Source organism: Henckelia pumila, chromosome 4 (assembly GCF_033568475.1).
Source record: "Henckelia pumila isolate YLH828 chromosome 4, ASM3356847v2, whole genome shotgun sequence".
NCBI lineage: Eukaryota > Viridiplantae > Streptophyta > Magnoliopsida > Lamiales > Gesneriaceae > Henckelia > Henckelia pumila.
The window spans coordinates 223,218,293-223,290,381 of record NC_133123.1 but is presented as its reverse complement, the minus strand read 5'-3'; the positions used below and the strand labels follow the sequence as shown (position 1 = coordinate 223,290,381).

Below are 72,089 nucleotides of genomic sequence, written 5' to 3'. Positions count from 1 at the left end.
TTTAATCGCGATTCCAATATCTTGAATCTGTTTCCAATGCTGATCATCTCAAAGCTAGCCAAATCGGTCATCACAATCTGCTTATTTCAATCAGTGCTACTTGAAGGTGTTTTTGATTCAACTTCAAACACTTCAAGTCATTCGAACTCAAACTCGTCGATTCAACTTCAATAATCTTCAATTCAAATCTGAAATAGATTATTACATATCTCAACATCAATTTCCAATCTGAATCGATGTTTCTTTAGAGCTTATACAGTTCAATTCTTGCTAATACAAACGGAATTCAAACCGACGTCGCAACTATTCGAGTCTGATAAATCTTTCGATTTCAACTAGCATCATATCGTCATTCTAAACATAATTTCATAGTCAATTCATCCATTAAAAAAAACTTGAAGATGAGCTCTAGACCTTTAGAATGCATATCAATTCAAAATCTTGAACCGGCGGCGTAACGGATTAAAACCGGAAATTCCAAAAGCCTAAACATCATCTTGTTAATCATTTAAACTCAATATCATCACTAATTCAATAGCATAATCTCGAAATCATCAGCCTCATAAATTCAGAATTTCGAAAATTCTTTTAAAATTCCAAAACATGTCCAAACGACGATCTTTTCTCGAGCAGTCTTAGATATGCTATCGTCGTATATGCTAGAACATGTTTATACAATCAAATCGTAATTCTAACAACAACTTAAAATTCAAACATGGTAGAACTTCATAAAACTTACATCAAAACGTAGCACTCGGAGCTGTGATCGCAAATATATGTTCAATCGGAAATTCTACCGGGCGGATCAAAAGATATTGGAGCTTAAAGGGACAAAAATTGAACTTGGAACCCTTTTCCTCTCTTCTCGGTTCCTTGCTGACTATTCTGATTCCTTTCCCTTCTTTACACGTTTTTAAGGCAAGTTGCAAGGCAATTTGCACTTTGGTCCCTGAACTTTGACCTAATTGCAATTCAGTCCCCGAACAAACGATTTAATTCAATTTCAATCCTAAATAATTTAAGAATAATAGAATTTAATTCTAAAATCTAAATATTCTCAAATTAAATCTTCTCAGATTAAAATTAAATCATTTCGGACCTTATCGCATTTTAGTCCTTGAAATTCAATATTTGCAAATGGGTCCTTGCTCGGATTTCATCCTCAAATTCAATCTTTGATATTTATCATCTTGGAATTCACATCTTAAATTTCATAAATATCAATTCAAATATTTTTAATCTTGTAATTTAAGAATTCCGGATATTAAAATCTTAAAATTCGAAAATCCTCAAATTAAATATTTCTGACCCGAAATTGAAATCTCTAATTTCTATACATTATTAAATTCATATTTTCTCTCTTATTCGGAATTTAAATCTTAAATCCCGTAATTAAGAACTTAATATTTTCGGGCCTTACACAGGTGATGAGACAATATCTATGGAAGAAGCTCGGATGATGTTTGAAGAGCTGCATGCTGACTGGATTGAAAGGAAAAAGATGAATACTATTCTTTCAAAAGCAAATAATGATTTGAAGGCTAATGTATCAAGACTTGAAGTTATGCTGAGTAAGAAGGACCTGAAATTAAGTCAGGTGAAGGAAGAGCTTGGGAAAGCTAAGGCCACACTTGCCAAATTCAACTCGAGCACAACCAAGCTTGATTCTTTACTCACAATGGGAAGAGATGGTAAGGCTGGACTAGGTTTTGAGAACAGCAAATTTGAGGTTGGTGAAAGCTCAAAAGGACTTGTGTTTGTCATATAAAGTAGCTGTACAGAAAGTCCAATTAAAAAGGCTACACCAACTAATCATCCAAAACCAAAGCCACAACCTAATGTTCTTTTAAAGTCTAGAAGGAAACGTAAGTATATTTTTCACTACTGTCATAGACCTGGTCATATCATACCATACTATTTTAAGCTGCAGGAAGATTACAAACAGAGATCTGCATCAAAGGTGTTGCCAACACCATCCCGCAACATCTCCAGAAACAGATCTATTGTGAGAAAGGTTTGGGTACCAAAAGCTGATATTCACTGTTGTATGATTTATATTGCTTTGAGAACTAATGTTTCAGGTGTGTGGTACTTTGATAGCGGTGGTTCACGTCATATGATAGGTTCCAAAAAGTTTCTCACTGATTATGTTGAACAGAAAAGTGGAAAGGAACCTATGGAGGAGGTTCAAACGGAAACATAGTTGGAAAAGACACACTGAATTTTGTTGGTTTTCCTAAGCTTGGCAACGTGCTTCATGTTGAAGTATTAACTGAAAATCTAATAAGCATAATCAAATTTTGTGATGATAATTTGCATGTGCAATTTGATAAGAAATTATGCAAAGTGTTTGATAGTGCTAATTTGTGTGCCATGATAGGTACAAGGTCATCTGACAACTGTTATCAACTTGGACAAGAGATAACTTGTAGGCACACAAAAGTGACAGAATTTGACCTATGGCATCAAAAATTGGGTCATGCAAATTTAAATACACTAAAAAATTTGAGTAAGTTAGATGCTTTTAGAGGTATGACTAACTTGAAATTTGTTATTTTATTTGTGTGTGAAGCATGTCAAAAAGGGAAGCAGACTAGGGTGTCACATTAGATGTTGCCAACATCTGTGACAACACGCTGTCTTGAGCTAATACATATGGACTTAATGGGTCCAATGGATGTTGAAAGCTTTGGTGGTAATAAATACTCTTTTTGTTTTTTGTTGATGATTTTTCATATACTTGGGTGAATTTTTTGAGAGAAAAATCAGACACATTTGATGTCTTCAACAAATTGCTCACTAAGATTTCGAATCTCCACAATCTGAAGGTAATCCGGATTCATACTGATCATGGTAAGGAGTTCAAAAATGTTTTTTTTTTGCAAGTTTGTGTGATAAGAAAGGCATTTCTCATGAATTTTCTGCTCCTAAAACTCCACAACAAAAAGGAATTTCTGAAATTAAAAATAGGACCTTGCAAGAGATGGCAAGAGTGATGTTAAGTTCGAAAAATATTTCAAAATGTTTTTGGGCTGAAGCCTTGAACACTGCATGTCATATTTCAAATAGAGTATATTTTAGGAATGTTACTACTATGACATCCTATGAAATCCTCATGGGAAAGAGGCCAAACCTTAAATATTTTCATGTTTTTGGATGTGTATGTCACGTTTTGAATGATAGAGATCGTCTTGCTAAGTTTGATGCAAAGAGTGATAAGTGTTTGTTCTTGGGATATTCGTCAAATAGCCGAGCCTATAGGATGTATAACTTAAGAACTATGAATATTTTTGAGTCTATTAATGTTGTATTTGATGATTTTGCAGATCTAAAGAAGAAAATAGCTGAGGATGAAGTAGATGATCTAATTGATAATTCTGGAAATTTAGATGTTGTCCAAGGTGTTAAAATACCTCCGACAACACCTTCTACAGAAATTCTAGAAACAATAGATGAACAGCTTACTGATGAGAATAATGACGAGGACAGTGAGGTGAATGAAGTTGAAAAGAATATTCCAAGAAAAATTCAGAAGAACCATCCAACCTCGCAAGTCATTGGAGATGTACATGGAGACATGCAAACTCGAAGAAAAGAGAAAGTGGACTACAAAAAAGATGGCAGGTTTGATGTGAATGAGCTCTACGTATTCTCAGGTAAGATTTTCTTGCTTTGTGTCAAACATTGAACCCAAAAAGGTTGAAGAAGCTTTAAAAGATGAATTTTGGGTTAATGTTATGCATGAAGAATTAGAACAATTTGTTAGGAATGATGTTTGGTACTTGGTACCGTGTCCTGATCATGGTAATGCATAGGAAAAAAATGGATTTTCAAAAATAAAACCGATGAGTCGGGAAACATCATAAGAAATAAAGCTAGGTTGGTAGCTCAAGGGTATACACAGGTTGAGGGGGTGGATTTTGATGAAACCTTTGCTCTTGTAGCCCACATTGAGTCAGTCCGACTTTTTCTTGCTATTTCATGTAATATGGGAATGAAACTTTTTCAAATGGATGTAAAAAGTGTCTTTTTGAATGAGATCTTAAATGAAGAAGTTTATATAAAACAACCTAAAGGGTTTGAGGATCCAAATCATCTTGATTATGTGTATAAATTGAAAAAGGCATTATATGGATTGAAGCAAGCACCACGTGCATGGTATGGAAGATTAACCGAGTACTTGCTCAATATTGGCTTCAAAAGAGGTGAAGTTGATAAGACTTTATTTGTACAAAAGTCTCAAGGTAAAATTTTAATACGTCAAGTTTATGTAGATGATATACTTTTTTGTGATTCAAATGATAAACTTGTTGATGATTTTGTAAAGTGAATGTATTCTACATTTGAGATGAGCATGGTTGGTTAATTAACTTATTTCTTGGTATTGCAAGTGAAACAAATGCATGATGGTATATTTTTGTGTCAGAGTAAGTATGCTAAAAATTTGATGAAATTTTTTTTAAATGAAAACACTAAACACATGCGTACACCTATGGGGTCTAATGAAAAATTGTCTGGGGAGGATGTTGCCGAAGTTGTTGACAACACTCTCTACAGAAGCATGATTGGTAGTCTTTTGTATTTGAGTGCTACTAGACTTGATATCATATATAGTGTGTGTCTGTGTGCTAGATACCAGTCTAACTCAAAAGTTACTCACTTAAAGGCCGTGAAACGTATATTGAAATATGTGGCAGGTACTTTGAATTTGGGTTTATGGTACACTAAGGAAACCAATTCAAATTTGGTAGGGTTTAGTGATGCTGATTGGGCTGGGATTTAGATAAAAGAAAGAGCACTTTGGGAGGATGTTTCTACCTAGGAAATAACTTAGTTTCATGGTATAGTAGGAAACAAAATTATGTCTTACTTTCAACTGCCGAGTCTAAATATGTTGTTGTAGGTAGTTGTTGCTCACAACTCCTATGGATGAATCAAATGCTGAATGATTATGGAATTAAGAGTGATACTCCTATTGTGTACTGTGATAATTCTAGTTTCATTGATATATCCAAAAATCAAGTACAACACTCTCGAACCAAACACATTGACATTAGACATCACTTCATTCGAGATTTGGTCGAGAAAAGCATGATCTTAATTGAGTTTGTTGGAACCAATAACCAATTAGCTGATATATTCACAAAAGCTTTGGATTTCGAGAGATTCTCCAGTCTAAGGAAGTTTCTCAGTATGTGTTCATTATAGACAAAACTGAGATGTTGTCAGGAGTGTAGCCAACACCCTGTGACAACACCTTTTCATGCATGCGCATTTTTAGGATCTTAGGCATATTGCATTCATGCAATCATTCTGTTTTGTGAAGTGTTCGATACATTGTAACCATTTACTAGCTTTCACTCAGGATTCTTTGCAAAATGTTTTACAGTTTAATGAGATTTAATTGAGGAAGAGTTCTGACTAAATCACAAAGTAGTGTAGGGATGTTCATGTATTCCATGATCTTGTCCCAAGAGAAGAGTGATTTTGCAATTTCATAAACTCAAATTAACAAAAAGGTTAAAAATAATCAATTCAATCATCAAATTTGATTTAAAAATAGGAAGAAAATGGAAAAAGAAACCTAAAGGGCTCCGTTGAAGATCGTTCCTTTAGTGTGCAGGCTACCACTTCTGCAATAATGAATTGGATACAAAAAGTTTTTCCGAATCCTAAAGTGTTGCTGGAAGATGTTGGCAACATCGTGGAAAATACCTCACTTGTCAACATATATTTTTGCATATGATTGCATTTTATTTTTAAATGGCAGGAAGGGTTATGATTCTCACGACATTCGATCTGAGATGGGTTTTACAGAGGATGTTGCTGAAGGTATCACAACACCTCCATCACCACACCCTCTGATCGAGCAAGTCTTCGTTCCAGTTGCTAATGAGCCTGTGCCCTTGGATTCCATTGCTCCAGGAGAGCCTGGTAATGAAATTGATGTGGAGGATATGCCGGACATGATCATATTGAACAAGGTGTTTCCCGCGAAACCTTTGACTCGCTGATCCAAGCTTCAGGCAGGTTACAATCCAGATTACACTGCATCAAAGAGATTTCGTGGGAAGGGACAACCTTCGAGACCCTCTCTGGTGGACACCGAATTCTCCTCTGGTGATGCAAGCTTCGATGAAGATTTTAAGTTGGTGCATCGAAAAAGGGGAAAAACGAGTGTAATGGAACCATCTGTTCCAACCATACCTATTCCTTTTGTGACAGAAGACCAATCAAAGGAGGAATCTTCCTCTGATGATGATTCTACAGAGTCAGAGACTCTGTCGTCTGTTGCTGCTGAGAAAAATGCTTCGACATCTGTTCTTGTTGTAGAGGAGACGTCTACTGCTGCTCCTCTTGTGTTTTCTGATGATGAGGTAGGTTCTATTGAAAAATTCATGGCTGGAATGAAGACTTCCAAAAGTAAGAAGCCTACAGTTGCTGCCTCTGCTCCTGCTCATGAATCCGATAATGAACCCGATGAAGAGATGCTGCAGGAATTTGCCGATAATCATCCAAATCAATCTGATAGTTCCAGCACTACTCGAGTGAAGATTCAGATGTTGAGAAAGACCTGGAAGAAGAGTCAGATTCTGATGACTTTGAAGAAGATGATTAAGGTGTTGAGGAAGGTGTTGCCGACACCTTATACAACACTATGGGAGAAGACTACAGGTTGAGTGAGGCCTACTCTCCATTTTTCTATTCAAAGGATATTGCAGATACCTGGAATATGTACGTTGACCAAGAGTTTTTGGAAGAGTACAACATTGATTCTGAGAGCTATGGAGCTCAGAATATGGTGAAATTTTTTGAGGTAAGAAACTTGCTTTCCATTGTTACTACTGTTGTTCCGTATAGTAAGAAGATTGTTCGAGAGTTCTATTGCAATCTCACTGAAACCGTGAATGATCCAAGATATGTGATATATGGGAGAGTGTACATGAGAGGTCAGATTTTTCAGTTTAGTCCAGCCATTATTAATGGTTTTCTGAGGACTTCTTCTGTTGATGATGCTGAGCTACCGACTTTGGATGTGATGACTTCTGTCATCACTGGTGGACTGGTCACAAGCTTTCCAGCTCATCCTCACAAGCTAGTTGCTGCCAAGCTTACATCCCTATACACTGTTTTGCACAAGACTTTGGTGAAGACATGGACTCCCTCTGGAAATTCAACAGTTGTTACCAAGCATCAAGCTCATGTCTTGTATGCTATTGGAACTGGAGTTGCATTCAACTATGGCAAACTGGTGTTTGACACAGTCATGGCCTTTGCTGATTTTGCTCAACCTACATTAAAGCTACCATATCCCTCTCTGATCTATTCAATGCTCAAGTTTCAAGAGATCGAGAAGGATGATGATGAGCCACTCACTGAAGTTGGGGAAGTGCTGAATATTGCATCTGTACTACTGAGAGGAAACAGGAAAATAGACCTACCTTGGTCTGAATTAAATGTTGCTGCAGGTGTTGTGGCAGATGTTGCCAACACCTCACTTGCCACAAATATTTTTGTTCCTCCTTCTACTACAAAGAACCTAGATACAACCTTTATTCAAGCTCAACTACTGCATGCTGAGCAGAAGATCACACAAGCTAAGGCTGATCTAGCCTATTATAAAGGGTTGAAAGCTCACTACAAAAATCTACTTCGTGGAGCTTCCTCTTCTGGCCAAAAAAGGGGAGATGATGATGGTGGTGGAAATGTTGATGGTGGAAAAGAAAACCTGAACTTGAGAATGATGGCTCATCTAAGAGCAATCAATTCTAGATTGGTTTAGTTGGTTTAGTTTTGTTTGTTTTTAGTTTATTTTATGTTTTTTTAAGTGGTAATGTTTTTTTGCTGTACTCCTAATCAAAACTATTTGTGTTCTGAATGTCTTATTTGTTTTTCTCCTGTTTATACATGATTACTGGCATGAAGTGTTGTAGCCAGATTTTGCCAACATCCTGTGACAACACCTATGCTTATACTTAGGGGGAGAGTTCGTTCTTACATTAATGGGGAGTTTTGATCAAGGGGGACTTTAGTTGAATTTTTTATTGAAGTAAAGGTGTTTTGTCAATAAAGGCAAAAAGGAGTAGATTGAAAGGAATATTTTGTTCCTAAAATTTCTTAAGTCTAAAAAGATTTTATTTAAAGTCTTTTGTCTTTCTTGGACATGAAGTAACTTAGAGATAACATGTTTAAATTATTTATTTCCTTATTTAAGTAGATTTGAGATATTATTATACTTGATTAAAATATGTATTTATATCATGTCTAACTTATCTATTCCTTATATTGTAGATTTGATTTGATCAAGAAGGAATAGAGATCAACATAAATCAAGAATCATACGGCTACAAGAAAACATATTGAAGAAGGATTCTTGGATTTATATATGTGAAGGTGATCGTCCACTTACATACACCGAGAGAGAGAGAACGACCAATATAGATTTTTTCTAGAGAGCCCATGCGTGTGTATTCTGAAGAGTTTCTGAAGAATATTTGAGGTCGTGTCCCTGCTTGATTGACTTGAGGAATTTGAGAGCATTGAAGATCCAAGCTCGTGTTGCTCGTGTGTTTTAGTCATCAAGATTTCAACTCCTTACTTCTTTATTTATTATATCGTGCATAGAATTTTTAGGAGTTGTTTTTATTCTTTATTTTCTCACATTTTTTTGAGAAAATTGATTTTTACAATGATCACTAGTTTTAGGATTTGTAAAACTCTTTGATCGTTTTACTAGTGAAAGTTTTTTCCTGAGGCGCTGCAAAAGTATTTTATACTCTTGCTTAAATATCTGAGTCTATTTAATGGTTGCTAGTTTATTTTATTCATGCTTTAATTATTTTTCGCTGCATATTACTCAAAGTATTTTTGTAGGTGTTGTCAACACCTGGTGACAACACCTAAATCTGTTTATGTGCAACCCCCTATTCCTTTAAAATAACTCATATATCCCATCTTCCGGCTCATGATGACAAATGAGAGACCATTCAGTAACTTGTACTCGATGATGATTGATAAGTGCATTTTGTGTGCATTATTTTATGTCTATTTTGCATGCATTCGTATGGTCTCATATTGTTTTATGTGTGTTTTTATGTAATTTATTGCTTATATGTGCATTTCACTCTCCATGTTAATTTTGTAGGAAAATAAATTTTTGAAGAATGAATTACGGAGCAGCCATAATACAAAAATGCTTTTTTTTATTTTAGAGAGCTCCAAATCCGATCTCCACCGTTCAGAATAAAGTTCAAGATTTTTGAAGCTGCTGTCCTAATTTCAGCTCGATCCGACGGCTAGATCTTAAGATATGAATTTTTCAAAAACGCTGCGCGCTGGATAGAAACTTGCTCGCTCGACCGAGATTTTCTACCGCTCGGGCGAGCCTGGGAGATTTTGAAAAAAATAAAACAGAAGTGTGCTCGCTCGAGCGCAACTTTTTGCTGCTCGAGTGAGGCATCACACAGATCAGAAAATCAGAATTTTCGGCAATTAAAATTCTTATTTTGTGGGCTTTATTTTATGGACTTTCAAAGCCATATAAAAGGGGACTTAACATCAGATTGAGGGAGTGAAAAACGGGAGATCACAACGCATGCATCAGAGACAGAAGGCGGCGGCTCGGAGCTTGGGAGAAGATTTCTACACTTTTTCTTCTCCTGTTCTTCTTTATTTTTGTTTATTAAATTATTGTTTCCAATTATTGAGTAGATTTTCTTCAACCAAGATGGCGTGATTGGGCCGAACAAATTCATGTAGAAAACGTGGATGTTTATTTGGAATTTTTCAGACTTGATTTTATTTTATTGATTGTTAGATTTATTTTTGTCTTGTGAATAGCCTGATCAACTGTTTGCTTGCATGTTAATTGGTCCAAAGTCGACAGAGGAAGGATTGATTTTGATCACTTTAATAATCAACACATGGTAAAACTGACTAGAAATAGTATTCGGTTTCAGTGTGTGGTTTAGGTGAAAACTGAATTTTCACAAATATTTAAAGCATTAAAATTTGATTAGAATTATGAAAATTTAATCCGTAAATATTTTAATAGGTTTGATTGTTTTAAAAATATACCTTTATACAATTTAGGAAAATTCCCGTAATCTAAGATTAACTTTGAATCCCAAAGCGACTACATGTTACATGATTTGTTCGGTACCTACGTATGTCTTGGTTGGCTTATTTTAATTAAAATTATTATCGAGTTCTAGTTTCTAGTTAATTTCATAATTATTTGTTATTTTAAATTCTTGTTTTATTCAATTCATACTCCTTTCTATTATTTTGTCTAGATTAAGTAAAATAATCAAATCTTGAGAATTGACTACAATCCCTGTGGGATCGATACTTGGACTCTCTGTCCACTTACTATTACTTGACCTAGTGCACTTGCTAGAAAATACCGAAATAAGCGGTCAAGTTTTTGGCGCCGTTGCCGAGGACTGTTGTGATATCAGAATTTTTATTTCATTTGAGATTAGACTTTATTTAATTTATTTTATTATAAATTCTAAAAAAATTTTCTTTTCTTTGTGATTTTCAGGTGCTATCTGTTTTGCATGCATAACATTCGATCTAGGGAGCTTATACTGCTTGATTTAGAGATCGAACGCATGCTCAGCAGGATCCGAAGTGCTAAGAGGTCTATCAATCTTGAACTTGAGACAAAATCTGAATCAGAAGAAGACATGGCGGACAACAGAACTGTTCTTTACTTGATTCGTCTACCCACTGAAGGCTATGGCTCTAGCATCGTTCGCTCGGCTGTTGAGGCGAACACTTTCGAGCTGAAGCCCTCTATTGTTAAGATGATCCAGCTTCAAGCACGTTTTGGAGGCACTTCTGTGGAGGATCCCTACGCTCATCTGGAGCGATTCCTGTCGATCTGCGACACATTCAAATTTAATGGGGTAACCTTTGATGCAGTGAGACTGCGGTTATTCCCATTTTCTCTACAGGGGGATGCACTTGAGTGGATTGATGATCTGCCTACCGATTCTATCACTACCTGGACTGAGCTTGTTTAAACTTTTTTGAACAAGTATTTTCCTCCTACGAAGATGGCGAAGTTATTTTCTGACATTATTTCTTTCAAGCAGAAGGAGGGAGAGTCCTTACATGCAGCATGGACCAGCTTCAAGAAGATGTTGAGGATGTGCCCTCAACATAATCTTAATCAGAACCAGCAGATTCAGACATTCTACAATGGGGCTGATCAGTCGGTTCGATCCATGTTAGACGCTGCTGCCAATGGAAGTTTATTCAGAAAGACACCAGCAGAGGCATGGGAGATTATTGGAAATATGGCTGAGAGCAATATTGGGTGGCTGGATGTGAAGAAGGAAAGGAAAGCTGGAGTTCTTGAAGTTGATGTTTTAATGGCCCTGAATGTGAAGATTGATGCTTTGACACACCAGATGACACTTATGAAAGCATCGCCAGTTAATCAAGTACAAGGGAATAAGCCAAAGGAACATCAGTTGTTTGAGGTGGAGGCGGCTAATTTTGCAGGAAATCAAGGACGGCAGCCGTACAACTCATACAACAACACCTACAATCAGAACTGGCAGAACCAACCTAAGCAAGAGGTGCAGCCGAGCTTTGAGGAGATCATGATGAAGTATGTTGCGGGAACTGAGGCAAGACTGTAGAATCAAGAAGCTATGTTGAAAATTTTGGAGACTCGAATGGTCCAAATAGCAACCCAAATTTTGACTAGAGCACCCAGTTCACTACCAAGCAACACTGAAACAAATCCTAAGGACGTGAATGCTATCATGGTCGTGACTAGATCAAAATCTGAGGAACCCGAGAAGAAGATCGACGGAGATGGGAAAAAAGAGGACAATCGCAGCCCCGCACCACCAGCACCACCATCGCCTACAAGTAAGAAAGGTAAGAAATTAGATTCTAATGTAAATGCTGATGTTGATATGTCTACTTTACCTTTTCCCCAGCGAGCTAACCAATTATTGTTTGATCATCAGTTTAAAAAGTTTTTTGAAATTTTCAAGAAACTGCATATTAACATACTTTTTGCAGATGCTTTAGCTCAGCTGCCGAATTATGCGAGATTTCTGAAGGACCTGTTAAAAAATAAAAAGAAGATGAACGATCTGGCGCAAGTCACAATTAATGAGGAGTGCTCTGCGATGATCCAAAATAGGCTTCCACAAAAATTTCAAGATCCAAGGAGTTTCTCTATACCGTGAAATATTGATCAATTTTCTATTGATAATTCATTGTGTGACTTAGGGTCAAGTATCAATTTGATGTCATATTCACTTGCTAAGAAATTAAGCATGGGGCTGATTGAATCCACTACCATCTCTCTTAAGCTTGCAGATCGCTCTGTCAAATATCCTAGAGGGGTAGTAGAAAATGTATTAGTTAAAGTGGATAATCTAATTTTCCCTGTTGATTTTGTCGTTCTTGATATGGATGAGGATTATGAGATTTCTATGATTTTAGGTCGTCCGTTTCTTGCTACTAGTAGGGTTTTAATTGATGTTGAAAAGGGGGAGTTAGTTTTAAGGATGAATGATGAGAAAGTCATGTTTAATATGTTGAAGTTGGCTAGCGATAGCCAAATTTCAAAATCTTGCTCTACCGTAAATTTTATTGATTTGATTCATGATGTTGGGGAATGTCAACATGTTCAGATCTCCAGAAGAATTGGTCCCATGAAAAATCTCTATAGAAGTGAAGCAAGCGGTTGCAGGATTGATAAGACTTCATCCAAGATGGTGATGAGCCACCTTGAATTTGGCCACTAGAGAGGGGAATATAGTCGGGCTATAGACTATAAATTTAGCACTGACTGGGAGGCAACCCAGTGTTCTTTCCCTTTCTCTTTATTTTATTTTTAGTTTATGTTTATTTTTATTTGATTTTTGCTTCTTTCCCATGACAGTTTTCCATATCTGCCGTTATACCCAATATGTTTCTACCGTCCCAGCTGATACTGTCGAGAAGAAAGCAGACGAATTTATAACCAGGCGAGTGTTATTTTTGTTTTCATTGTGTTTATGTTCGTCTTTGCATTTTTTTGTTTTGCATTCTATTCATTGTTTCTGAAGCATTAGGGAAATGTTTTGGATAAGTATGGGGGTAGACTATATTATTTCATTGTTTGTTGTGTTTGTGTTGCATTCGTAATGTTTCGTGTTTGTTTGTATATAGTTTGTTTTTGTTGTTTTTTGAATGTGTGCATAAGTAGGATGAGGAATGGTAGCCAATGATGATATGAAGTTATGATTTTTGTAGATAAATTTTAAATTTTTGCTCTTGACTTGACATGAAAAATCGTAGGTTGAGTAGTGAATATTTTTAAGCACACATGTTAGACCGGTGAAATATAGCGATATCATTGATGATGTTTGTGTCTAGTTGACCATTGCACGGCAATAGGTGTTTGTTGATCTTGATTGTGATCTTTGAGTTTCAATGAGTTTCTAGCATTGCACGAATGATCTTGGACACACCTACTAAATTTTTTTGTGAAAAATATTTAACTCCATCCGGGTTGTGAGCAAGAGATTGAAATCCTAATCATCTTGTTCTTGACTAAGTATGCAGATTAAATAGGGTTAAGAATTTGAAATTTTAAAATTTTGAAATAAAATCAATAAAAATTTCATCCGGGCCTGGAAAAGGATTGGAATTCTAATCACCGATCTATGGCTAAGTTTGCGGGTTCAATGAGATTGTAGCTCCATTCGGGCTATAGATGAGAGGATTGAAATTCTAATTCTATCATAGTTATAGCTAAGTTTGCGGGTAATTATTGGGGCTTAAGAAAACCGGGTGTAAAGTCCGGAGGTGTGTAAAATATCTCAAGGGAGTTATGCTTGTTAGAGATTATTGGGATGATGGGGAACATGATTGTGACACTTGCATTGATTTATCATAGGTCATGAAGCAGTCGTAGAACGGATTCTTTTTAAGTTGCATGTAGCTGGAATAGCATGGCACACACACACGTTCACGCTAGAACTATGGTGTATTATCGAAACTCGAGAGCATATTTGTGATTCCTATTTTGTTGGTGTTGGAACTTCTCTGAGGCTATTTATCCCATGAATTTTTCCTACTTTGTTTTTGTTGTGTGTTCGTTGCATTGTCTGTCTTGCTCGAGGGCGAGCAAGATTTAAGTATGGGGGTGTTGATAAGTGCATTTTGTGTGCATTATTTTATGTCTATTTTGCATGCATTCGTATGGTCTCATATTGTTTTATGTATGTTTTTATGTGATTTATTGCTTATATGTGCATTTGACTCACCGGGTTAATTTTGTAGGAAAATGTATTTTTGAAGAATGAATTACGGAGCAGCCATGATACAAAAATGATTTTTTTATTTTAGAGAGCTTCAAATCCGATCTCCATCGTTCAAAATAAATTCAAGATGTTTTGATGCTGCTGTCTAAATTTCAGCTCGATCCGACGGCTAGATCTTGAGATATGAATTTTTCAAAAAAACGATGCGCGCTGGACAGAAACTTGCTCGCTCGAGCGAGCCTGGGAGATTTTGAAAAAAATAAAACAGAAGTGTGCTCGCTCGAGTGCAACTTTTTGCCTCTCGAGCGAGGCATCGCGCAGATCAGAAAATCAGAATTTTCGGCAATTTTGTGGGATTTATTTTATGGGCTTTCAAAGCCATATAAAAAGGGACTTAACATCAGATTGAGGGGGTGAAAAACGGGAGATCACAACGCACGCATCAGAGACAGAAGGCGGAGGCTCGGAGCTTGGGAGAAGATTTCTACACTTTTTCTTCTCCCGTTGTTTATTTTTGTTTATTAAATTATTTTTTCCAATTATTGAGTAGATTTTCTTTAACCAAGACGGCGTGATAGGGCCAAACAAATTCATGTAGAAATCGTGGATGTTTATTTGTGATTTTTCAGAATTGATTTTTTTTATTGATTGTTAGATTTATTTTTGTCTTGTGAATAGTCTGATCAACTGTTTGCTTTCATGTTAATTGGTCCTAAGTCGACAGAGGAGAGATTGATTTTGATCACTTTAATAATCAACACATGGTAAAACTGACTAGAAATAGTATTCGGTTTCAGTGTGCGTTTTAGGTGAAAACTGAATTTTCACAAATATTTAATGCATTCAAATTTGAATAGAATTATGAAAATTTAATCCGTCAATATTTGAATAGGTTTGATTGTTCTAGAAATAGATTTTTAAACAATTTAGAAAAATTCCCGTAATCTAAGATTAACTCTGAATCACGAAGCGACTACATGTTACATGATTTGTTCGGTACCTGCGTGTGTCTTGGTTGGCTTATTTTAATTAGAATTATTATTGAGTTCTAGTTTCTAATTAATTTCATAATTATTTGTTATTTTAAATTCTTGTTTTATTCAATTCATACTCGTTTTTATTATTTTGTCTAGATTAAGTAAAATAATCAAATCTTGAGAATTGACTACAGTCCTTGTGGGATCGATATTTGGACTCTCTGTCCACTTACTATTACTTGAACTAGTGCACTTGTTAGTAAATACCGAATTAAGCTGTCAATGCTGCAGTACCTTTAGAGTTTGATAAAATTCTTCAAATAAAATTCCGAACCTTAAGTTGGAATTTTTAAAGACCAAACAAATTTCCAATAAACAACAGTGGGAGGAGGATGAGAATCCCCGTCTATATATATCCACTTAATTTTAACGGTGTATTATCCTTTCCAATCATCACCCCAAATTCAACAATCATCCCAAGGAAATATGCTGGATAGAATATAAAGAATCAACTTTCGATTCCTCTCATTAATTAATAACTTCGGCCCTTAAAAAATTTAAATCCCAATTGCCAATCTCATATAATCGACGTGAATTAACTGTGGCATGCTGCAGCTCTAATGGACCTTTGGATTCAACAAATGGATTCTCAGAATCGAGCAACCATAGGTCTCCCGGCCCCAAATCTTGTTTTGAACACCTGAACCATTTCGTAATCTTACACCAGAGTGGATCAGATCCTGAGTTGTCAAAATAAATAGAGAGTTCGGTTCATCCATAACTTTCCAACTTTGCTTAGTCAAAAGAGCCAAACTAAATTCATAAATTTTACGGAAACCCAAACCTCCATCCATTTTTTGTCGGCTTAATTTTTTCAGCTTTTCCATCTTAAACATTCGTCATTCTTTCCCCACAGGCCCACACCACAAACACTTCTAATATTTTTTTTATACGAAAACTCTTCTGGTCAATCTCACGATTCGTGAGACAAATTTGGCCACCTATAAAAAAATATTACCTTTTATGCCAAAAACATTAATTTTTATTGTAAATATGGGTGGGTTGACCCACCTCACAGATAAAGATCCATAAGACGATCGAGACATTTTTTTTTTTCTATCTCGTGCAATTTTTTGATTTCTTGATTCATTGAAATTCAAAAAAGTGTAAACTTTAAATTTCTGTGATTGTATGTTTTGTATCTTGGAAGGTTAAATTTCTGAGAAATTAATACATCTATACTTCTATATTGTATAGTAGTAATGCATGAACTATTATAACTACACTCATTTTAATAGATTGACTAAAATACTTTTTTTTATATTTCAATAAATTTATTATTTACTACTTGTAACGATAATCTTTCAACGTTATTTTTTCAATTTAAAAATATAAAAGTATTAATTTATTTTTAGATTTAACATAAATTATTCATGAACGTGTGTTTTCCGTGAACGAATAATTACTAATTTAAAGAAAACAATCAATTTGATATGTTTAATTTACATACTAATTTCATTATAACCTACTTAAGAGCATCTACAATGGGCGAGGAAGCCCACGCAAGGAAGTGGGCTTCCTCGCCCATTTTCATTTCTCGCCCCTACAACGGGCGAGAATCTATCCGCGTGCGAGGAAGCAGTGGGCCTCACGCGGAGACCCTCAGCGCGAGGAAGCCCCTGCTTTTTTTTCTTTTTTTTTTTGTGCGGGGCCCACAACATTTTTTTTTAAAAATAAATAAATAAAGATCTAACAGCCAGAAAAATCTGGCCGTGAAAGATCGAACGGCCAAATTTAATATGGCCGTTTTAAATAATTAAAAATAATTTTAAAATAAAATTAATAATAATATAATTTTAATTATGTGTAGATTTTAAATTTTAATGAAATAAAAATTTATTTATGTATTTCTTAATTTTCTATAGTTTTTAAAATTTAATTATGTGTAGTTTTATTTTTTTATTTGTGTAATTTTATTTTGTGTTTCAATAAAAATATATTTAATAAATTAAAAAATTAATATTTCAACATCTCTCTACAACATCATTTCATCCTCGCAGAACCAAGCAATGAAGTTACCAACTTCCTCACACCAACTTCATCTCACCCTTGTACATGCTCTAACAATTTTATAGCATCAACTCCCAGTAGAATGTCCAGTTGCATCAAACTTTCTATAAAATATTAATAAGACTTAACTCTCAATGTTTTTTAAACAAGAGCATACAACCTATACATGCGATAATACAAATTCAGATATGGTATCATTCATGTCATAATGGATAAAAGTTTATTTGATGAAACAGTAGCTGAGAGTTATCAAATAAACTCAATATTTTGTTTTTGCATGTATTCCCGGGAATGTTTATAAACATTGTGATTAATATAAAACAAAATTAAGAGCTCATTTATTTATTTGTCGAATTCGTCAGATTATATTTTATTCGAGCATCATCATCTATCTCATGAAACATAGAAACATATATAGTGAAGAAAACTCATTGTTGGCATGCAAAGAGTATAGGCCTATGACAGTTTGGGAAGGGATCAGCTGCCGGTGACTCATATATATTTTGGGATATAGTTTCAAAGAGTCCCAATTTGATAAAAGTTGTGCGAAAATCTAACTTTTAATAGGACGTTGCGAGTATCAACTTGGCATGAATGAAATGCAAGTTAAGGTATTGAAACTAGCTCACAAACACAAGACCAGTAGCATTCTTGATATATTGAAAGGGCCAAAAATTATTCCAAACCAATTAAATTAAGTAATCTCCCTGGTTGTGAAAATTCAGCAACCAACTTTAAACTCGAGAAGATTTAAATGATACGATGAGATCAGATAAAGCATTTAGAGATTGGCTTGAAAAACCTTGTATTTTCTCCTTCAGACGCAAAGCTCTTTCTCTGATTTCTTGGCCTTCTCCATCAACCATTATCTTTCTGATAGCTGATTCCATCTCCTCTCTTTCGAACCCCTTTTCCAATTTGATCCCAAGTCTCCAGGCGTCACTTACGTATCGGGAATTCACATGCTGATCTCCGGAAAAAGACGAGCAAATCATGGGAACACCTTCACATATACTCTCAAGAACAGAGTTCCATCCGCTGTGAGTCCAAAATCCGCCAACGGATGGATGAGACAACACTTCTTGCTGAGGTGCCCATTTAATAATGTATCCTCTTTGACTAATAACCTCCACGAATTCATTCGGCAACCATTCGAGCCATTCCGAGCCTTGGACTAATCCAGGCCTGACCACCCACAGGAATGGCTGCTTAGTATCGGCTAGGCACCAAGCCATTTCTCTTGCATTCTTTTGGTCCATCGTCGCACCACTCCCGAAGCTAACATAAAGTACAGAATTCAACTCTTGGGTATCCAGCCAGGAAATAGAGCTTCTATCTTGTGTCAAATAACTGCTCGATTCTGCCGAAAAGAATTTGTGGAACGGTCCGATTAAAAACGTTGGCAGGGGGAAATGCTCCCGAAGATTGGCGAGATCTGGCTCTTCGAGATCTTGGAAGGTGTTGAAAATGAGGGCTGATGCTGTCTTTGTTCCTTGTACGATAGTAGATATGCTCTTCATCGTATCATCCAGGCTCTTGATGTATATTGCTCGCAAGTCTTTTACTCTAAATGGTGGTAGCTCAAGAACTGGATCCTCCATTCTAGAATCTGATGAATAAACAAACAAACAAAAAAAGGGTCGATCTTTTCTCAGACGATTCCAATATATAGTTATCGAACACAAATTAATCCACACTAAAACATACCTAGATCATCGGAGTAGAACCCTTTTTCTCGAAGAACAGGAAGAGTAGCAAAGGCTAAAAAAGAACAAAGACTAGTCGTCCTGAGCACAATCCTTGGTATCCCAAGATCCTCCACAGCAGCTTGGGAGTTATACATATTAGCATCCGTGATCATACACGCAATATGATCATGGGTGGACAATAGCTTCCCCAAGCAGTCGCGAATGGGCCCGATACAGTCGAAGTTGAGGAAACGGAAGAGAGCCAGAGTGTCACCTTGGAATGATTGAAGTTCGGATAACCCGCCGGGGATAACGTGAAACGAGAAATGAGGGTTCTTGGATGGATCCGGAGAGTTGTATTGATGGTGAAGGATGGAGATTTCGAAGCCATTGGAGTGGAGAATGTTAGCGAGCTGAATCATGGGGTTTATGTGGCCTTGAAATGGCAGCGGGAAGAGAATTACTCTGAGTGCTTTGCTGGGATTATCCGCCATGGATGGGACTGTCTATCCTCGAGTCGTGAATGGTTTGTATATACAAAGTCATCAAGTCAACATAGGAGGCTGCCATGGGGACCAATAAGATAGGGGGGAGGGGAGTCTATACAAAAATGAAATACACCAGCATATTTGGAAACTTTTTTTTTTTTTTTTTTTTGGTTTTTAAATATTTGTTTACATATTTTGATTGATGGATTAACAAGAGTTTTGAGAATGATGAAAGCCGCTAGAGAGAAAAAGAAACAAAAGATTTGGGTCCGAGGACGGAGAACTTGTACTAGCCCGGTTCCATTTTACAAGATTAAATTATTTGAAACATGTTAGAAAATGACATATAATTTTAAAAGTGTCAAAACATGTTTAAGAAGTCCTTATTTGGTTAAAATAAGTGAAAATCAGATCCGAAACGTCCAAAAATGGTAGGATAGGTCCCGGGGGTCCAAAAATGAGTTTGGAATAACCAAAACAGTTCGGAGCATACGGACCAGTTCGGGCCCTCCGAACCACTTCGGGCCATCCGAACTCATCAGAGCCCAGGTGTCAAAATGGCTCGGACAAGTGGCAGTTCGAACCGTCCGAACCCAGTTCGTAGGGGTGGGCAATCGGATCGGGTAGTTCGGGTCCCGACCCGACCCGAACCCGATCGGATACGAAAATCGGGTTGTTCGGTTTTTTAATCGGGTTCGGGTAGTAACCGAACCCGACTATTATTAAGTCGGTTCGGTTTCGGGTAGCAAACTGCTACCCGAATTACCCGATCGGGTACCCGACTATCCGATTTTTATTACTTTATTTAAAAATATAAAAATTAATTGGGCTATTGGTTTGGACTTTTATTATGAGGCCCATTATTTTAGTACAAAATATGCATGATTTGGTGAATGAGGGAAGGGACTGTGTTCTTATTCTTTCATGAGAGAAAGTTTGTATTTATTTTGATTATTTTTATTTTTTAAAAATTAATTTTTTTGTTTTTTTTAAAAAACTAGGTTACCCGAACCCGAACCCGACCCGAACCCGACTTAATCGGTTACCCGAAGAGTCGGGTACCCGATGTTATCGGTTCAGTTTCGGGTAGTATAAAATACTACCCGACTAATCGGGTACCCGACCCGAACTACCCGAAACCCGAACTACCCGACCCGTGCCCACCCCTACCAGTTCGGACCGTCCGAACTCCGCCTATAAATAGGCCCTCCGAATTTCAGAATTTTCACACCAAATTTCATTTCTCTCTCGGTTCTTAGGCTTTTCTAGGGGTTTTGGGGTGTTTCCAGTCTTCCTAGGCTTGGTCCGGAGGTTGGCCAGGTGTTCCGAGGTTGCGGCGTAGCGGTGCCCAAGTTCTGGGGCAGTCGTCTTCCTAGGGAGTATGCTATAGTCTAGTTAAGGCTTTCAGAATAAAGTGATAATTCATGAGTACTTTGCATTATAGTGTGGACTGTAGGCTTGGACATAGTGCTGGTCTAGCTTGCCTAGTTTATGAGGTACGGAAGTATTATTCGAGATATCCAGATTGAGTATCCATGTATTATGTGATTGCATGTTTTATATGCCTTTATATATACAACATGTCACGACTGTATGCTGCATACATGAGCATATTGAGCATGTATCCTTGCGATATCTAGTATTTGGATATTTATCCTATCAGTAGATGGTTGGACACAGAGACACGTGTTAGGTCACAAAAATCAGTTGGACACGGATCTCATGTTAGGTCACTGATATTTGGTTGGACACGTGTACTTGTGTTAGGTCACCATCAGGGCTTCTGAGTATGTTGGTCACCTCCTGTAGCGACGGCTCAGCGTGGCACATACCAGGACCCAAGTTTGTTCTTGATCAGATATTCTTGACCTCGTGTCTTGGTACACAGTTCACTTGCATACATGCACATATAATACTGTATACTCATACTCTCGTATTGAGCTTATCATGCTCACGTCCCGTACCTTGTTGTATCTGGACACCCTATTCCATCCATGGGGCAGGTCTGCGGCTGGATGATGCAGGTGGTTTCAGGAGGGCTTAGGCGTTGGATGACCAGCAAGGCTTTGTCTAGGATTTTGTTTCTGTTGTATTTGGGTTAATACATTAAATTTATTCGATATGGTTGTATCATAATTATTTTATTTGGGGATTTATTTATGCTTTTCCGCTGTTAATTCTGATGATTTATTATTTAAGTTAAATGCATGCTTAAGCTTTTGATTAGTAGGTGATCACGGTGCGGGTCACTACATTTATGGTATCAGAGCATGCATAGAAATCTTGGGATATAGATTTGTCTTGGGATTAACCTTTGCGTCACCAGTAGATGGTAAATCAGAGTGATAAGAATAATCGTGGTATCGAGAATAGCTTTGTTGGTGACGGAGGATCACAACAAGATCAAGTGAGAGTCAATATTCTTGAATTTGCCAAGATAGGTCCTCAATCCCTCAAAGGAGGAGAAACTGTGGATGAAGTTATGCTATGGGTGAATCAAATGGAACAGTTCTTTGTCATACTCAGTTTTGAAGATAAAGAGAAATTGTTGATTACTGACTTGAATTTACAAGCGAAAATTCGAGGATGGTGGCAATCAATTTCTGTGGTTTTGCAGCAGCATTTTGGTCAACTCAGATGGGAACATTTCAGAGAAGCCCTCTTAAACGAACACGGTCCTACAAGTGAGAAACAAAAAGAGTTAGGAAAAAGTATCAAGGGCTCTAATTCGTTGGGACCGAAGGGCCAAAAATTTAAAATATCAATTACAATGTCTTCTTCTACCGGTTCAGGAGAATTTACTCGCGTTAATAAGAAGGAATTGTAGTGTGAACATTGCAAAAGAAATCATCCAACTGAAAAATGCCGCAAAGCCTTAGGGGCTTGTTTTATTTGTGGTAGTTTAAGTCACTTGAAAAAGGATTGTCCACGTTCAAGTAAGATTAAATAAGAGAGGAATTTGTGTTTGTTTGTACTTGCTAAGTTATTTCAAACTTTTCGGAATTAATCTGTTGGTTAGCTGTCACCAGAGGTTTGGATTTTGCGACCGATGAAGATTATCTAGATTTGAGATTAGTTGCTCATTTTTTTTTTTTACTATAGAATGCTGAATTGACAATTGTATGATTGGGATGGAATTTTTCATACTTTCAGTAAATAGTTCTAGGCTTTTTTCTAGAATGATTCAAAAAGTCAGTGATTTGACATAGTGCCAGAGTTGACTTGTTTCCTCAGATACTCAGTGTTTGGGTCATTGGTTATTGATGATGGATTTTCATCATACATTCAGTGATGAATTATACAAGGTGCTGAGGACTGTGCTGGGTTGTTCAAGACGGGATAGGAAGCGCGACCTACGCCGGTGTTTTTTGGGAGGTTTATTCCAGATAGGATATTGGGGGAGGCTACCTGAGTCTTGATATTTTGCACAGTTATAACAATGGGTATAATTACCAAAATGAATGTTCTTATGAATTTGATATTGGTACTGGATTAGTGCCAAGAGATTTGAACACTATCCTCTTAATTTATCAGAGATACAGATTTTAGTTTTTGTTGACAGAATAGTCTTGTAAAGGATTCTTTGACAAATGTACTTTCTGTATGGATAGTTTCGCAGGTGGTACTGGGGGAGAACCAGAAGTTTCGATCATTATCGTTTGGCCTTATCAGAGTTACAAATAGTGATCGGGGGCATGATCAATATGATGTTTTGGGTTTCTTATTAAGTGATTGTAAGACTTATTTGGGTGATTTCCATTATTGCTCTGGAAGTCTTTTGAACTTCAGACATGTTATTGGAAAGTTACCACAGTCTAGAGACCATGATGTTACTAGTGATTATTTGGATTCAGTGAGGTCTTGTAAAATGATATGAGAGAATAAAGAACTTGTTGTTCTTATTCAAGTCCATATCGATACTTAAGATGTATTTCGAGGACGAAATTATCTTAAGTGGGGGAGAATGTAGTAGCCCGGTTCCATTTTACAAGATTAAATTATTTTAAACATGTTAGAAAATGACATATAATTTTAAAAGTGTCAAAACATGTTTAAGGAGTCCTTATTTGGTTAAAATAAGTGGAAAATCATATCTGGAACGTTCGAAAATGGTAGGGTAGGTCTCGGGGGTCCAAAAATGAGTTTGGAAGAACCAAAATAGTTCGGAGCATACGGACCAGTTTGGGCCCTCCGAACCACTTCGGGCCGTCCGAACTCATCAGAGCCTAGGTGTGTAAATGGCTCAGACAAGTGGCAGCTCGGACCATTCAAACCTAGTTTGGACCGTACGAACTCCGCCTATAAATAGGCCCTCCGAATTTCAGAATTTTCACACCAAATTTCATTTCTCTCTCGGTTCTTAGGATTTTCTAGGGGTTTTGGGGTGTTTATAGCCTTCCTAGGCTTGGTCCGGAGGTTGGCTAGGTGCTTCGGGGTTGCGGCGTAGCAGTGCCCAAGTTCTGGGGCAGTCGTCATCAGCGGGCTGACGACGGATGCAGGTATAGCTCTGTTTCCTTATAGTAAATAGGGAGAATGCTATAGTCTAGTTAAGGCTTTCGGAATAAAGTGATAATTCATGAGTACTTTGCATTGTAGTGTGGACTGTAGGCTTAGACATAGTGCTGGTCTAGCTTGCCTAGTTTATGAGACACGGAAGTATTATTCGAGATATCCAGATTGAGTATGCATGTATTATGTGATTACATGTTTTATTTGCCTTTATATATACAGCATGTCACGACTGTATGTTTCATACATGAGCATATTGAGCCTGTATCCTTGCGATATTCGGTATTTGGATATTTATCCTGTCAGTAGATGGTTGGACACAAAGACACGTGTTAGGCCACCAAAATCAGTTGGACATGGATCTCGTGTTAGGTCACTGATATTTGGTTGGACACGTGTACTTGTGTTAGGTCACCATCAGGGCTTCTGAGTATGTTGGTCACCTCCTGTAGCGACGGCTCAGCGTGGCACATACCCGGACCCAATTTTGTTCTTGATCAGATATTCTTGACCTCGTGTCTTGGTACACAGTTCACTTGCATACATGCACATATAATACCGTATACTCATACTCTCGTACTGAGCTTATCATGTTCACGTCCCGTACCTTGTTGTATCTGGACACCCTATTCCATGGGGCAGGTCCGCGGCTGGATGATGTGAGTGGTTCCAGGAGGGCTTAGGCATTGGATGACCAGCAAGACTTTGTCTAGGCTTTTGTTTCTGTTGTATTTGGGTTAATACATTGGATTTATTCGATATGGTTGTATCATAATTATTTTATTTGGGGATTTATTTATGCTTTTCCGCTGTTAATTCTGATGATTTATTATTTAAGTTAAATGCATGCTTAAGCTTCTGATTAGTAGGTGATCACGGTGCGGGTCACTACAGAACTCATCTTCAATCTTCATTCGGGAACAGTCTATGCTATCACATGGGTACTGCTCATGTGGAGATCCAACGACCATTTTTTTTTATTTTTTTTTTGTATTTTATATGTTCATGTGAACAACTGAAATGAAAAAAAAAAAAAAACAATCGTTGAATGTAACACATGAGCAGTGCTCATGTTCGCTAGCATAGACTCAACCCTTCATTCGTATTTCTTCTATTTCATTTTTTTTATGTCTTAGCCCTTATGAACGGATTTGTCTACTACCCCATGGGCAGTGTGGAGGTCTCTCATTAGCTAAAATCATGTGGGCCCCATATGATTTTATGTGGGGTCCACATGATGTGGCCAATGAGAGGCCTCCACGCTGCACATTGGGCACATTGGACCAATCATATGCTTCCACATATCCCATGGGTTAGGATCGAATTTTTCGTACTACCTAATGTGTAGAATCGACAGTTCCGTAGGATGTGTTGTTATTTTCTTAACGTAGTTTGACTAATACCATATTTTAGTTATCTTAATTTATATATTAGAACTCTTCATTGATTTATTTATATTTTTCTGATTTAGTTACATTTAATTAACTGATAACTAGTTGAATAATTATACTCTTATTATTTTTATCATAAATAATAACAATAATAATAATAAAAACGACAACAACTATCAATATTGTCATTAGTAATATTAAAATTTTTAATATTAATAATTCTGTTATAATTAATTAACTACCATTATCATTAAACTACTATTGTTATAATAATAATAATAATAATAATAATAATAATAATAATAATAATAATAATAATAATAATAATAATAATAATAATAATAATACTAATACTAATTAATATTATTAATTATATAATATAATTAAATTAACAATAGTAACATCTTTATTAATTATTAAAATTAATATTTTTATTGGGTTGGGTTGAAAGTAGATTGGTATTACAAAATTGATCGTGACTCATATATATAAAGAAGTTTTTGTGTAAAAAATTATTTTTTATAAATAAAAAATTCATCTCATAAAATTATTTCGTCAGATCATTTAATAGATTTTTTGTGTAAAAAATAATATTTCTCATGAATATGATCGAATTGAAAATTCATCTTATAAAATTAACCTATAAAACCACCTATAAGGAATTTGTTCTTAAAATATTAATATAAATTATGTAGTTTATTTTTAAGTTTTTTTTTAGAATTTTCCTAGTGGGGATTATATAAAGGTAGAGAAAGATCCTGTAGCGATTCAACTCGCATCCACTATCTAATCAAAGTTAGAGCATAATTAAGCATGCATTTAAAATAAATCGATGCGAAAGGCTTAAATAAAATCAGACCGGCAGAATACAACCGGTTAAATAGAACTAATATACAATCCAATCGAATCAAATAATCCAAAGGGCAAATAAAACCTAAAGCTAATCCTGTTGTCTTCATTGGTCACTGGCTACTCCAAGCTCCTGGTGTTCAACCCTGCACCTACACCTGCCCCGTCGAATGGGGTATCCAGATACACAAAAATCATGCGTCCGTCCTCAGCCCGCTGATGGCGACTACCCAACCACTTGGGCATGCTACTGCTGCGCCTCCGCAGCTACGAGGACAGCTCCGCTACTATGTCAGACACTGTCTGACTATGCTAAAATATATATTTTCTACTCCAAATCTAAAATAAGAGTACCCAAAGCCCTAAAATAGAGTCACACGGGCGAAGGAGGGAAAATTGGTGTGAGTTGGAAATGAGCTCCTCGACCTCATTTTATAGACGAGGGTTCGGACCGTCCGATCTCTGCATGCGTGACAAGTGTCACCTGATATCACTTCGAAGCATTCGATCAGGACTTCGAATCGTCCGAACTCGAATATTACGTCACTCATGACATCATCCTCCCGGACACTTGTCTAGCTACTGTTCGGACCGTCCGATCCTGGACTTCGGATCGTCCGAACTCTACTTTCAACCAATCATATTATCTTTCTTATCCTATCTTATATTATGAAGATCGGACCGTCCGATCCTTCTTCGGATCGTCCGAACTTCACCCTTCCGAGTGTTTTGCCATGGGGAGCCCAGTCTTGTTTGTCAAAAAGAAATATGGGTGTTGAGAAACGACAGTTGTATGCGAAGCTGAGTAAGTACGAATTCTGGATTGACCGAGTTGCCTTTCTTGGTCATGTAATTTCCAGGGATGGGGCATTAGTTGATCCCAGCAAGACGGAAGCTATTTTGAATTGGGCGATGCCGACGAAAGCTTCCGAGATCCGTAGTTTCCTTGGCTTGGCAGGTTACTATCGATGATTCTTAGAAACCTTCTCTCAGAGAGCTAAGCCTCTGACTCAGCTGGCGAAGAAAGATGTTTCTTTCGTATGGTCTGACGAGTGTGAAGACAGTTTTCATGAGTTGAGACGTCGTTTGACGACAGCTCCAGTGCTTGCCTTACCATCTGGATTGGGTGGTTTTGTAGTCTACACCGATGCATCTCTCCAGGGTTTGGGGTGCGTGTTGACTCAGAACGACCACGTGATTGCTTATGCTTCCAAACAGTTGAAGACTCACAAAGAGAATTACCCCGTACATGACTTGGAGCTTGCAGCCATTGTTTTTGCTCTTAACATATGACGTCATTATTTGTACGGAGAGAGATTCAAGATTTTCACCGACCACAAGAGCTTGAAATATCTGTTCACCCAGGCAGAGTTGAACATGCGACAACGATGATGGATGGATCTGTTGAAGGACTACGATTGCGAGATCAAGTACCATCCAGGTTCTACGAATCCGGTTGCAAATGCGATTAGTCGCAAAGTTCATGTAAGTTCTCTTTGTACCAGTTCTGTTTCGCGGGTGGTTGAAGAATGTTGTTCCTTGGGATTTACCTTTTGCCATAAAAAGGAACAGCAGGAAATTCATGTTTCTTTGGTACTTGCAGAGCCAGCCTTGTATCAACGAATCCGAGAAGCACATAATTCAGATTTTAAGACTCAGAATTTAGCCCATTTGGCTGACGGTGAGAATACTTCTGGTTTCCATTTACAGGCAGATGGTCTGTTGTGTATTTCTGGCCATGTGGTGGTGCCTGATGATTCAGCACTGAGGGATGAAATCTTGTCGCAAGCTCACCACATAGATTCTATGTACATCCTGGCAGCATGAAGATGTACAAAGATCTCCGTACGAGATTTTGGTGGAAAGGGATGAAGCGCAATGTTTATCAGATCGTATCCCGATGCCTTGTATGTCAGCAAGTCAAGGCAGAGTTTCAACGACCCGGAGGATTGCTCCATATTTTAGAGATTCCTGAGTGGAAGTGGGAGCATGTGACGATGGACTTTGTCACCCACTTGCCGATGTCTTCTAGAAACTGCGATGCGATTTGGGTTGTTGTGGATCGACTATCGAAGTCAGCGCATTTTTTTTCATACAATCGAGATTTTACTTTTGACCGGATGACACGTTTGTATGTGCAAGAGATTATTCGATTGCATGGCGTTCCAGTGAGTATAGTTAGCGACAGAGATCCGAGGTTCACCTCTAGATTTTGGGGTAGCCTACAGCGAGCCCTTGGTACGACTTTGAGTCTGAGTACGGCCTATCATCCAGAGATAGATGGACATACAAAGAGGACGATTCGCACTCTCGAGGATATGCTTTGAGCGAAGGTCATGGATTTTGGACCGGCGTGGTATGACCATTTGGCATTGGTGGAGTTTGCGTATAATAACAGCTACCATCGCAGCATTGACATGACACCATTCGAGGCTCTGTATGGATGCCGTTGTCGTACGCCCCTATTTTGGGATGAGGTCGGTGAACGCCAAGTTGAGGGTCCGCATTTAAGATTATAATCGTACGCCCCTAATTTTAAATTTCATTTAAGATTATAATTGTTATTCTTGCATTTTTACGAGCGTCACAAGTAAGAAAGGAAAGTTCTAACCGATTGATTGAAATAATTATATCTCATGTTTATAATGAGAAATTTTTTAAAAGTTTTATATTTAGGTTTGTAAATAAATAAAAATTAGGGGATGAAAACATGATTCACGGTGAAGGTGAATAATTTATTCTTTCGATATATATTTTTAATTAGCGGTAGATATTTTATTTCAATCTTTTATTGATTTTTTAAGTTTTCATATTGATGGTGATATTGATAACAATACAATTATTGTTCTAGGAGCAGATATCACACAAAATATTTATGATAAAAAGATCATCTTATCGTATTAAAATATATATTAAATTTTATTCATTTCACATATGCAGCGCCTGTGCTCCGCCGCTAGCGGAGTATTAAAATGTTGAAGTTAAGTCGGGAAACCAAAGAGCAATCAAGTACAAAAACTCGTACAAGATAATGCAAATTTAGCTAGCGTATGAGCAACCAATTAGCGTGTCAAAAAATATGATTGATTCTTTTAAAATCTTCCACCAAAAACATTTCTTTGATAGCAGCTGAAAGGAATTTTATTCCTTGAATATTTCGGCCCTAATTAATTGAAAATTATAAGATTTTACTTTCTAGACAAGATATGATATTTGGTAAATATTGAGTGTATATTTTCGAATATGTTAATGATATATTTGCCAAAGTTTAAATTAGATCTTGATAAGGTGATTATTTGACATAATATAATTCTATATTATCAAGATTTGATTTACAAGATTTGATAAAGTTTATTTCCTACTAAAACTAGTTTTCTTATTTATGTAGGACTCTATCTAAGGCAATCTTCAAGATTTGGATGCTTATCTATAAAAGGAGATTTCCACGCACAAGAAAAGTGAGAGCTTCAGACGAAAAATACTCTGCGCATACTCTGAAGAATTCAAGGAAGATCTTGAAGAATTCTGAAGCAAGATTTGCAACCATCGTTGTTGCATGTCCCCGTGTCGCCATTCGTGTTGAAGACATCAGAGACAACACTGTGGGAACTGTAGTGACCCTGCATGGAATCACCTACTAACTGGCAACTAATAGCATGCATTAAACTTAATACAGCAAAATAACTTAATAGAGTAAAACATGCGAAAACTTAACCATAATTTACATATCAGCTTAGTAACATAATCCAGACTTAAATCTGTAGTGATACAACCAAATCGAAGAACTTAAAAGTAAACATTATACAGCTAAAACAAATCCTGCTTTATAAATTCCCCTGAAAAGCTCTGGCTCCCTAGTCCTGCCACGAACTACCGGCTCCGTCCATCCTGCGACCTGCCCCATGGAATAGGGTGTCCAATATAACAAATAGGACGTGAGCGCTAACGCCCAGTACATAGACATGAGTAAACATATGTATATAATGCATGTAACATGATGACTGGTAAAGGGTCATCTGAAAAGTCATGCTCAGTACCGGCGCCACATGAGTGCTGACACCGCACGGATCAACCTCTGGGTGCAACCACACTCGTCTAGTACACCAGAGTAGACAAACATAAATGCCCCCGCCGTCGCGGTACTCTTAGTGACAGACTATCGAATATAGAGCTGAGCGGCTCTATAGTCAGGTATAACAAGGTATAGGCTCAACGTGTATATGCACATGATATATGAATATAGAAAGCGGTAAATCATATATCATGCCATATAATAATGCCAAATAAATGCAATATATAAACATGTATACTCGCTGGCAATCTCAGTCAATGTGTACGTACCTCTAGGCTAGTTCAAGTATAGTAGGATCCTAGGTTCCAAGCCTATATTTAAAAGTTCACCGTATCACTACATAAATTCTATAAGCCTTAACTAAGCTAATAAGTCCTCCCACTTAAATAGATTCCCGGGCCATACCTTCGTCCGTAGATAGCCCTTTGGAGTCGCTAGTCCCGGATGACTATAACCACTCCTTAGTTATTCCAGAACCTCTATTATAACCGATAGGGCCCTCAAGTGTATAACTCACACTATATAACTGAAGAAAGAAACTCGGGAATTCATAATTCAAATGAAATCAGACAAGCCCTATTTATAGACAAAATTCCCGGCCAGGATAGGAACCACCGATCTCGGGATTGGAGCTTCCGATCCATCTCACGCCTTGCATGCGTGACACGCCGGGATCGGAACTTCCGATCCAACGATCGGAGCTTCCGATCTCGCCTCCGATCTACACTTGTCAAAACTCATGGCTGAGTCATCGGGTAAAGCTGGCAGTCGGAGATCGGAACGTCCGTTCCAGGATCGAAGCTTCCGATCTCGGTGCTTCCGCTGAGCTTCCGAAGTGGCTGGGATCGGAGCTTCCGATTTGGGTTCGGAGCTTCCGATCCGGCCCAAAGTCAAAAAGCCCAAATTCTCTTTCGAAGTCCAATAACACTCCAAAATTAATTAATTACCAATCTTTAATCATGTTTATCATATTATTATCTTAAAATGGAATCTGGGTTACTACATTCTTCCCGCCTTTAGATATTTCGTCCGCGAAATAATATCTAAAGACAAATCAAGATAACAAAATGAAATATCAAACCACGTTTTATTACAACAACTGTAATTACAACTACATGGTAATCAAAAATACAAAGCAAACAACTCAGGATATTCTTCTTTCATACGACTCTCAGTTTCCCAAGTTGCTTCTTCAATGCCTCGGCGCTGCCACTGTACCATTACAAGTGGTATAGTCTTGTTCCGAAGAACTTTCTCTTTTCTGTCTAAGATACGGATTGGTCGTTCAACAAAAGACAGATCTGGCTCTAGCTGAATATCAGTAGACTGAATCACATGAGATTCATCAGGTATATACTGTCGAAGTAACGACACATGAAAAACATTATGTATACTGGAAAGATTTGGCGGTAAAGCCAAAAGATATGCAACATCTCCGATCTTCTCCAGTATCTGGAAAGGTCCAATAAAACGAGGAGACAACTTGCCTTTCACGTCGAATCACATCACCTTCCTAAAATATGATACTCGTAGAAACACATATTCACCAAGCTCAAACTGAAGTGGCCTGCGACGAATATTAGCATAACTGGCTTGTCTATCTTGAGAAACTTTGATCCTATGCTTGATCAAATCTACCTTGTCTACAATCTGCTGCACCAATTTAGGACCCTCGACTTGTCGTTCCCCGACTTCATCCCAGAATAACGGAGTACGACACCGTCAACCGTACAATGCCTCGAAAGGTGCCATATCAATACTATGATGATAACTGTTATTGTAGGCAAATTCGATCAAAGGTAACTGATCCTACCAAGATAAGCCAAAGTCCATGACAGAAGAACGTAGCATATCCTCCAATGTACGAATCGTCCGCTCTGACTGTCCGTCAGTATCCAGATGATATGCAGTGCTCAAACTCAGAGTGGTACCCAACGCCTCCTGAAAACTACCCCAAAAACGTGAGGTAAATCGCGGGTCTCTATCACTGACTATGCTCACTGGAATCCCATGGAATCGCACTATCTTTTGGATATATAAACGTGTCATGCGATCATAAGAATACTCCCGGTTATAAGGAATAAAGTGTGCTGATTTTGTCAAACGGTCAACAACGACCCAGATAGCATCACACTGACGTGAAGTCATAGGTAAGTGGGTAACAAAATCCATAGTTACGTGCTCCCACTTCCATTCGGGAATCTCAAGATTCTGCAATAATCCACCTGGCCGTCGATGTTCAGCCTTGACCTGTTGACAAACCAAACATCTCGAAACAAATTGATACGCACTCCTTTTCATCCCTTTCCACCAGAATCTAGTTTGCAAGTCCTTATACATTTTCATGCTTCCAGGATGAACTGGTAATCGACTCCTGTGAGCTTGAGATAGAATATCGTTCCTGAGCTCCGCAACATTAGGTACAACCACTCGATTAGATAAGCACAATAACCCATTTGCCTGAAAATGAAATCCAGATGTATTAACTCCATTGGCTAAACGTGCCAAACACTGAGTCTTAACATCAGATATCTGAGCATCTCTGATCCAAGAATACAATGCTGGCTCAGACAAAATAGTATACAACCGAATCTCATTTCTCCCTTTCTTGTGCTTGAGCGTAAAACTCAATGAACAGCACTCTTAAATCATATGAGATACTTCACTAGTCTGAAGTGCAGAAAGTCTCACCTGCCGACTCAAGGCATCAGCAGTAAGATTAGCAGAACCTGGATGATATTTGATTTCACAATCATAATCCTTCAAAAGATGCATCCAGCGTCTCTGTCGCATATTCAACTCCACCTGAGTGAATAAATACTTCAAAGTTTTGTGATCCGTGAATATCTCAAATTTCTCGCCATAAAGATAATGCCTCCAGATCTTGAGTGCAAATACAATGGCGGCTAACTCGAGATCATGTACTGGATAATTACTCTCATGTGTCTTCAACTGTCGAGAAGCATAGGCAACAACATGTCCATGCTATGTCAGAACACATCCTAACCCCTGACCAGAGGCATCAGTATAGACAACAAAACCTCCTAATCCAGAAGGTAGAGCTAGCACAGGTGCAGTAGTAAGACGTCCACGCAGCTCATGAAATGACTCCTCACAATCCGAGGACCATATGAAGGCAACATCTTTTCGTGTAAGCTGTGTCAAAGGTCTCGCCAACTGTGCAAAATTCTCTATGAACCGACGGTAATATCCAGCTAGACCCAAGAAACTACGAATCTCAGCAACCGTCGTCGGACGAGGCCAGTTCAGCACTGCCTCTATCTTACTAGGATCAACAAATATCCCTTCATTAGAAATCACATGACCGAGAAACACTACCAGATCAAGCCAGAATTCACACTTGCTCAATTTCGCATACAGCTTCTTATCTCGTAACGTCTGTAAAACAATCCTCAAATGCTGTGCATGCTCATCCTTGTCATGAGAATAGACAAGAATATCATTAATGAAGACGATGACAAATCTATCCAAATATTCTCAAAATTCCTGATTCATAAGATTCATAAAGACTGTCGGTGCATTCGTCAAACCGAATGGCATCACCAGAAATTCATAATGCCCGTATCTGGTCCTAAAAGCAGTCGTAGAAATATCTGAGTCTCGTACACGCATCTGGTGGTATCCAGATCTCAGATCTATCTTGGAGTAAACAGAAGTACCCTGTAGTTGATCGAATAGATCATCAATCCGCGGCAAAGGATACTTATTCTTGATGGTGACACGATTCAACTGCCTGTAATCAATACACAATCGCATCGATCCATCTTTCTTCTTGACGAACAAAACAGGTGCTCCCCACGGAGAAACACTCGGACGAATATATCCCTTCTCAAGCAGATCCTGTAACTGCTGTTTCAATTCCCTCATCTCTGATGGTGCTAGACGATAAGGCGCTCGGGATATAGGCGTAGTTCCTGGTACTAAATCAATACCAAATTCAACCTCTCGCACCGGAGAAAAACCAGGAATCTCATCAGGGAATACATTAGGAAACTCACTGACTACCGGTAACTGATCAATACCCGTACTACTCATGGACATATCAACTGCATAGATAAGGTAGCCCTCCCCACCTGACTCCAAGACATGACATGCCTTCAGAGCCGAAACAAGTGGCATCGGAGGTCGCACACCCTCACCATAAAAATACCAGATATCACCCTTAGCAGGATGAAACTGTACCAAACGCTGATAACAATCCACAGTAGCGTGATACAAAGTCAGTATATCTACTCCCAAAATACAATCAAAATCTGCCATCGCTAATATCATCAAATTAGCTGACAATACATTACCCTCAAACTCTAGAAGGCAACCCATCACTAGACGCTTAGTTACTATCTCCTGCTCCAGCGGAGTAGATACAACTAAATCCATATCTAATGATACATAAGGTAATCTATGTCTCTTAATAAAGCGACTAGAAATAAAGGAATGCGATGCTCCAGTGTCAATTAAAATAAGTGCAGGAATACCACATAACAAAAAGGTACCTGCCAACATGCGATCGCTTCCCTCAGTAGCCTGTTCTTGAGACAAAGCAAATACCTGCCCTTGAGTCTGGGGACGGTAACCAGAAGAACTATGTGGTACTGGCTGCTGTCATGGAAAAGTAGAAGCCTGAGATCCAACCTGTGATCCCGATCCACTAGCAGAACTTATTCGCTGAGGACAATCTCTCCGCAGATGTCCCTGCTGACCACAAATATAACAAGCACCAGTAGCTCCCCGACATGAAGCTGCAGGATGCTTCCCTCCACAGTGACTACAAAACTCCTCCTTCTTCTTTTTTTTCCCAAAACGGAACATACCTCGTGAACCACGAGATCCAGATGAAGTAGTAGGAGTAGAAGAAGATGTAGGTCTAGATTGCACAACAGATTGAGCTCTAGGCTCAAATGATCCACTAAGCTGTGCTGGCATCAAAAACTGTGCACGCCTGTTGCTGGTCTCCACAAGACGGCAACGGTTCACCAAAGTCTCATAAGATACTGGGTCATCACAGACAACAACCTGTGAGTAGATATCTTGGTTCAGACCTTGTAGAAAAAGATCATACTTCGATGCATCACTCTCATTAATATGAGGACTGAAAGGTAGCAGATCAAGAAATCGTTGCTGATATTGATCAATAGTCATTGATCCTTGCCTCAGAGTAAGCAACTCCATCGATCGTGCTTGGCGAACAGCTGGAGGAAAATATAGTTTCTGGAACTGCTGACAGAAATCTCCCCAAGTCACCTGTCCTCTCTCAGTACGTGCCTGAGCAGCTTTGGCATCCCACCAAAAACGTGCTCGATCCTCTAGAACAAATTCTAGAACTTCCAATTTCTGATCCTCAGTACAATCGAAAGCACAAAAAGTACTCTCGAGTTTAGACATCCAACTTCTTGCTTGTTCAGGATTCTCGCCTCCCACCAAAGGTTTCGGTCCTACTTGCATGAATTTATTGATAGAGTATCGACGTCTATCCTCATGATGACGATGTTGATCATCATGATGGCGGTGATGACGATGATGATGACCACCTTCCTGGCCAACACTACCGTGACTCTCGTCAGCCATATCCTGAAAAGAATTACACATTAAAATCCCAAATGCGCAAGAATTACTCAAGACTAAACTAAATCCCAAGTACTAATCCCAAAATCTAAGCATGCTCTGATACCAAAATGTAGTGACCCTGCATGGAATCACCTACTATCTGGCAACTAATAGCATGCATTAAACTTAATACAGCAAAATAACTTAACAGAGTAAAACGTGCGGAAACCTAACCATAATTTACATATCAGCTTAGTAACATAATCCAGACTTAAATCTGTAGTGATACAACCAAATCAAAGAACTTAAAAGTAAACATTATACAGCTAAAACAAATCCTGCTTTATAAATTCCCCTGAAAAGCTCTGGCTCCCTAGTCCTGCCTCGAACTACCGGCTCCGTCCATCCTGCGACCTGCCCCATGGAATAGGGTGTCCAAGATAACAACTAGGACGTGAGCGCTAACGCCCAGTACATATACATGAGTAAACATATGTATATAATGCATGTAACATGATGACTGGTAAAGGGTCATCTGAAAATTCATGCTCAGTACCGGCGCCACATGAGTGCTGCCACCGCATAGATCAACCTCTGGGTGCAACCACACTCATCTAGTACACCAGAGTAGACAAACATAAATGCCCCCGCCATCGCGGTACTCTCAGTGACAGACTATCGAATATAGAGCTGAGCGGCTCTATAGTCAGGTATAACAAGGTATAGGCTCAACGTGTATATGCACATGAAATATGAATATAGAAAGCGGTAAATCATATATCATGCCATATAATAATGCCAAATAAATGCAACATATAAACATGTATACTCGCTGGCAATCTCAGTCAATGTGTACATACCTCTAGGCTAGTTCAAGTATAGTAGGATCCTAGGTTCCAAGCCTATATTTAAAAGCTCACCGTATCACTACATAAATTCTATAAGCCTTAACTAAGCTAATAAGTACTCCCAAAACTTAAATAGATTCCCGGACCATACCTTCGTCCGTAGATAGTCCTTTGGAGTCGCTAGTCCCGGATGACTATAACCACTCCTTGGTTATTTCAGAACCTCTATTATAACCGATAGGGCCCTCAAGTGTATAACTCACACTATATAACTGAAGAAAGAAACTCGGGAATTCGTAATTCAAATGAAATCAGACAAGCCCTATTTATAGGCAAAATTCCTGGCCAGGATCGGAACCACCGATCTCGGGATCGGAGCTTCCGATCCAGCTCACGCCTTGCATGCATGACACGCCATTATCGGAACGTCCGATCCAATGATCGGAGCTTCCGATCTCGCCTCCGATCAACACTTGTCAAAACTCGTGGCTGAGTCATCGGGTAAAGCTGGCAGCCGGAGATCGGAACGTCCATTCCAGGATCGGAGCTTCCGATCTCGGTGCTTCCGCTGAGCTTTCGAAGTGGCTGGGATTAGAGCTTCCGATCTGGGTTCGGAGCTTCCGATCCGGCCCAAAGTCAAAAAGCCCAAATTCTCTTTCGAAGTCCAATAACACTCCGAAATTGATTAATTACTAACCCTTAATCATGTTTATCATATTATTATCTTAAAATGGAATCTGGGTTACTACAGGAACTGTTTTGTTGAAGATATTTTCTGTCTCTTCAATTTAGGCTACGGGAGTTGCATCCAATTTCTTTTATACTCTTATTGTATTTTAGGATGCAAGTTTTATTTCTTAACTCGTTGAGAAATTTAGGATTTAATGACTTTTCGTAAAATCACTAGGATTACTTTGTAAGACTATTCTTACGTTTACTAGTGATATTTAGCCCTAAGGCACCCGCACGAGTTTTATACTCGTGCAAAATTATTTACTTGTGTTTTTATTTACGCTTTAAATTTCCGATGCACTGTGTTGTCTGTGGTGTTACAACACAAACGACAACACTGCCTTATTTTACATAACAACCACGTACACCGTTTCTTTCATGTGGCATCAGAGCCACCACTTGACTTTACTAAGTGAGTTCCTGGTTTGTGTTACAGGTTAGTTATGGACACTCCGTACACAAGTGCAATTCGTCCACCTATTTTGGATAGGACAAACTACGGCCCTTGGAAATTGAAGATGAGCATGTATATTCAATCCATTGAGTCCAGGGCTTGGCAGCGTGTTCTTGACGGCTGGACACCACCCATGAGAGATGATGATGTACCAGGACCAAATCCAAGATCACAATGGACAGCCGATGAGAATACAACGGCTATTTATAATGCTAAAACTCTTAATGCTATGTTCACTTCAGTTGATATGAACATGTTTAATCTAATTGGTACTTGTACTTGTGCTAGGGATTCTTGGGAGAAACTACAAACCCACTGTGAAGGCTGGGCTAGTGTCAAGAAGACAAGGATGCATCTAATAACTTCAAAATTTGAGAAAATGAGAATGGAGGAATCAGAGACCATCATGGAATACAATGGAAGGTTGAAGAGCCTTGCGAATGAAGCATCTATTCTTGGTGATCCTATTTCGAACGAGAGACTTGTATCGAAAGTGCTTCGTTCTGTTTCCAAAAGATTTCACACCAAGGTTTGTGCTATAGATGAATCAAAAGATACATCTATAATGGGTTTGGATGAGTTAATTAGTTCTCTTCGCACCTATGAGATGGAGTTGGAAGCCGAAGATGACTCGAAAGGTAAGTCTATTGCTTTTCAAGTATCTAATGATGTTTACAATGATTTTGCTGAAGTTCAACAGGAAGTAAAAGATTCTGATCTTGAGGAAAATTCTATTGCCTTGATCTCGAAGAAATTTACTGATTATCTCAAGGTAATGAAAGAAAAGAAGGATGTGAAAAGTGCACAACCCTCAAAGTTTCCTAGACTGCCTACGTTAGAGAAACCTCAAAAACCTGCTGCTACTCGAGGACCTCGTCAAAGTTATGAAGGTAAGAATCAGTCCTCAAGAAAAAATTTTGATAATGTTCAATGCAGGGAATGTAAGAGATATGGCCACTATGCTTATGAATGCGCAAATCGCCTTCGGAAAGGTATGAATGTTTCTCTGTGTGATGATGATTCTGAAGAAGAACAAGAAAAGGTTGAACAGGCAGATCTCATATCTTTTACTGCTTTATTGGAGAGTAAGAAAAATTTTCAGATTAATCCTCTCGGTGTTGGCTCCGGTGTTGCAACACCTGGACGCAACACTGTTCAAAAATCTGTTTGTTTTGTTGCTTTTAACCTTGACAATTTCAGCAATCATGAAGAACAGGTAGCTGATCCTTATACTCTGGAAGGTATTCAAAAACTCTATGAAGAGTTATACAGTGATTGGAACAAGAGGAATCAGTTGAACACAACTCTTACAAAAGAGAATATTGAATTGAAAGCTGCTGTGGCTAGATTGGAAATTCTCATGAGTAAGAAAGATCTGGAATTAGGGTTGCTGAATTCTGAACTTGAAAGAGCAAAAACTACACTTGATACATTTAATTCCAGTTCGAGCAAACTTGATTCCATTTTGACTATGGGTAAGAATGATAAGTTTGGACTTGGTTTTAAAGAAATTGTTTTTGAAACTGGTGAATGTTCCAAAATACCAGTGTTTGTGAAGGAAGGTAATGATTCCTTGAACCATCCTTCAACTGCTTCGAAAGGTAAGAAACTCATTGTTGAAAAGGATGTTTCTGTTCCTAAGCCAAAACAATGGAAGCGTCCTTTTGTATGTCACTATTGTCTCAAATCTGGTCATATCAGGCCTTTTTGTCGTAAGCTTAAAAATGACTATGTTTTGTGGGAATCTAAGCAAGTGTTACCCTCCGTGTTGTCCAACACCAAGAGCAACACTGGCAGAAAGAGGTCCACTGTGAAGAAAGTTTGGATACAAAAGCCTGATATTAGATGTTTTGTTATTTATACTTCCTTGAAAGCTAACACTGCAGGTAATTAGTATTTTGATAGTGGAAGCTCTCGGCACATGACAGGTTTGAAAGATCACCTCACGGACTACGTTGAACAAAATGGTGGTAGAGTGACCTACGGAGGTGGTGCAAAGGAAAGAATTGTTGGAAAAGGAACAATCAATGTGGAAGGGTTTCCAAAGCTTCATAACGTCTTACACGTTGAAGGACTTAATGCAAATTTAATTTCAATTAGTCAACTGTGTGATGATGACTTGCATGTGAAGTTTGATAAGAATACTTGTGAAGTTTTTGATAATGCTAATCGTTGTGTTATCACAGGTACAAGATCAGTTGATAACTGCTACCAACTCGGTGAAGAATTGGCATGTAGACACTCAAAGGTTGATGAGTTTAGTCTATGGCACCAAAAACTTGGACATGTGAATTTCAAGACCTTAAAGAATCTGAGTAAGTATGAAGCTGTCAGAGGTCTTTCAAATCTAAAGACTGGTGTTCCATATGTTTGTGGTGCATGCCAAAAAGATCTCAAGGGAAAAACTGCTGAAGATGATACTGAAAGCTCGCTGGAAATTTCCTCCGAAGAACACAGTGTTGTTCCTGATGTTGCAACACCAAACAAAACACTGGTTTCTCCAAAAACTATTCATGAGGAAAATTCGCAAGAAAATGAGAAAGTTGAGATGATTACTGTAAAGGACATTCCAAGAAAGATACAGAAGAATCATCCTTCATCTCAGATTATTGGAGATGTTCATGGAACAAGGCAAACCCGTGCTAAGGACAAAGTTGACTACCGCAAGATGGTTGGGTTAGTATGCATGAGTTCCGTATACTCACAGGTAATGCATTCCTGTTTTGTTTCAAATATTGAACCCAAAAATGTCAATGATGCTTTGATTGATGAATTTTAGGTAAATGCCATGCATGAAGAAATTGAGCAATTTGTCGGAAATGATGTTTGGTTTTTAGTTCCACCACCTGATCATGGTAATGTCATTGGTACAAAATGGATTTTCAAAAATAAAACCGATGAATCAGGAAACATCATAAGGAACAAAGCAAGGTTGGTTGCTCAAGGGTATACTCAGGTTGAGGTGGTTGATTTTGATGAGACCTTCGCTCCTGTTGCCCGCATTGAGTTTGTCCGACCATTGCTAGCTATTGCATGTCATATGGGTATAAAACTTTACCAAATGGATGTAAAGAGTGCGTTTTTTAATGGTATTTTGAATGAGGAAGTGTATGTAAAGCAACCCAAAGTCTTTGAGGATCCACACCACTTGGATCATGTTTACAAGTTGAAGAAGGCACTCTATGGTTTGAAGCAAGCTCCACGAGCATGGTATGGTAGGTTGACCGAGTATTTACTCGAAATTGGCTTCAAACGAGGTGAGGTTGACAAAACCCTTTTTATTCAAAAGGCCAAAGGTGAAATTCTTATTTGTCAAGTCTATGTGGATGACATTATCTTTGGTGCTTCGTCTCAAAAGCATGTTGATAGTTTTGTTGAATGCATATCTTCTACTTTTGAAATGAGCATGGTAGGAGAGTTAACCTTTTTCCTTGGATTGCAAGTTAAGCAAACAAATGATGGAATTTTTCTTTGTCAAAGTAAGTATGCAAAGAATTTGGTAAAAAAGTTTTGCAAAGAGAATGTTAAGAACATGAAAACTCCTATGGGCTCAAGTGAAAAATTAGGAAAAGACAGTGTTGCGGCTAGTGTTGACAACACCATGTATTGCAGCATGATAGGGAGTCTTTTGTATTTAACTGCTAGTCATCCTGATATCATGTTCAGTGTGTGTTTATGTACTAGGTACCAATATGATCCAAAGGTTACCCATTTAAAAGCTGTTATGAGAATTTTGAAATATGTTTCGGGTACATTGGATTTGGGATTGTGGTATACGAGGGAAACCAATACTAACCTTGTAGATTTTAGTGATGCTGACTGGGCTGGTGATGTGAATGATAGAAAGAGCACTACGGATGGGTGTTTTTACCTTGGCAATAATTTGGTTTCATGGTATAGTCGTAAGCAAAATTGTGTGTCACTTTCGACCGCTGAATCTGAATATGTGGCAGCCGGAAGTTGTTGTTCACAACTTATTTGGATGAACCAAATGATTGAAGACTATGGTTTTAAGAGTGAACCCCCCATTGTTTATTGTGATAATTCGAGTGCTATTGATATATCAAAGAATCCAGTTCAACATTCACGCACAAAACACATTGACATTCGTCATCACTTTATTCGAGATTTGGTAGAAAAAGGTATGATTCGAATGGAGTTTGTTGGAACCAATAACCAATTGGCAGACATCTTTACTAAAGCATTAGATCATGAGAGATTCTCAACTCTTCGGAGGTCTCTCAGCATGTGTGCATTATAATCCTTTGCATGTGTTGTCTACGGTGTTACCACACTACCGACAACACTGTTGTTTTTCTTGTCATGCATTTTTAGGATTTTAGGCATTCTGTACTCATTTTGTTTTGTGTAGTGCTTGAATTTCTGTTACAATGATTCAATTGATGCCAAGTTTTTCTGCAAAAATCTTTTTGGCACACTGACCCTTTTTGGCTTAGAACTCTGATCAAACCACCGAGTAGTTGAGGAATGTGCGTGTATTCCATGTTCTTGTTCCATGTGAAAGGTGGTCTCGTACTTTCAGTGTTAAAATCTTTTCTGAAGTTTGGTGACCAATGTCATAAAAACAAACTTTGTCAAATCGGAAGAAAATGGAAAAAGCTACCTAGTTGAGTCCAATGAAGACCGTTCGATTAGTGTGAAAGCTACCACTTCTAAAATTTTGTCTGTTAAGGTAATCAAGTGTGCAAAATTCAAATTCTTTTGAAAAACTTTGGTGTTGTTGATGATGTTGGCAACACGAGAGGCAACACTACACTTGTCAACATATTGTTTCGCTTGTGATTGCATTTTTATTTTATGTGACACTCTGTTTAGGGATAAAATAGGTCATGCATATGCATTTTTGCTCATAAGGTCCTGTTTTTGGGTAAGGTTCTACATAGACGAATTTTGATGATTTACCCTATTTACTAAAAATTGAATTTTTGTGATTGATTTTTGTTTCAGTGGAGTTAAGCCGATGTGGAGTTAATTCTGAAAGATTTGGGCTGAAATAGTTATCTCAGATTATTGCCTTATTTATGGGATTTTATCTCTTTAATCTAGTTTTTAATTTTTGGCCGTCAGGAAAGTTACCGTTGTAACTGGAGGGAGATCAGGGTAATTATAGGTTTGTTAGGATTTTGTTACCGTTTGAGATAAGGGTTCTATATATATGATTTTTAATAATTATCGGGCATTATCATCTTCTCAAAATTCTTGATTCCCGATTGTTTTTCTCTGCAAACCCTACCCATCTCTTACTCTCAAATTTTCGTTCAATGGCAGGATTTGATCCACAGAATATTCGAAGTGAGATGGGCCACAAAGAGCCTGATGTTGCTGCCGGTGTTACAACACCAGAAAACCCATCTTCCACTCCTTCTCTGCCGATAGTTCCAGTACCCATGGAACCTGTTCCTCTCGTTGTTCTCATGCTTGGAGAACCAGGGAACGCAATTGATGTGGAGAATCTTCTTGATTTCTCCGTTTTGAATAGGGTGAATCCTGCTACACCAATGGCTCGCCGATCAAAAAGGCAAGTAGGCTACAACCCTGATTTTACTCAATCCAAGAGATTCTACTAGGGTCCTCGTATCTCCATGGCCGAAGAGGATCGCAACTCTGGTGATGATTCGGAGGATGCCGATTATGAATTTGTGACGAGGAAGAAACCTTCTGGCTCGGCTGCTGCCTCTGCCTCCGCTCCGATTGTTGAATCTTCTTCTGACAGCAGTTATCGAGTCCATCTGATGGTGTTCCTCCTAAGGACACTTCTGCAGCTACTGCTCCTCAAGCAAATGCTGATTCGGATGAAGATGCCACTCTGGCACAAATTTTGAAAAGCCTCAAGCAAGGAAAGGCTTCCTCTTCTGTTCCTCCCTCTGCTCATATCTCCGATGATGAGCCTGATGCTGAGATGATGGAGGAGTTTGCACAAGGCAAAGCACATCAAAATTCTGCCTCTTCCTCCTCTTCCTCCTCTACCAATTCTGTTGCTGACTCTTCTGATAAGAGTGCTGATATTGGAGAAGAAGAAGACTCTGAGGATGTTTCCAGCATGGATGCTGATGAAGACCCTCTGGACCAAGAGGATGTTTCTGCTGCTGCTGCCAGTGTTGCTGTTGGTGTCATCAACACCACGGACAACACTGTTGATAAGGATTATGACATGGATGCTGCCCATTCCCTCATTTTTTACTCTGGTGATGCTGCTGCTACTTGGCCTCTTCTCGCTCATAGAGGTCTTCTGGATGAAAGAAATATAGATGTACGCTCCTACGATAGGTACAATCTAATTGACTTTTTAAAGCTTCGACAGCTATATTCTACTGTTGTTGCCGTGATACCCTACTGTAAGAGGGTGATTCTGGAATTCTATGCAAACTTGACCGCGAGCATTGAAGATCCAGAGTCTGCAAAGTATGGATTGGTGTATCTATGGGGTCGGCTGTTTGAGTTCTCTTCGGCCGTGATCAATGCTCACTATTCCACCCCAGATGTTGATGAAGGAAATCCTCCAGAGATCAATGAAGTGATCAATGTGCTCACTAGTGGTATGGTCAAACAATTCTCTGACCATTTTTCTGCAGCAAAGCTCACCTCGTTCTATTCAGTACTACATAAGATAGCAGTGAGGAATTGGACTCCTTCTTCCAACTCCACAGTTATCACAAGACCACAAGCGGTCATTTTGTATGCCATTGGGACTGGCTGTCCTTTCAATTTTGGGAAGATGGTATTCAAGACAGTGCTCCAGTTTGCTGATGGAGGACTCATGTCTACTAAGCTGCCCTTTCCATCTTTGATCTATGGCATTTTGGAATCTCAAGCTTTCATCCGCAATATTACAGAAAATCTCACTGATCAACCTGAGATTCTGAAGCTAGCAGCTGGTCTTCTCAAGGGAAATCGAGTTCTGGATTTGCCCTGGACTCCTACTCCTACTCCTGCTGCTGAAGCTACTGGTGTTGCACCCGGTGTTGCCAACACAGGTGACAACACTGAAGAAACAGTGCCTACTCCTACTACCCTGAAATTCACAACTGCCACCATTCAGCTGCTGATGACTCATGCCGAGGAAAAGATTGCTCAAGCTCAGGAAGACATTGCCTTCTATAGCACGGTCTTGGCTGATTGTCGGCGACAACTTGGCATTTTTGGCCAAACAGGGGGAGATAGTGCACAAGATGAAGATGAAGCTGGTCCATCTGGGACTAAGGATGATGAGAATGAAGCCTCTGATCAAGATAACTCTGATAGTGATCAAATTTAGATTTTGCTTCTTCTCTCATCTTTTCTTTATTTGCTTCATTCTGATTTTAATATAATTGTTTTTGTTCGTTCTAGTTACGTGCCTTAATTGCTCATATATGTTAACTAGACTAACATCTTCTACCCCACTTATGCTCTGTTATATGAATTAAAGAATCCCATGGGTTATTATCCATGTTATCCACCGTGTTACGACACGAAGGACAACACTTCAGGGGGAGACTTTAAAATTCAGGGGGAGAAGATTTTTAAACTCAGAGGGAGTTTATGATTATCTCACACTTGTGCAATGTGTTGTCCAGAAAACAAAAATGGGGAGATTGAAAGGAATTTTATTCCTTGAATATTTCGACCCTAATTAATTGGAAATTATAAGATTTTGCTTTCTAGACAAGATATGATATTTGGTAAATATTGAGTGTATATTTTCGAATATGTTAATGATATATTTGCCAAAGTTTAAATTAGATCTTGATAAGGTGATTATTTGACATAATATAATTCGATATTATCAAGATTTGATTTACAAAATTTGATAGACTTTATTTCCTACTAAAACTAGTTTCTTATTTATGTAGGACTCTATCTAAGGCAATTTTCAAGATTTGGATGCTTATCTATAAAAGGAGATTTCCACGCACAAGAAAAGTGAGAGCTTCAGACGAAAAATACTCTGCGCATACTCTGAAGAATTCAAGGAAGATCTTGAAGAATTCTGAAGCAAGGTTTGCAACCATCGTTGTTGCATGTCCCCGTGTCGCCGTTCGTGTTGAAGACATCAACACTGTGGGAACTGTGTTGTTGAAGATATTTTCTGTCTCTTCAATTTAGGCTACGGGAGTTGCATTCAATTTCTTTTATACTCTTATTGTATTTTAGAATGCAAGTTTGATTTCTCAACTCGTTGAGAAATTTAGAATTTAATGACTTTTCGTAAAATCACTAGGATTACTTTGTAAGAATATTCTTACGTTTACTAGAGATATTTAGCCCTAAGGCACCCGCAAGAGTTTTATACTCGTGCAAAATTATTTACTTGTGTTTTTATTTACGCTTTAAATTTCCGCTGCACTGTGTTGTCTGTGGTGTTACAACACAAACGACAATACTGGCTTATTTTACATAACAACCACGTACACCATTTCTTTCAGCAGCCACCAGTCGAATTAGTTGGACATAAAAGTATCACTTGGAGACATTTTTTGGATATAATTTGGAGACATTTGAACCTTTTACTTCTTGTGAGGAAGCTCAGAGGGCAACACGTGACGTGACCCAGTAATTTAATGCCAGAATCATTCCAGGAATTTAATTTCATTGCAATGACTATCATTCAAGGCTGATCTATTTGATGAAGAATGTTTTCGCCTGGACCTTTTTCTTTTTTAAATATAGATTGACATTTTTAAAATTTTATAATTATAACTATATAGTTATAAAAAAAAACAAAAACTCTCTCGGAAATGCACGCGTATTTATAACTATACAAAAATATTAACATGACATTACTCAGTTAATTACTCACATGATTTTAACAAGAACTTAAATTGACCGTCTTAAAATATAGTTTACATGACTCACACCTCAAATACATATTGAGCTAAAATTAACATATTGCCTATTTTTTCATACGATATAAGGCATGACTTTACATGAAAAACACATTTGATCTTCTTGCGATAGTTGAATTCTGAATAAAATAGAATTTTTCAAAAAATTGATTCATAGATTTCAATTTTAATAGGACTATCATTTCTCATAGAAAAAGTTCGTACACTTAATAAAAAAAAAAACACGTACGGTTCTGAAACAAATATTCTTTTAACGAAATGTCCACCGTAGATGAGGTTATGAGATCCAATCTGTATAGGTATTGTTTCATGAGAGATCGAAAGGTGGAGATTTATCAATACACGTGAGATCCACTATTTTTTCAGTGGACTTCACAAATATTCATAAATTTTCACCGTTAGATGTATTATCAAGACAGTGTATATACAAATAGAGTGAAATCTTTCGTCCGAAAAAAAAAAACATGTAGGAAATAAACAGTGAAGAAATTAAAAAAGAACTGGAGAAATAGATTATTCAAAGGAAATTAATCAAATAAATTCCGTGAATCAATTATTTGGACACTGGTCCGAACCAAAACTGCGTGATTATTAAATAGATCCTGTAAGAAAAATTGGACTTGATGACGTGGCAGAACAAAAAATACATGGACGAAAATAGCCTGCTGTGACTTGCCATTGACCCTTGTGTGACAAGGTGCAATTCGGGGTTAAAGTTGGAAATCTTTCACGTGCGTGACACTTCTCTATCTCTCATCTGTCTCCAACTTATGCTGCCCTTTTTTCTCAGCTACTTTTTATTTATATTTTCAAGAATCTCTCGAGCTCCTTTTTTCCACTTTTTTTTGAAATACCTTTGGACTTCTCTGAATCTTTCATCTCCTTTTCACCGTAGAAAGAAAACCATAGCTTCACATTTTCGAAAAGCTGCGACCTTTAAGCCATTGAGAATTGCTGGAAAAGTTTCAACTTCCATCAGTTTCATTTATACGTTGAGGTGAGTTTTTGGCACTTTGTTTTTTTTTTTGTTTTTCCCGAATTTGAGCTGCCATTTGTCGAGTTTTTGTGTTGCTGTTGAATCGGATTGGTGGGTTTTAGGCTGAGAGTTTAGTGATTTGTCACATTTTTACCTTCGGTTATTTTATTTGTTTCATTGTGGGATTATTGTCTGCAATGGTGTCACTTTGCTACTTTAAGAACAAATATTGTGGTTCTAAGTTTCCGTGGAATTCGGAGTTAAAAGTTTAAAGGATGGTGAAATATTCTTTTAGTAAAGAGGATTAATTTGTTGCAGATCTTCTAAAGTAAACAATGAAATGGTGTATAGTTATGGCTTTTCTTTCCTATCGCTATTGTTATGTAAATAATCCATTTTACTTCATTGTTATATATATATATATATATATATTTGGAACCATGAGTTCTGTGGATGAGTTCCATGTGCACATTTTACAGTTCCTAGGCATAACAGAGTGATTGCAATAAAATTATTGTAAGGGAATGGTATTCCTTTCAATTATGACGGATAGAATGAATAATGTAAGTCCACTGAAAAACTTCGTTTTATGTGAGATTATTTTCGATTATTACTGTCTAGCTTTCTTTTAGAGATATTGAACTGTATGGTTCATTTTCTTGGGTGTTTTGCATATTATTTCCATGGGCTGGTCAGCAGATTAATCTCTACTACTGCAAGATGCAAGTTGATATTTAAACTTTTGAAAACTCTATATAGCCAATGGAATTGTTAATCTAATTAATGTCCGCAGATTTTTGGGAGCTCGTAAATGAGTAGATTTGTTAATAATGAGTTTGCTTTTAGTTTGGACCATACTAAGACTCTTTCTCTTTTAGTTCTCATGTTGCTTCCGGCATTCGATTATTGATGGATTATTTGATAATTTTATTTGGTGTAATGAAAATTTCAACTTTCCTTGAACAGAATTGAGATCTCATATTGAAATATGCATTTAGAGCACGGGGAAGGTGGAGAAGTACTTCATGCATAGTCAAGTTTGTCTCAGTTTAATTTAGAGTCTAACAGCATACGTGGGAATTAATTTTGTTTTCCAAGAACATAGTATGAACACTTGATTACATTCATCGGAGTAGGTAATTATAGGAGGTCAATCTTTCCCTACAAAATTTGCGGAATTATCTCCTTCGATTCATGTTTGTTATTATTATTATTGTTATAATTAGTTTTTTTTTTTACTTTTCATGAGAGACATTTCTTAAAGCATGCGTATAGTAACGAAAAACATGAACTGTGGAAGTTTCATAAGCTTCACGTTGATTTACGCTGTCATGTTTTCCCCGTAGTTCATTCATTATTTCAGTAAGGAGGGACGACTTCTCTATTTTAATGCTTGCAACTAATTTATATTTTACCCTGTTATTTTTTAACCAGGGATTAAAGTTGATCCATCAGCTGTTTGAGCTATCTTGCAGAAAAGTTGACCTTCCATAAGGATACTTGAGACACTTCCATCACGACAACAGTTACGGTATGTATACTACAAAGGATAAATACTTTACAATTATTTGACTTGATTTTAGTCCACAAGTTTCTTGTTCTTTTTGAAACAAATTTTCATGCACATCTACACTACAGTTTGAATTAATTTAGCATAGCATTATTTCACATCATCAATATATTTTTTAAATTTGTTTAACGATGAATTATACTAAAAAATTTTATGCTATGTCTCTTTGTATTTGTTAACTATACAGAATGAATAAAATGAATGATCGATCCTTTTTCAAAAAACTGATATGTTAAAAAGAAATAAACAGTATAGAATGATAATAATCTTGATTCTGATAGAGAATGAAGTGGAATTAATGATGGAGCTCTTTCATAATTAAATAAACTTGGAATTCATTGCAGTCTCTTCAAATTCTGGTAACTGTATTAGTCTTTTTCACTTCTAGTATAGTAATTGTAATTTTTCTGACCATGAGAATTTGTTTAAGAAAAGTAATAATACTCCAAGAATATCCCAACCGTGCATTTTACATAAATTTGGCATTTTATTTTGGGTGTAGTGCTGTCGGAGGAAGATTGATAGCTGTCCTTGAATGAGTGGTCCATGTCCAAATTTATTATCTGTTAAATTAAATAATAATGGGTAAATTAGATCCTACCTGTATTTGTTGGGACTGATATTTGAATAACTGAATTCTCCAAGCTTATTTTCAAACTAATCGAACGGATCTAAATTTTTGGGATCGAAAATAATGCAAACAACCCAATTAACCAAAATGATCAAACTACAATGTGGACAAGTTTATTTTTTCCCCATAAAATTTGATTCGTTTCAGTTTTGGAAAATCAAAATCAAAATCGAGCCAAAGTTATTGAACTAATTCAAACTTTTAAGCTGATTTCATGAATTTGGTGTTGGTATATGATGTATCTAGGTTAAGTAAATTTAGAGGAAATGAAGGTATTTATCTTATAATACTTTGGTTTATGAGTAAAGTTGGATGCAACAGAAGGTTGTAGCAGTCAGGAATTTCTGAGGTTTTAAAGCCATTTATAATTTCACAATGCAAACAAAATTGCCCATCAACCATCCTTTCATTTGTCGATCGCTCTTCATCTTCTCCATCTCATAATAATCTCTAAGTGGAAAATGCTTATGTTACTGGTTTCACACACTTCTCATCCAGTAAGTTATTTGTAGTTTGGATTCAATTTTATCTTAGGTTTGTCATTCTACAAAATTCTTATCTTTTGCTTTGCAGTTGTTGGTGCGGCTGCCCGTTCCAAATGGGATCAAGAAGTTCACCTCTAAAGTAGTATTTTATGGTTGGTTTCTTATTTTATGCTTCTTTTTTTTTTATGGTTGGTTTCTGTTTGAGAAATTCTTCATTGCTGGGTTGTCTTGCTCGACCCTGGGCTCGCTATGTGTTTGACAAAATGACTTTGATAATCATTACAATAATCTTTAGGTCATAATACATCTATCAATAACTTCTTGATTATCTCATGGGCGAGTTTCATTGGCATTTACATTTCTGTTATCCTATTGTCATTTCCTCTATTGTTGATGATATCTATGATGTTACAAGTACATGCTTACAATTATACTATGAATTTTCGAATGAAATTGTTTGAACCTTTGAGGAAATTGCTGCATCTTTTACAAATCGCACTGTCATGTGACCAGACAAATTTTTTTCTTTAAATTTCATAGAAGGGTCTAAACATGCTTCTTTTCAAATTAGTCAAATCATAAAGCAATGATGTCTTCTCAATGCTCAGATAAACCATGAAAATCAGAAGTGATGATAGAATTGCAGAATTTAATTGAAGAAGGAAACAAACATTATTTTTTTAAAAAAGATAGAAAACTGAATGAGGTAAAAATCAATCAAGAAAATGATTTAATAAATAATGATTGTTTAAAGTGACAAATAAACCGTGGAACAATATTTGATCTTGAATAAGGGGTGGAATAATTTATGTGCCTATAAATCATTTGCAAAATTTACGACCATTCATAGTGCATTCTCACTCGTTATCCACGTGCAATGCACGTGCATTCTGCTAGTGGTATGTAAATATAGGTATAGAAATAGATATAGCCATATTGGTATAGAGGTATAAAGATCAGTTTTTTTACTTAAACATACCACATAAATGGAGATTATACGGGTTTAAACAACAAAATGAGACCATTTTTATATACTTATTTGTTACGTAAATTTATCTATTGGTGTTCCTTGATCTACTATTGACAGTTTCAATTTAATTAAATTCCACTTCGTCAGCTGGAGGAAAAAGTGTGGTACTGTGAAGCTTGAAGCCAAATCATTTAACAGTTGATGATGAAATTCGAAATATGGGTTCAAGCTCTCCTACTGTTTTGTGGAGTACTCTTCAATTCAGCAGGTTGATCGACAGACTCAACTTTTTGTTCACCTAGTTCCTGTCTTTGACCCATAATCCGGTTTTAAAGTTGCTATCTTAGTAACTTAAAAGTCTTTTCTGGAAATTATTTAACTGTGTTCTACAGGATGAACTACTATAGGATTATGTTTAGTCTCTCCCCTGCACCATTTGATTTCTAGTTAAAAGAATTTATTTCTTGCTCAAGTCTTGATTTTTTGTGGAGGTTTCCATAGGTTCTCTTATCATATGTTAATAGATTAATACTTTACCAGATTTTTGAGGGATGTGGATAGCAAAGAAATTAATTGGTAATGTACATAATTGCTGAGTAGTGATGATTATCGCCAGTATACTGTGTGCACTTATGTAGCATAGCTGTCGAAATTTTGCACTTGGATAGATTTAAGGTGCACCATCAACACTAACTGCCAAAGACTTTAGTATAATCGCGTAGGTGTGGTCTTCTTTCAATCATTAGATCCTATCTTTTCATCTTATGATTTACTGGTAGAACTGCTCTGAAATTCCTATGCAGGGGCCTTTGTTGGGATAAATATTGGAACTGAGGTTTCAAACCTACCTTCAGCTGCTGATATTGTCGGGATCCTTAAAGCTCAAAAATTGACTCATGTCCGCCTTTTCGATGCCGATTCACACATGCTGAATGCTCTATCAAACAGTGGCATTGAAGTCATGGTTAGTGTCACAAATGAGGAAGTGCTAGGTCTTGGAGAATCACCTTCAGCGGCAGCAGCGTGGATTAATAAAAATGTTGCAGCTTATGTCCCCTCGACCAATATTACAGCAATTTCTGTTGGCAGTGAGGTTCTTACTTCAATCCCTAATGCTGCCCCGATTTTAGTCCCAGCAATGAATTACCTGTATAAAGCCTTAGTTGCATCGAATCTAAACCATCTAGTTAAAGTGTCGACCCCACATTCAATGGATATAATTCCTCGACCTTTTCCTCCTTCGACTGCCACCTTTAACACGACGTGGAACTCTACTATTTTCCAGGTCCTTCAATTCTTGAAAAACACAAATTCCTTTTACATGTTAAATGCTTATCCTTATTATGAATATGTTAAGAGCAGTGGCATTTTCCCTCTCGATTACGCGCTTTTCAAACCACTCTCCTCGGTCAAACAAATTGTGGATCCTAACACCCTCTTCCACTATACCAATATGTTTGATGCTTTGGTAGATGCCACTTACTATTCTATAGCTGCTCTAAACTTTTCAAGTATCCCAATTGTTGTGACCGAAACTGGTTGGCCATGGTTCGGTGGTGCCAATGAACCTGATGCTACTGCACAAAATGCAGAAGCATATAATAACAACTTGATCCGTCGTGTGTCAAATGATTCAGGTCCACCGAGTCAGCTTGGCATCCCAATAAATGCTTATATTTACGAGCTCTTCGATGAAGATCAGAGGCCGGGGCCAGTTTCAGAGAAAAACTGGGGTGTACTTTTCACCAATGGTACCTCTGTCTATGACATAAGTTTGAGTGCTTCGGATGGTCTTTCCAATTTTTCGTCTATCTTTTGTATCGCGAGACCAGGTGCGGACGAGAGATCGCTTCGAGATGGACTCAACTGGGCATGTGGGCCTGGTCAATCAGATTGCCGAGCTATCCAGCAAGGGCAGCCCTGTTACTTCCCCGATACATTGCAAAATCACGCTTCTTATGCTTACAATGATTACTACCAAAAAAAGTGGAATTCTGGTGGGACTTGCGACTTTGGTGGCACAGCTATAGCAACTACTGTTGATCCTAGTAAGTTTCTGATTTAACTTTAGGAACCATTCTTTTTAAAATTTTTATTTGCAGAATTTATGTCCATAATTTGTACGTGGTCATCGAGACTGAATACAGGACAACAAAGGCCTAAAAGTAGTTACCCAAGCCAACCCAAATAAAGGATATTATATGTACCACACCGGTTATATTGAACTTGTGAGTTCCCGGCCTTTGATTTCTTGTTGGGAAACAGCTTTGAGGCTTTGACAAAAAATTCATGCGTAAAAGAGGGAGCCCGTCATTCCGTCAATATTTTTATATTTAGAAAGTGTTGCAGTATATCAGCGAAGATAGAAGACTAATATTCATAACTAGTCCCTATGAACGGGCTTGGTTGTTGAATTTCTGTGTTTACTGAAAATTATTCATCGCATCTTATAGTTTAAGATCATTGAATATTTGTAAAAGTAGAAAGTGAATTTGTCGGTTTTTGTTGTACTATGATAATAATGGTAAATCGAAACGATTTTTAAAGATGTTGGTCCTGTGGTGCTGCAACTAAGTCGTGCTCTTGGGAATTCTTTAAATCTTTGAAACTTGAAGTTCATTGGTTGCGGAAGAAGTTATTTCCGGAAAATTTCCGAACACGATAATAATTAACATGCTACGATTCTTATTAGATATTCATGTTTGGTAATGCTCCTTTTTTCCATTTTTGAACTTGCAGGTTATGGATCATGTAGATTCAGGGGAAGGTAAGACCATCCCACCATTTTTCCATATCGTTTATTTGATTAACACGTAATAAATACGAAGGAATAATCCGCAAAAATAAATATTTACCTTTATACTATGGTTTCTTCGATCTGACGTATAATGTGTTGAATTTGTTCATAGAAGAAACATAATATTTGCTTTTAACCAAAACTATCCTTCAATTACAATGTCTGTTTCGCAGTTTGAATGCAAGCACGGGGGGACTGTTTCAACCTCCGGCGTTCGGACCCATTGGTCCATCCTCAGGAAGCTCAAGGAACCGGATCGGTTTAGGTTCCGTAGTCGTGTTAATCTCTAGGTTGTCTTTGCTTCATATGAATGCCAGAAACATTTTGTAGTCCATGAACTGGAAACTGGTTTGTTTATTTTTTCAACAATTAACTCAATGTGATTGTTATCATCCCTAGTAATTGATGCAAGTGAGTGATTTTTGGGTTTTGTTGTGTAGTTTTATTTGTTTTTTATTTCCCAAAAAATTTAGACAGCAACAAAATTCAGTACTACATATGAACTTTTTTCTCATATCGAATTAGTCGCTTCATTAAAAGATGAAAGCCACTTTAGTGAAAGGTATTCACTTTATGGGAAAAAGTGTCTATTGATTGAGAGTTTTGTTTGTTTTTCAATTATTCAGCACCCTTTCATAAACCAGATTTGGACGTGGTTAAATCAATAATTGATTCAGACCTATGGTTAGATCATCATTCATCAGCTTGTGATATTAATGGAAGGGTGCTGAATAAACCTTCTATGATGTTGGGTGGAACAACCGAAACATGATATTTGAGCTAAGTTATAACTGACTTTTGGTAAAATAGCGAGCTTTTACGATATTAACTTGTAAATTTGACGTAAAAATAATGCCTGATGTTATACAAGATTTACTTGTAAATTTGACGTAAAAGTTAAATCTATAACAATCCATTATTACAAAGCCGAGATATTCAAGATATGAGATCCAAGTAGTGATTGGGAAAATTGGAAAGCTTTCATGAAGGTTACATCATATGAACATATACTGTGTTATTCGATTCGACAATCTATCTTTCATAAGCAACTCGTGCACTTATGGATTTCCTATATCTTTTATCAGACGCTCGAAACTAATATACGACGATCCACCCTCGACCAAGCATCGTTTAGCCGATTTCGCCATCTCATCAGCCCTTTGCAAGAACTCCCCCTTTCTCACCTCCATAAGATCCCTGACCATTTTCTCTACAACATTTCTGTCACAAGTGTCTTTCATATCCAATCCCAGATCCCACACGTTCCCAACGAACCGGCTGTTGACCTGTTGATCGACAAAATAAGGCCAGCAGATCATCGGCACGCCTTCAAATACGCTCTCTAAAGTCGAGTTCCATCCGCTGTGAGTCAAGAATCCGCCAACAGATGGATGGGCTAAAACTTCTTCTTGAGGCCCAGTCGACTATATACCCCCTCTCTTTCGTGCCTTTGGATAGGTCGTCTGGAATTCGACTCCCTGAGTCCTTGTTAAGGATCGAGTCGGGCCGTATGACCCAGAGAAATCTCTGACCACTACTTACCAAACCATGCCAGAACTCCATATATTGCTCGTTTGTCACATTCACAAGACTTCCAAAGCTCACATAAATCACTGATTTCGACGGTTGTGCATCGAGCCATGCTACGCAGGTCCGGTCCTCTTCCCACAAACTATTCGAAAACGTCGGCTGCAACGATCCTCGAGCCGCTAGTTTCGCTTTCAGATGGGTGTGTAGTGGTCCAATGGTGTAAATATTCGGACACAAACTCCGAATCTCAGAAAGAATCGGCCCTTCTAGTTCTTCAAACGTGTTTAGTATAAGTCCATGGGCTCGTGGTAGTTCATCACATTCCGTTCTATACAATCGGATATTCGGGTCAGTTACATTGCCCGATCGGCAAAAACTCGGCAGATCACGACGCCGGAGAAATCTTTCCATGCCTGGTACACTCTTTATCAGCTCATCCATATCATCTCCTTTAAGAAAAAAGATTGAATGAAGTTGAAAACAGTTGACAAAGAACTTGAGATTCTTTTGTAGTCTATAATCAACTACTTTTCAAACATATAACTAATCCAACTTATTAATGAACCAACCAACCAAGCAAAATTTTCATAAAAAGCAAAAAGATTCAATATTTTATTTAATAAAAACAGAGGTAACAGAACTGATCTTTTTTAAATAAATCAAACCAAGAAAAATGAACAACGAAACTAATTGAATCAAAACACACAGAAAACATAAACATAAGTTCGATTTATTCAGGTTTGAGAAAAAAATAACCGAAAATATTCTAGAAATAGCAATCAATGACTCAAATAACATAAGGTTGCGTTTGAATGGATGAATTTCAAATATATTTTTGTTATTTAGATAAGACCGTAAACTTCAAATCCATTGTTTACTTGTTTATATAGTATTTCATGCTAATTAAGATGAATTTCAAGTTCACCTGATAATCAGGTCATTTGAAATCCATTCTACCATGCATTACTAACTAACGTGTAAATAACCAACATGTGGATTTAAGACTTGATCTATTGTTTTATTGTAACCAATCCAACAAAAATCAAAATCAATAGATTTCAAATTCATCACTCGAATGCACCCTAAATAAATAACCAAATTAGTCTAGTTCAATCGGTTATTTTTTCATTGAAACGAAGTTTTGCACATTCAACGTGATACTACTTATCATTGACAAATCAAAACACTCACTTTGATCAATTTGGTAACTTGAAATTAATATAGAGTTATTGAAATGACAAATATATTCAATTAGCTTTCTTTGCTTAAAATAAACAAAAATTAATCTAATATTTATCTTCTACAACCAAAACTATGATCAGATTCTACACAATGACGCCGATCTATTAAATTAAAATTTTAATATCATTCGGTCCACACTGAAATGACATCAAGCATTGATTTCACAATTTAAAAAACAGATTGATAAGATTAAAATTTGATATTAAGTAAAGGATTAAAAAAAAAAAAATCAAAATTAAGGCAATTTATAAGAAATAATTATGTAATATTCCAAATTAAATTAAATAGCTGTTGTAAGTAAGTCACCATTGAAGGGAATCTCTCCAGCTTGAATAAGCTTGGGGAGACAGAAGAACACCCAAAGACAGCAAGCACTGATGGTCCTCACGTAGAAAACAGGGATCCCTAGCTCGTTCCCCACATCGAACGTGAATCCCAGAATCCCATCGGCGACAATACACGACACTCTCCGGCGGGACTCCGACTCAGAGCTGCTCAGCATCTCCTTGAACAAAGGCTGGGTCTCGCGGCGCAAGGAATCGAACAGCTCGATGAATCTGTCCCCACGGGGGTGATCCTCCGGCAGCCCATCGGAGACGGTGTTGATTTGGAAATTCGGGTAGTGGTCGAAACGGGACCGGAAGCTGGAGTGGCGCTGGAGACGGGCGTGGATGTAGTCTGTGACAAGGAAGGTTACGTGGAGATCTGCGAGACAGAGAAGCTCGGCGAGCTTGAGCATGGAGTTTACGGGGCCTTGGAGGGGAAGAGGGAAGAGGAGTACGTGCGGCGGTTGGGCCATCGGAGAAGGAGGATTGATTTTTCTTTCTTCTTCCCAATCCAAGTTACACACTTTCCTTCCTTTTGTATAGAGTCTATAGACACACTTTAAATATAATATCACTTTAAAAAAAACACTTATAATAAAAATGTTACAATTACTAGATTTCGGTGTGATATGTGATGTGACTCATATTTATTTTGATAAATAATAAAAATTAGTATTTTTTTTCTCTCATATATATATTTTTTTTTCACACAAATTAAAAAAAATTATTGGAAAAATAAATTTTATATAGTATTTTTATTTTATCCCAATTTAATGTATTAAAAAATGATTACATAATTTTTAAAATATATTTAATATGGATATATTAGTGAAGAAATGTAAAAAAATATTATTAAATATGATATATTACTATATATTTGAGACAAACAAAAAAATAAACGTGAATAATATAATTAGGACGGAGAAAGTATTTTGAATGAGTTGAATCGAGTAAAAATCCGTCTTATAAAAGTGACCTTTGAAATTATCTCATAAAAGTTTTTATACCTAATGATATAGATAGTGGTTACCTTGATTAAAAAAAAAAAGTTAATTATATTTCTAATAAAAATAGATGGTTTCTTTTCTTTTCTTTTTTTTTTAAAAAAGAAAAAGATAGATGGTTTATATTTCAAATTAAATGTGATATTTATGGAAAAGTTTGGCCAAACTCGGAATTTGTCTGGTATAGAAAAATATTGGACCAAGGGATCTATTACGCTCAAAACCGAGCGGATATCTCAATGGACATGCTTTTAATTCTACACAACAAAAGTCAAAAAGTAAGTAACTTATTATTTAATGTAACAATAAATTTATTGTTTTAATATATATTTCGTGGTGGGTTTATTTATTAAAACTAACCTGACCCTACTTGTGGATTCTTAGACTGAACAATTACTTGTAAACCGCACATGTTTGATCCGATGTCAACCACCCCGAGTTAGAGTGGATTTAATTTTGGATGAGGTTTAAACTTAGTCCGTTATCATTTTTTTCTTTTTTTTTAATTTAGGTAAACTCATCAATTTTATTAATAAATATGAATATCCTTCGTTACAAGAATTATCAATCAAGTAGAAAAATTTTCGGACACCCAATAAAAAAATGGAGAGGAAGAAATTGCAAAGCTTATTAGGGGTGTGCCACGGTATTGACCGATCTTCCAACATGAGAATGTTAGAGATTTAATAAATAATTGTGATTGAAATCAATATCACAACTACGAATTTATGTCAATATGATTTGAATTCGACAAGATTTAGTTGCACTTTAAATATGACTTAGCGATTTTTATTATCACAATTGATCATCAATGGTTTCTTAAACAGTGATCATTTTCGGTGATAAAATTCCGAGCAAAATATAATAGCATCCTCTTGAAATTTAACATCAAACATTGAAATGTTAGCAGATACAAAAGATATTATAACAAAGTAGAAAAATACTCACAATAAATAATATTTAATGCATATATTTGAATTCATAAATCACAAAAATATATACATCAAAGTGGTGGACTCGTAAAAGATACCTAGCACAACATTTAGTCTTTTGACACAAATAACAACTTGTGAGTAGTATAGTTTAATATCATGGTTATTAAATACTGATAATAAATCCGACCAACAAAATACATTTTTTTGTACCGACATATTGCATGCATGGACAATATTTGTGTTATAATTTGGTCAAAAAATAATCTTCTTTTGGACCGATTATTTTTCACATAAATTTAACATAATTTAATGTCATAGGATGGATGTGCATACGATCTGGCCAGAAAATATTTTTTCTTTGGGCCGATTATTTTCTACATAGATATAACAACCTTGATGTATATATATATATATATATATATATTGTGTTTATAATCTGATAAAAAAATAATCTTCTTTTAGGCCGAGTATTTTCCGCATAGATTTAACACACTTAAACACAAAATGTTGTGTTCGCAATCTGGCCAAAAAAATAGCTGTTGTGAAAAATGCTCGCAAGCGTACGAGTGTCAAGTTTTAATATAGTGATAAAATCAAGTATCGTTCCCACAGAGAGTAAAATGAAAATATTCAGTTCTTGTAATTAAAATAGTCTAAACTTTATCTAGAATCAATGATCAGAAGGTTTGCAATAAATAAAAATAATCAGATGATTTAAAAGCACGCACACAACTTTCAGAAATAATCAATCAGAGAAAAATGGTCTAGAGGTTTAGATTTCATCTGGTTTCAACAACAATCAATCCTAATTAATTTAGTTTCATGAATTCCAGTCAATTAATAGCCAAGAACACTTAAGTTTATTATTTCCCTCTCCCGAGCAACAAATAATTATTATCAACTACAATTCAATTCCAATATTCCTATTAAAAATCTACTTGCAGTGATCTATCACAAAAAAATGTTCTTTTTAAAAGCTCTGTTAAAATTATACACTCTCCCGAGCTATATAAATAATTAACAGTGTATTTTCTATTAGTCGTATTCAAAATCTCCTTTCCCGAGTGCCAGATTTCAAAGAAATATAACAAATCAATTATTGATCAGATAATTGAAAAGACAATCAATTCTAGAAAACAATTAATCTAGAAGAAACTCAATTCAATAAAATCAAAAATTCATGAAAGCGTCTACACCAGGTTTCATCCGACCTCTAGACTCTAAAAAATTAGTTCATAATAAAATTATGATAAACACAAATCATATTCAGAAAATTAGACATCAATTCAATAATAAAAAGCTCGAATAAGAATAACAAAGCCGAATATTCGACGCCGTGTCCAGTCGATCGATCTTCGTCTTCGTTCCTTGATTGTTCTTGAAGTTAGCGCAGATTTCATTCTCCAAAATCTCACGATAAAGCTCTCTGATTTCTGTGATGTATTGTGGCGGTGCCCTCTCTCTCAGACATAAATTCCCTTTTATATGCTCAGCAAAGCCCAAGAATAAAACCCATAAAAATTAATTGCCCGAGATAATAAAATTTTCAAATCACGATCGGAGCGGGCGCTCAGTACACGGCGCGGGCGCGCCTTAATCTCGCAATTCCAATTCTCCCTGAGACATAGAAGCAGCGCGATAGCGCTTCTTTAGGCGCTAAAAACAAGCGCTGACATGAGGCCCAATTTTGAAAGCCCAATTGCTTTTTTCTTCCTATTTTTTGATCGTTTTTTTTCCTTTAATTTTCTTTTTTTTTCTCTTCTAAATTCTCATTTTTCTTCACTTTTTCAAATAAAATCAATAATTCTCTGCAAGCACAAAAATAACAAAACACAGCATAAATTTGCTCGAAACAAACAATTAACAATTAAAATCATATATAAATTAAGTGTATAAAATACAATTATCAATAGCCTTCCTTTGGGACGACTATATTTTGCATAGATTTAAGGATAGTTTATAATCAAATATTATGTTACCATTTGACCAAAATATAACCTTCATTCGGGCTGATTATATTTCGCATATATTGAAACACAATTTATTTTATACCTTAACAATATCTTTATATCTTAAAATTAACATAAGTCAAGTTTAACCAAATGAGATATACAAGATATTCATACAACCCAAAATTCACAAAAAAATTTAATTAAATTTAATGGGCCTAGAACAAAATATTGACCCCAATTTTACCAAAATATTTATTCCTTATGCATGAAAAAAATACCTCGGGAGCTATAGAGGTAATCACCAAACCTGGATCGGGTATGGGAGATCTTTGGGTAGGAGTTAAATAGCCCGGGGGAACAAAGGTTCCCGAAATCATAGTAAGGAGGTTTGGCTGGTAAGAGCAGAAAGTGAGGGAAGGACGATAACCCTCGCGCGGGCGGACTTCTTCCTCGCGTGCGCGCGTAAGGAATTTCCAGCAACGTTGAATCAAGCTCGCGCGCGAGCGAGCTCCTATCTCGCGTGCGTGCGAGAGGATGTTTGAGACTTTGTTTTATTATGCTGCGTGCGTGCGAGACGCATTCAAGGCACGGGCGCAAGTTTGGGAAGCTGTTTGTTCGAGAATTTCTAGGTTGAAAAGGATTTTAATTCGCGCGGACCCTATAAATAGAAGTTTTATGATCTTTTTGGGGACTTTTTGACTTTTGGATTTTTGCACGCGAAGGCTGAACGCGGTTGCTATTGAACACTTCTCCAGTTTTTCTTCTATTCTCGTATTTTCTAGTTTATATATGGTTTTAGACTTTGTTTGATTAATTATGTTTATTAGTGAGTAGTAGTTTTTCTTCGATCAAGGCCACGTGATTGGGCCAGACAATTTATGTAGAAAACTTGATGGTTTATTCAAGAATTTTCAGACTTGATTTTATTTTATTGATTATCAAATTTATATTTGTCTTGTGAATTTCCTGGTCAGTTATTTGCTTGCATGTTAATTGATTCCAATTCGACAGAAGAGGTTTCGATTTTGATCACTTCGATATTCAAAATATTGTAAAACAAACTAAAAATAAAATTTGGTTTAATTATGTGGTTTGGCTTCTAGCCTAAGTGGCATCAATCTCCCAAAAATGGGAGAGGCCTTGAGTTCAAGACCCTAGAACCGCCACCCCCAATGTCTCAAAAAAAAATGTGGTTTGGGTGTAAACTGAATTTTCACAGTTCGTCAGGCATTCAAATTTGATTAGAATTACGAAAGATTAATCCGTCAATATTTGAATAGGTTTGATTGTGCTAGAAATAATTCTTTGAATAATCTAGGAAAATTCCCGTAAATTAAGATTAAGTTTGAGTCTTAAATCGACTTCTTGTTACATGAATTGTCTGGTACCTACGTGTGTCCTTGATCGAATTATTTCCAAATTGAAGTTTAATCTAAAAATTTCTGCTGCGTCTTTATTGAGTTAAAATTTAATTGCAATTTAGTTTCTTAGTTAAATTCTAAAAACACTTCTTTTGATTAGTCTAGATTAAGTAGAAATAATCATATTCTGGTAATCATAATTATACAGTCCCTGTGGGAAACAGAATATGATTATTTCTACTTAATCTAGACTAATCAAAAGAAGTGTTTTTAGATGCCACTATCAAAGTACCAAGAACCTGCAGAGTCAGTTTTTAATGATGTATAAATGACAAATCAGTTAGGTTTCACCTTAGGTACAAAGACCCTTTTACCAATAGACTATTTCTTGGCAGTGTTGTGGATGGTGTTGTGGCTGATGTTGCTAACACCATAAGACAACATCGACTTGACAGTTCACCTCATGTAGTCCTTCCTCAACTTGAAGCAGTAGTGACCGATGTTTCCAGGTTTGTGACAATAGTGACAGAAAAAAGAGGTTTCTTACCTTTCTGTTTCTAAGTCTAAAACTGTTTTGGTGGGACTATGGCAGTGGGAGAATCTTTAGAAGATGAGTGACTCTCACTTTTTTTCACAAACACAGTAGGCTTCGGAGCATTGTTTGATGATTCACCTACTTCAAACATACTGCTTTTGAATCCCAAACCAACTTTATTATCTTTTCCAACATGCAACAAATCATTGAGTTTACTTGAACTTGAGTTTTATTTTGCCAAAGTCTGGTTTGCTTGAGCTAATCATCCTTCATTTAGAAAAACTCGATATCACTCTTGGTCATGATAGCCTCAAGCTTGGCTAGAGAGCTCTTCAAATCAATATTTTCTTTTGTACGTGCAAGATTCACTTTGTTCCTCTTCAACCAATCAGCATAGAGTTCCTCATACATACTTTGAATGTTTTCCAACGTCAGCTCTTCTTCATCTTGATTATCATGCTCACCGAAATTTTTAACAGCATTCAAACATAAGGAATTTGATGCACACTATCTGATGTTGTGGCCTGGTGTTGCTGTGCCAGAGGCAACACCATGAGGATTGGCTTGCATCAATTGTTTTCTCTTCACAAGAGCAGTAAGTGATGTCTGATTTTCATCATCAGTAGATTCATGATCTTCATCAACTTCATCATCATTTAAATATGCTGACCTTCATTTTCTCAATCTATTGGCACACTCATTCGCATAGTTTCCATAACCCAAACACTCACGACATTTCTTGGGATCAACCTTGTATTTCAACTTACTATTTACTTGAGATAAAAAAGGTCATCGAGTCTTCAAAGGAGCAGGTAGTGACAGCTGCTTGGATTTCTACTCACCTTCTTTGTTGTCTCTCATTTTCTTCCGATAATTGCCAAATTTCTTCATGATCAGAGAGATAGGCTCTTCACATAGATCTGATTCATTGACTTCTTGTGTGATTTTTAGCAGATCATCATAAGATTCATTTCACACTTGGAATACAATCGATTTCCCTTCGTCATTTTTCTGTGAGCTTAAGTTCATTTCGAATACTTTCAGGGTACTCATTAATTCAATCGATCCAAGTTTTGATGTGTCTCTTGCTTCTTCTAAGGCCCAGATTTTTTTCATTGAATCGTTCAGGCAATGACTGAAGGACTTTGTTAACCAGTCTTTCATTTGAGATTGGATCTCCTAGACTAAAACCTTCAGTGGCAACACGAAGACGATGGTCATAGGATGTGATGGTTTCAGAATTTTCCATCCTAAGACTTTCAAACTTAGTGTTCAGCAACCTCATCTTGGTTCGTTTCACACTATCCGACCCTTCACAGTGCTGTTGTAAAGCTACCCAAGCTTCTTTGGCAGACACACAATTACCAATGAGACTGAACATCTTCACATCTACTGTTGAGAATATGTCATTCAAGGCTTTAGCATTAAAGCTTGAAATCTGAGCTTCCTCAGTAGTCCAGGTGGTTTCTGGCTTGATTATAGAATCACCATCACTATTTATTGTTTTCAGAGGAGTCCATCCATTGAGTAGACTCTGCCATGCTCTCTTGTCCATGGATTTGATGAAGATTCTTATTTTTGTCTTCCATAGAGAATAATTTGTTCCATCCAGGATAGACGGTTTCAAGATTGAATTTGCTGAAGATGTATCCATAATGTTCCTGAAAGATAACATAACCAGAATCAACTCTTAGTGTATTAAGAGATGGCTCTGATACTAGATGAAAGGTATCCACATGACATTATACAAAAACTCATGCAGTTAACACGCTGATGTTGTCCTATGTTGTTGACAACATCAAAGGGCAACGCCACCTGAAACTTAAGGTAGAATTGAAATAGATAAGCTCAATCAGTAATAAATAATTATGAATAATTACGCAGCACAAATAATAAAATAATAAAGTCAAAGTTTACTGTGGAAAAGTGCACTTGTGTGATGTCTCATTGTAAAAATCATTACTAGGACAAAGTAATAGTCGATTACAAAAATCAATCCTAGCAAATATATCAAAGTTAGAATTTAGGGATGACAATGGTTCGGGTTCGGGTAGGATATCATATCTCCGTCCCCATTCCCATTTATTATAATCACTTTCATACCCATCCTCATCTCCGTCGGATATTTAAATTTAATCCCCATCCTCATCCCCATATCCATCGGAGGATGGATATTCATACCCTACCCAAATATCCTATTACCACATACATTTGCATTTTTTTTTTCAAATTTGATTATTTTGATAAAAATATTCTTATTCACCAAATATTTATAAGAACAATAAGAAAAATATGAAAGATAAAAAAATTTAAGAAACTAAAAATAATATAAAAAATAAATAAATATATATAATTTATCCCAACATTATTATTTTACAAAATATCGTTAGCTTTATACTAATAATTTTTTTTGTTTCATCAAACTACCATCATTAAAAAAATTAGAATTAATATTTCTTTAATATAATAAATACATGAACAAATATATACATATATATATATATATACATTTCTTTAACATAATAAATATTAAATAAATTTCTTTCATATAATAAATACGTGAATAAATATATACATTTATATTTATATATATATATATATGTGTGTGTGTGTGTGTTTATATATATATATATATATATATATATATATATATATAGTATTTGGGTCGGGGATGGATAGGATGTCACTACATCCTCCTCCATTCTCATATCTGAAATCCCCATACCCAATTATCCATATATTTAATCGGGTCCAAAAAATACCTCCATACCCTCCTCCATTCGGTCGGATATCGGATTTCTCATCGGATTCGGAGAAAATTGCCATCTCTAAGTTAGATCTCTCACTATAATGAGAAAACCTAACAAAACTCTAAATTCAATTCTAGATTGAAAGCGAAAACTATAAAGTGTAAATAAATAAACAAATATCTCTATATGATGAGATATAACAACTACACCCTAAATACTATAAGACTAATTATCTCTTTTTTCTCTTGTACGTTGGTTCTCTCTAATCTCTGCTAATCGTTTCGACTCTCTTACGTACACCCTCTCTACTTCTTGTACTTCACGCTTCAATCTTCAATTCCATATTGATTGATTTTTTTCTTTTTGATAAATTTCTGTTGGCATAAAACCTATCTCTTGTTAGTATAAAATTCTTTTAAATAAAAGATATCACATCTTTTATTAAAAAATAACAATCTATATAATAAGGATAAAAAGGAGTCAAAGAAAGGTAAAACTTAAAATTTATAATTTAATTTAAAAAGAAAATAATGTCTATTATCAAATGAAAAGTGCAGTTGAACGTTAACACTGCTGTCTATAAATAAATGATGCAAGGTGATCTTGAAGACTATATATGTATGAAGCCAGCTAGCTACACGCATTATCACAAGATATCACTCTTTGAGCACTCTTAAGAATTATTTGTACTTTGCTCATACCGCTCTCGCAAAAGAGTTTTATCTATCAGATTATCTAGGATTATTAAGGGATTCAAGTCAATCTCTCATCCGATCATCGAGGGCATCGAGTCAATAATGAAGTATATAGATCTATTATGATATTTATGTTTAATTCGTATGTGTTTAAGCTTTTTAATTTTTTTTTATGCGTGGATAAATTTATGGTAAATCAAAATTGGGTTGAAAAATAAGTAGTTCTTTTGATAAAAAAAATATTGACATTTAAAAGTGGACAAATTAAATATAAAATTGCATCGTACGTATATTATGAAAAGCATATAAATAGTCTATGCTTCAAGCTAGTTAAAAAGTGAAATTATATTATTCAATCGCTTCTTTCAGTTTATTTTTTTTTCAAAACAAAATATAATTATTAAAATATAATATTCTAAATTAAATTTATAAATACTCATGTCATCAAATTCAGAATATTAACTATATTAATTTTAGTTTTTTTTTTTATATCATTATCAACAAGGTTGGTCATTAAAAAGTGATTAATTAAAAAACATATAAAATAAGTTTTCGTATTTTATATCATTAATTATCAACAAGGTCGGTATTAAAAAATTAATTAACTGAAAAACGTATAAATTAAGAAATTAAAAATATGGACATAATATGAAACATATCTTCACTCATCAGTTTTTTTTTTTTTTTTTATTAATGTAAAATTTAGCCCATAAACATAAAATCATGGTCCCCCAATGAGACAATCAATGCAATGGAGAGACAACAAAAGGAACCTGAAGAAGAATCAGAGGTAGTTCTGGCTAGAATCAACTCTCTCTAATTCACTCACAAAGCAGTACTAGCTTAGCTGGGAGGCCGCCCGCGCCCGTATCCTCATCGACTTGATATCGTCGACCAGACGATCCAAATCCTGAAAAGACGAACCTCCTTGGCTTACACTCGCCTTGGCCAACTTGGCTACATGGTCCGCCCTCTCCAAGAACTCGTCCTTCCTCGATTCCATGACCTCCTTAACCATCTTTTCGATCACGACTCTGTCACACATATCCTTCATGTCCACTCCCAGCTTCCACACTTCCCCGACATACCTACTATTCACTTGTTGATCCACACCATATGGCCAACAAATCATGGGTTTCCCCTCAACAATACTCTCCAGCGACGAGTTCCACCCGCTATGCGTAAAAAAGGCCCCCACGGAAGGATGTGCTAAAACCACTTGCTGCGGAGCCCAACTCACAATACAACCCCTTTCTTTCGTCCCTTGGGCCAATTGAAGGGGCGTTTCGAACCCCATATTGTTGGCTCCTCCTATAACAGAGCCCTGCCTTTGAACCCACAAGAACCTCGACCCACTGTTAACTAAACCATGCCAAAGTTCCAAAAACTCTTCCTTGGAAATGATGGCAAGGCTTCCTATGCTGACATATACAACAGATCTCAAGGGCTGTGAATCCAGCCAAGAAATGCAGGTCATGTCTTCTTTCCATATACTATTGGACGTGGTTGTTTCGGCCTCCAGTACTCTGGTTTTCAAGTGCGTGTGGAGGGGTCCGACGGCGTAAATATTGGGGCAGATATTGCGCATCTGAGATAGTATGGGCGCCTCCAGTTGTTGAAACGTGTTGAAAATCAGGCCTTGAGCTAAGGGAATATGGTCATCCTCTTTAAGAACTAGTTTTATGAGCGGGTCGTCGAGGTCTTTGGCCCGACAGAAGCTGGGCAGATCACGGCGTCTCATGATGCCTTCCATTCCCGGCGCGTTTATTATCATCTCATCCATGTTATCATCTACATTATTATTACATCTCAAATAATTAAGCCAACATCATTTAAATAAGGCACTGAATATATATATATATATATATTGATAATTCCTAGCTAATTAAGAGACCTGAATTAACCTCGCCTCTTTCAAATCATAAGAATTTGGAATCCTCTATTCTATTTCTAAGAAAATATATATATATATCCGAATTCCCAATTGAAATTTAAGACACGATCGAAAAATGAATTTAGCAGCAAATTTAAAAAAAGTAAGTACAATATTATGTTGACTAAAGAAACAGAGCTAATAGATGGGTCACCTTTGAAAGGAACCTCCCCAGCCTCGATGAGCTTCGGCAAACACAGATAAGTCCAGAACCCACAAGGACTGACCGTGTCAAAATACAACAGGGGGACACCGATCTCCGCCGCCACGCCGGCCGCGAAAGTGAATATCCCGTCCGCAATTATGCAAGTCACGGGTGTCTCCGATTCGGGGACGGCGGTGACCATCTCTCTGAAGATGGGAGCAGAAACAATTTCCATGGACTCAAGGAGATTGGGGATTTGATCCCCCGTGCGTGGATTGTCCTCCGGAAGGCCATCGGGGACTGTCTGGAAACGGAGATTGGCGTAATTGTTGAAGTGATTATTGTTGTGGGCTAGCAAGCGCTGGTGGATGTGGTGCGTGTTGAGGAAGGTGATTCGGATGTCATGGTGGGCGAGGAGGTGGGCGAGCTTGAGCATACAGTTGACTGGGCCTTGAAGCGGAAGAGGGAAGATGAACACATGGGGAAGGTTATGCATATTTGGCCACTCTCAGTGATTTGCAGTGAAGAAGAAGAAGACGACGACTCGGACCAAAAATGCTGTTAGCTTTATAGCTGGTTTTTGTTGTAATGGGATTTTGAAATTTTGTCCCATACCCAAACCAAACCCATAAAAAAGTCTTCTTTTGCAATTAAGCTAATAAATAAATTAATTAATTTACACCCTACTGACCCTACATTGAAAAATCTTTTCTTTTTTGGAAAAATAGCAATTTTCATCCTAAAATTGGCCTAAATCGGATTTAATTTGAAAATCTTTCTATTTTTGTAAAAATAGCAATTTCAATCCTAAAAATTATGCTTAATCGGATGTAATTATTCGATACTTGATTTTTATTTTTATTTTTTTGGAAAAAAACGCTAACAGAAAATTGTGTTTATGGTTGGACATTGCTGACATTAGTGCATAGGCTACTTTGAAAATACAGAGGTATCACCATTTTTCAATGACTTCGATGGTCCGTATGATTTAAATTTAATGTTTAATCTTTTTTTTTTTTTTGGTGTGTGTGACTATATAATTTAAGAAGATTATTTTATTTTATTTACAAAATATCTTCAAAATTTTGTAAAAAAAAATTCAAAAATATTTGATAAAAATAATCTCAAACACTATTTAAAACTTCACCAAACAAGAGGAATATATGATGAAATTCCCTCAATTCCTATGTGTTTTTCTTCTTCGGGTTGGGAGAGTACTTGAATTAATAGTTAGGTAGCAGATTGCATCCAAATAAATATTTGTTGAAAAAGTTTCCACTAAATGACCAAAAATAGGATTCTCATCTGCCAAGGAGATCCATTCACCTTTGAAAATGCTGCCAATTGCCTATTGGTCTGTCCAAAAATGAGGAAAAAAAACTACAATAAATAAACAGACTCAAAAATATTATTTTTATATAAAAAATATTACATTATATTATTAAATGGGTGGATCAACTCGATCTATATACGAAGTTGTGCAAAATAATATTTTTTTATTGGTTGAGTAAAATAGGAAAAAGTTTTTGTGTAAATTATATTATACACATGTTTCTTTGTTTTGTAAAGCATTTTAATATATGCAAAATATTTATAAAACAAGAGACGTTTAATGGTTTTTTGTTCAAGGTTTCACCAATGTTCGTTTTCTAGAAATACCCACTCAAATAAAACATATACACATCATTCTTAAAAATAAAATAAAATAGAAACACATAATGAAAAACAAATTTAAACCTACGATAAACAAATATCACAAAAAATATATTAAAAGTATATCTATTTTACATAGATGCTTACTACATACAAGAAAAAAATTATGAACGTAATGAATACCTACTTTATAAACAGAGGTCTAAAATAAATAACTTTAATTGCATACTTCTTCATTTTTATAAATACTCAAAATACCCATTTACTGTTGGAAATATATTTAAATAAAAATTTTGAATGAAAATAATGGATCATGAATATGAGAGTGTCTTTTGGATCTTCACATTCTTGAGTTAATTGGAAACTTTTGGCTCTCCATGTTCTTGAGTTTATTGCAAGATTAATTGAGTCAATTAAACTTGTATGACTCTTGGTATGCTTTTTGAAGCTTATAAATAGTGTGTCTACCTCCTCAATCCATACAATTTTTTGAAAAACAATTTCTACACACAATATTGAAGATCTCATTCAAGTAGTCTCTTGCATTTCATATTGTTAGCTTTTCATTTGGCCTCCTTAAGTTTTGGTGATAAAGTAAATGTACGATTTGAGTTCGCCGGAGTATATTGATATATGGCTCCAACCAAGTTGATAAACAACTAGGCTCTTGAAAAAGGTAGACTCAATCTACAAGCTTCCAAGAGCACTCCTTGCTCAAAATGGATTCAACACTTCGAGCCTCCGAATTAGGTCCACGACTAGACGATCTAGATCAACTCTAAATATGCACTAGAATATTTAGAGCATTTTTCATTGAGATGTTTCTTGCCTTTTTCTCCCAAAATCAAAAGACAAAAATTGGAGAAATCTTTCAAGTGGTGTTCGGCCACTATAGTTCTCCATTTTTTCTTCTCCCTCAAAAATCAAAGAAAACTTGGAGAATTCCAATTTTGAAGTGCACGGCCACTTCATGGAATTGTATGGAATGAATTGTATTCTCTTATGTGTGTATATATTATTCACAATAATATATTGATGGTCAAAAAATAAAGGATACAATTAAACATGCATGGAAAACACACAAGACTTGCATGGAAAATTGTGAACCATCTTTCAACCCTTCAAATTCCATCACACACAAACACATATATATCATATATATATATATATACACGCCCATATATATATACATATATAAATATATATATATATATTTAAATGATTTTTGAACTTATTTTTAATTAATCATTAAACCTAAACCCATTTAAGTTTAATCAATTAATTAAATTCAACTTGAACTCATTCAAGTACACTAGTAACAATAATTATATAACACTATTTTAATTTGAGCTCTACAAGACTCAATAGTGTTTAATTAATTCAACACTTGAATTAATTTAATTATTTGTACATTAAAATATCAACTAGTGTTAAATTAATTCAACACTTGAATTAATTAACTAAGTTCAAAAATAATAGTTTAGAAAATCACCATTTTCATAAACTAATTATTTAAGTCAACTTTTAATATTGGAACACATTCACAAATTAAAAGTTACTTATTCCATTCATTCTCCAATTTAGAAGTCCAACTTCTAATTTATTTTACTTATAAACTCCTTTATAAGTTGTTCAACACATTGAACTTATTTAAATCTCAACGGGATCTAAAAAGCTAGTACTTGTATGACCCTCAATGGTTCACTGATACAACTAGCAGTGGATTCACATCTCCATGTGATTCGGGATCAACAAGTCCCTTATATGAGCATACCCTATATAGCTCCATTCTTATTAATCAACACATTGATAATAAGAACGTCAGAAA

At 36.6% G+C, this 72,089-nt stretch overlaps 4 protein-coding genes and 1 pseudogene across 8 annotated transcripts; 2 read left to right on the top strand and 3 right to left on the bottom strand.

The window, feature by feature from the left end:
• The first annotated feature begins 10,691 nt into the window (after positions 1–10,691).
• Positions 10,692–11,030, top strand: LOC140862806 (uncharacterized). The gene has a single exon (XM_073265846.1). The coding sequence runs from the start codon at positions 10,692–10,694 to the stop codon at positions 11,028–11,030; it is 339 nt and encodes a 112-aa protein (XP_073121947.1).
• A 6,819-nt stretch (positions 11,031–17,849) lies between these two features.
• On the bottom strand, positions 17,850–19,541 carry LOC140865860 (UDP-glycosyltransferase 76B1-like). Its single transcript, XM_073270684.1, has 2 exons — positions 19,037–19,541; positions 17,850–18,938 (listed from the first exon to the last, which is right to left on the bottom strand). Exons 1-2 carry the CDS (start codon positions 19,509–19,511, stop codon positions 18,064–18,066), a joined length of 1,350 nt encoding a protein of 449 aa, XP_073126785.1. The 5' UTR covers positions 19,512–19,541; the 3' UTR covers positions 17,850–18,063.
• Positions 19,542–47,596: 28,055 nt separating this feature from the next.
• Positions 47,597–54,630, top strand: LOC140864633 (glucan endo-1,3-beta-glucosidase 4-like). Of its 5 annotated transcripts, XR_012144293.1 has the most exons (8): positions 47,597–47,768; positions 49,182–49,278; positions 50,522–50,585; positions 51,551–51,671; positions 52,207–53,451; positions 53,551–53,631; positions 54,143–54,170; positions 54,374–54,470. XR_012144293.1 is itself a non-coding variant. In XM_073268917.1 (7 exons), exons 4-7 carry the CDS (start codon positions 51,605–51,607, stop codon positions 54,528–54,530), a joined length of 1,497 nt encoding a protein of 498 aa, XP_073125018.1. In that variant the 5' UTR covers positions 47,597–47,768; positions 49,182–49,278; positions 50,522–50,585; positions 51,551–51,604; the 3' UTR covers positions 54,531–54,630. The 5 variants fall into 5 exon arrangements, 4 of the variants coding, with proteins under 4 accessions (XP_073125018.1, XP_073125019.1, XP_073125020.1 ...); XM_073268917.1 differs by lacking the exon at positions 53,551–53,631 and having other exon boundaries at positions 54,374–54,630; XM_073268918.1 differs by lacking the exon at positions 53,551–53,631 and having other exon boundaries at positions 51,521–51,671; positions 54,374–54,630.
• A 587-nt stretch (positions 54,631–55,217) lies between these two features.
• Positions 55,218–57,839, bottom strand: LOC140865100 (7-deoxyloganetic acid glucosyl transferase-like; annotated as a pseudogene).
• Positions 57,840–67,196: 9,357 nt separating this feature from the next.
• LOC140866080 (7-deoxyloganetic acid glucosyltransferase-like) lies at positions 67,197–69,132 on the bottom strand. Its single transcript, XM_073270955.1, has 2 exons — positions 68,618–69,132; positions 67,197–68,321 (listed from the first exon to the last, which is right to left on the bottom strand). The coding sequence occupies exons 1-2, from the start codon at positions 69,102–69,104 to the stop codon at positions 67,369–67,371; spliced, it is 1,440 nt and encodes a 479-aa protein (XP_073127056.1). The 5' UTR covers positions 69,105–69,132; the 3' UTR covers positions 67,197–67,368.
• Positions 69,133–72,089: the final 2,957 nt, after the last annotated feature.

Excerpts from the sequence above, each read along its gene's own strand:
- LOC140864633 (XM_073268917.1), top strand. The coding sequence starts at position 51,605 with ATGATGAAATTCGAAATATGGGTTCAAGCTCTCCTACTGTTTTGTGGA. Across the intron at positions 53,452-54,142 it reads AGCAACTACTGTTGATCCTA|GTTATGGATCATGTAGATTC; the intron begins GTAAGTTTCTGA and ends TTGAACTTGCAG. Across the intron at positions 54,171-54,373 it reads TCATGTAGATTCAGGGGAAG|TTTGAATGCAAGCACGGGGG; the intron begins GTAAGACCATCC and ends TCTGTTTCGCAG.
- LOC140862806 (XM_073265846.1), top strand. The coding sequence starts at position 10,692 with ATGGCGGACAACAGAACTGTTCTTTACTTGATTCGTCTACCCACTGAA.
- LOC140866080 (XM_073270955.1), bottom strand. The coding sequence starts at position 69,104 with ATGCATAACCTTCCCCATGTGTTCATCTTCCCTCTTCCGCTTCAAGGC. Across the intron at positions 68,322-68,617 it reads TGGGGAGGTTCCTTTCAAAG|ATGATAACATGGATGAGATG; the intron begins GTGACCCATCTA and ends ATAATAATGTAG.
- LOC140865860 (XM_073270684.1), bottom strand. The coding sequence starts at position 19,511 with ATGGCGGATAATCCCAGCAAAGCACTCAGAGTAATTCTCTTCCCGCTG. Across the intron at positions 18,939-19,036 it reads GTTCTACTCCGATGATCTAG|ATTCTAGAATGGAGGATCCA; the intron begins GTATGTTTTAGT and ends TTTATTCATCAG.